The sequence below is a fragment of the Balaenoptera borealis genome (genome assembly GCF_965194805.1).
Source record: "Balaenoptera borealis genome assembly, chromosome: 8".
Taxonomy (NCBI): domain Eukaryota; kingdom Metazoa; phylum Chordata; class Mammalia; order Artiodactyla; family Balaenopteridae; genus Balaenoptera; species Balaenoptera borealis.
In genome coordinates this window covers 14,849,439-14,915,486 of record NC_138865.1, presented here as the reverse complement: position 1 = coordinate 14,915,486, position 66,048 = coordinate 14,849,439, and the positions used below count along the sequence as shown (strand labels likewise).

Sequence of the window (66,048 nt, the reverse complement as noted above, 5' to 3'; positions counted from 1 at the left end):
GGCCTCTCTTGTTGTGGAGCACAGGCTCCAGACGCGCAGGCTCAGTAGTTGTGGCTCACGGGCCTAGTTGCTCCGCGGCATGTGGGATCTTCCCAGACCAGGGCTCGAACCCGTGTCCCCTGCATTGGCAAGCGGATTCTCAACCACTGTGCCACCAGGGAAGCCCCACGATCAACACATTCTTTTTTTTTTTTTTAATTATTTATGTATTTATTTTTGGCTGTGTTGGGTCTTCGTTTCTGTGCGAGGGCTTTCTCTAGTTGCGGCGAGCGGGGGCCACTCTTCATCGCGATGCACGGGCCTCTCACCATCGCAGCCTCTCTTGTTGCGGAGCACAGGCTCCAGACGCGCAGGCTCAGTAATTGTGGCTCACGGGCCTAGTTGCTCCGCGGCATGTGGGATCCTCCCAGGCCAGGGCTCGAACCCGTGTTCCCTGCATTGGCAGGCAGACTCTCAACCACTGCGCCACCAGGGAGGCCCTCAACACATTCTTAATGATGGTAAGGCTCAGGGTGAAACTCACCTGCGGAATCTGGCAAATGCGGCCGTGTGCTAATATGCTATGTCAGGGGAACCCGGCCAGAGCGGAGCATTGATGACTATTGGTTTTTACAGAGCAGGCATCTGAGATAAGACTAATGACAGCAATAAAGGAGTCTTATCAGCCTCTAGGGTTATTTCAAAGGTGGGTGAATTGAAAAAGTACTGAATGGAACACCTGGGTTTTTATCCCAGTTCTTCCACTTTCCACTTCTGTGTCTGTGGACAAGTTACTTTACCTCTTGGACCTCTTTGGTCACCTGTGAGATGGGATTATAGACTGTATCATATTCTAGGTCTCTTCCACTTCTCAGGCTTTGCAACTCCATGCTCCCGAGAAAAGTAGCACCCTGTTTTAGCATTTGTGATATGTATCAATACTTTGGAAGAAAAGAAAATGTCCCTTTTTTCTCTCTTCTCCACCGTCTGTGCTCAGAGCCTCAGGAATTATGGTGCAACATGATTTAATTTCCTGGAGATCATGAATGTCTGCAGCATTTTAATATTATTATATAGGAATATGGAGCTCCTTTGAAGGAAACTCTTACTCCTGTAATAAATATTGATCATTTACTCAATTTACATCCTCAAAGAACTTGAGGCAACATAACTATAATAATAAATAGAAGGTTGGGAGAGGCAGGAAGGAGGTGTGAAAGAGTGACAGGGTTCAGCTCCCTTCCTGAGGATCAGAGAAGACTTCCTGGAAGGGGAGCCATCTGAGCTGAGAAATTAGTACCTTTGACAGGAGGGGCATGGAAAACAAGGGTAGGCTATAAGTAGGACGACCATATCCTAGTTTCCCCAGGACAGTCTCAGTTTCTACCTCTGTCCTGGTATAATACTCACCAGTGTCCCTTGTCACTCTCAAAAAGCATCCCAGTTTGGATGATAAATTACACAGTCGTCGTAGCTATAAGTGACACTCTCTCAGAGGCCTGAATCTCCCCATGGCTGACAGGATCTGAGAGAAGAAGAGAGAAGTCAGGAATGACTCTAAACTTGCCAGTCGGTTGCCTGGTAAAACAGAGGTAAGATACAGGAAAAAGTAGCATGAGGAGGAGTTGTCAACTAGGAGGAAAGATTATGAATTCAGTTTTAGATTGGAAAGATAGAGCTGGAAGGGGATTGGCACATCACTGGGTCCAACTCCTCCTTCTGAAGATAAAGGGACGGGGGCAAAGGATGTGAGTCAGGACTGGAACCCGGGCTTCTCCCCCGACAGCCTGCAGCTCTAACCCCGCTCGCCGTCTTGAGCTCAATAGTTTTCCTCCAATATTCATGTCTGCTCGGAACCTGTGCCCTTATTTAGAAATATCTTTGCAAATATAATCAAGCTAAGATGAAGTCATCCTGGCGTAGCGTGGGCCTCTAATCCAATGACAGGTGCCAAGGAACGTCGAGGATTGCAGGGGAGCTGCCAGAAGCTAGGAAGAGGCAAGGAAGGATCCTCCCTTAGAGCCTTTGGAGGGGGCGTGGCCCTGCCCACACCTTGATCTTGAACCTCTAGCCTCCAGAGCCATGAGAGAATATACTGCTGTTGTTTCAAGCTGCCCGTTTGTGGTGTTTCGTGACGGCAGCCCTAGGACACTGCTCTACCATCTGAGCTTAGATGGAGCTGTCTGAGAGGCATGAGAAAATATGGGGCTGGAGTGCAGAGGAGTGGTCAGGACTGAAAACAGAGCCAGGGTTGGGAACGGGGATGTGGGAATGGAAGCGAGGACCAAAGGGAAGGGAAGAAAAGAGCTCTGAGGACAGACTGTCAGGAGGAAGGAGAGGCCGAGGAGGCAGAGGGTGCTGTCTGAAGGGCAGGAAGAGAGCGGAAGTGAGGGAGGAATTCCTGAGGAGGCGGGGTTGAGAGGTTCCCACTAGGGGAGGCGGGCTGATCTGGCAGTGAGGTCATTGGTGACCTTTTCAAGAGCTCCTTTCGAAAAGTGCAGGAGTTAGAAACCACAGGAAGGCTTCAGGAGTGAGTGCCTTGTAAGGAGGGATGGCCAGGGGCGGTCATTCTTTCTGGGGCTTCAGAATGGAGGAGAGAAATAAATAGGGCAATAGCTTAAGGCGTGGAACAGGGAAGAGGGATTTTATTAGGCTATGGAGGATTGAGTGTATTTGTGGAAAAAGGTGAGGAAAGGGAAAGATGACAGACGCAAGCTCTTTTGGTGAGTGGCTACGGATGGCCCAAGATCACCCATGCAAACACACAGATGTGGCACACCTGCCCACAGTTCAGCCAATGCTTTGCCTCCACTGGGGCCTCAGGGCTCCTCTGCTACCCATTCTGTCCACCTCTGGGGCCTTGAGACATCTGCTAGGTGATGGGTTCTTGAGTGAGAATGGGAATGACCGCAGTGCAGAGACCCTGATGTGAGGAGGGTACGGCTGGCATCATTGGGTCTCATCCGTGAAAGTGCAGGGGGCAGCTGCCACGGAGGATGGCACACGCATCCACAGGACAGGAGTCGGGGGCGGGGGGGGGGGGCTGTCGCACAGCAGGGGGGCCCAGCCCTATCACAAGGGACTCAGCAGCAGAGCCTGCAGCAGCGCGAGTCCGGCGGGCTTCTGGGAGGCAGAGCTGGGCAACACTCCTCTCTCAACCCGCTGATTAAACTGCCAGCTCTGACCCTCTCCTGTCACCACCTTTCATAAAAGGAAGTCCCGTAAACTGAGGCAGCTCTGCGTTCTCTGTGCCTGGTGGCTCGCCCCCCCCCCATCCTTTCCTTATTTGATGGGGGGCTCTGGAGGGAGGCTAGCTTTTGGCCTCCATTTCTTCTGCCTCAAGGGGAGACTCATCCCTAAGGATGAATCACAGATAGAGCTTTTAGGGAACACAGTGCTTTCCTTAGGAAAGCAAGGGGTTCCGGGATTACAGGGTCAGATGTGTAAATGAGGGAGACACCATGCATGTATAGAGGCCCGCTCAGCCCTTCTAACGTATACACTTGACTTAAAAATAATGGAGATGTGGAGGAGTGCACATTGTGACAAACAAAGGCAAAATGCACACCCCACCTGGTACCCAGCACACGATGATCTAGGAGACATCACACCAGCTGCAGTCCCTCCATGGTCTGGGCCTCCCCTCTGTTAGAGGAATTCTGGGGCTCCAGGGGGAGACACAGCATTGGCTAAATTCTGGGTAGGGTGTTAATATACCCGTGTATTGCATGGGTGGGCAGGTGGATGCCAGGGTTTAAGTAATTATTGTGAAAAAGGGAGGATTTTGGAGGAAGCCTGGACCTCTTAACTCTATACTCTTAACTCCTTTCTGTCCTCTTTCCTCCCAACACCCCCAAATTATATATACTTCACCATGAGCTTTTATTCTATTTTTTTCTGTATTTCATTCACCATGTGTTAAGTGGTAGTGCCCATGGTAAGCAGGTGAGGAAGCATGCCAACCAAAAGGGCCAGAGCCACATAGCTGGTAAATGGTGGAATCTGGGCTTGAACGGGTCCGTGACTCCAACTCAAATGCTCTTCCCCCTACACCCTCTGTAGCTTCCCGTTTCTAAGTGGAGCTTGACTCCCAGCTGGGCTAAAGCAGCATGATGACATCTTCAGAACTTCAACATTCAGGAACTTTATGTAAGACTCGGCTGGAACCAGCAAGTCATTCTGAGTCTCCTGGTTTACCCCACAGGGCAGGATCTCCGCTCTGCTCCTGGGTCCTTCCACTGCTGCCTCCTTGTTGGCAGTGTGGCCAAAGCACTGGGTTTTGGTGTCTGGGATCTCACCCCTCCTTGCAAGCAGGCCTTCCTCAGAGGTCTAAGACCACGTCCGGCTGCTGTATTCTGACATCTAGGGAAGCCTCCTTCATTATGATGCCCATTTGCTACTATACAGAATATTGTTGGATGGGAAGGAGGAGCTGAAACCTAGGCAGGGTCTCCAGAGATGATTCTCAGACCCACACCTCCAAACTGGCTTCCCGAGGGAACCTCCACCACATCCTCAAAGGTGAAGGCCACCTATGGAAGCTATGGTACTGCCACCATCCCTGCTGCCACTCCCACTGCCACAATTGCATCTCAACATTCATGAACTTGGTGTCCAGATCCTGCAGTGCTATTGTAACAGGCAAGCCACTGCCCACCCCAACTGCTCCTAACCCAAGAGTCTATGATTTCACTAGGCAGCGTATAACTTCAAAGCAGCAGGAAGTTGGTCTCTATTTGCCTTCCACTTCCCAGATCTCCCTAGTTCACCTAACTGGCAGAATATAAATTATATCTAGACTCCTAGTTGCAAAGGAGTCTGAGAAATGTGGTGTAAAATTTTCTGGTCACTACAGTACAAGGAGAAGTTTAAGATGGATGCTGAGGGCCAAACCACCATATATACCACATTTGGTGAGAAAAAATATTGAATATTCAAAATAAATATTCCAAAGATTTTCTAAATGCTTCTGGCTTAACGTTTGTTTAATGAAAATTTTAAAAAATCTTAGGTATCTGAAGATTATGGGCATGTTCACAAGTGTCAAGAGTCCTCTTAACCATCCACAAGCTTACTTTCCTCCACCAATATCACCATTGCAGAGTTCAGGGGGTTTCTCATCCGTTGGGAGATTAGATCCTAAAAAGAATGATCCATTTTCATTCTTTCCATTTTTTCAATTATAGAAACAATACAAGCATTGCTTGTCTGTAAAATATAGTAAAAATACCTGTAATCCTATGTCACTATCACAATAACCACTTCACTCTTTTCCTATGCATATTTACATCTTTGTGAATGTAATGTTCATAGAATTTTGGTTTTTTTCACATAACATTGCATCATAATTATTTCCCATGTTGTTGCATAGCCACAATTTTAATGGCCCCATAATATTTCATGAATACAGGTATCATAATTTGCTCAGCCAATGTTCTCTCGTTGAACATTTTGGTTGTTTCCAATTATTTATTACTATGAATAATGCTTTGAAGAGCGTCATGTATATTCAGACAGTTGTGTCACATTCCCTGAAGTGGGACGATGAGTTAATATGTACTGGTTAAAGGGTATCCATTTTTACATGAGTATCAACAGGTTTTGACCAACGTTTCTTCAAAATCACCTCTGGCAAAAGCAATTACTAAATTTTTCTCCAGCAATTACTAAATACAGAGCGTGTTTCTACCTAGCCCATCCTTAGCACTGGTCTCGGGAGCAACTTTTGGCAGCTACCAAAATTGGGGAAATGGTGCCCTTGGCCGTGAAGACTCTATTGACATCGCTCACATCACTGAATCTCAAATCCCGGAGAGCTGCCTGGGTTGTTATGACCCAAATCTTGGGACCAGGGTGAGGCCAAAGAGGGTATTGCAGCATCTTCAGGGTCTCCTGCACCTTTTCATATCTCAAGGCGCAGCTTTCCTGACCAGAGAAGCCTTCTTTGGATAAGGTGCAGTAAAGGTTGATCAGCTCCAGCCAAGTCTTAAGCCCAGAACATGCACATTTAGATGTGCAGATGCCATGCTTTCAGGGAGCCTTAGATAAACAGGCAGGTTACTCCCCTACTTTTTGATTCCTCCCCCTTCCCCCAGATGGAGAAAGACAATATTATTTAGGTTAAAATAAAACAGTCTGGGTTACACTTTATTTAAGAAGATAGCTTGGGATGAGTTTAAGATCTAGAAGACCAGAGTCTTTAAAGATAGGCAGATGCAATACTGCAAGATTTTACTCTCTTGGCCACTTTGCACCCGACTGTGAGACCAGGCTTCTAAAGCCCCTCCAGCCCCAGGAAAACGTGCTGAAGGCGCCTACTCAGAAGGGCTCCATCCTGGTGACTACTTATTGCCCAGTCCAGGGCAGGGTGGATTTAGCCCCTTGGTGAGAATAAGGCGGCACAAGTTTTGCTCTATGTATTATGTGTTTTCAGTGAGAGAGAAAAATTCGAGTAAGTGGCCGTTCTCCCCAACGAAGCAACCTGGCATAGCATTTTGAGTTTTCACTTTGTCCCCTCCACGGGACGTGCTCTCGTGCTGCACAAAAGGAGGTGCACCCCTCACATCGCGCAGTGGGTCCTCAATTCTAGAACTCCACTCCACCCCCACGTGTGCCTCCACCCCTCCCCTCCTCCAGCCACCATAACTGCTCCATAAATGACGTTCGCAGCAACTTCCCCCCCTCCAGGCCTGAGGAATGCCAAAGCTTGCTGAGCAATACTGTTTGCAAAATCCCGGGCTCTGGGGGCAGATTTTCCGCTGCTCCGAATCTCCCTCCAGCCTCAAGCATTGCCCAATCCCTACGGTCCGGCTGACCCTCCCCAGCGACTGCCCCCTGGTCTGCCCCAAACCAGGCAGCACCACCCCACCAGGAGGTAACACAACTTCCCGGGACACCCCAACGTCTCCTTTCGCCCCCATCCGGTAGCTTGGAAATTTGCACTGGGCAGTGACGTCACACTGGGAGGCGGGTCCCCACTGTCCCGCACACCAATGGCGCGGCCGCGGCCGGCCTCTCCTTTCCCAGTGATTGGTGCCCCTCTGCTCCACCCCAGCCCGCCATGGCGTCAGGCGCCGCAGCACCCGGGAGGTGGTTCCCACTTTAAAGAAGTGAAGTTTTTCATCCCCTCCCCCTCCCCGCCCGCCTCCTGCAGCCTCCCGCGCCCAGCGGAGCCGGCGGATGGAGCTACGCTGCGGCGGCGTAGGGAGCCAGGCTGGAGGGCGCAGGATGGATGGGGACAGCCGAGATGGCGGCGGCGGCGGCTGCAAGGACGCCGGGTCGGAGGACTATGAGAACCTGCCGACCAGCGTCTCCTTATCCATCCACATGACAGCCGGAGCGATGGCCGGGATCCTGGAGCACTCGGTCATGTACCCGGTAGACTCAGTGAAGGTGAGGCGCGAGGGGACTTTAGGGACGGAGCGAGCGGAGAGGAGAGCGCGCGCGCGTGCGTTTGCATCCCGCGCAGGAGCAGCCTGGATGCAGCTCTCCGAAACCGCGCTCTCCTCGGGGCCGCGGCGCCCCGGGTCTCCTGGGTCTCACCGGGAGCTGGCGCGCGCAGCCGGGGCGCCGGGGAGCGCGCTGCGCAGCTCCTTCCGCTGTGCGCCTGGGCCCTGGGGGCACCCCCCGCGCCCACGAGGGTGCCCCAGCCGGCGCCCCGCTCCGCCGCTCCCGCCGAGTTCCCTGCCTGGGCTGCTGGCGGCGCTGCGGCCGGCGAGGAGGAGTGGCGAGCGCCGCTGGCCTCGGTGGTGGCGGCGGGGTTCCCGAGGGAGGCGTGCGGTGCAGCTTTGCACAGTCTTACCACTGTCTGGCCACGCGATCGGAGAGTTTGCGGTCCCGGGTCGTTGCGGCTCCCGCTGGCGCGCCCGGTGTCCGAGCCACGGCGAGTGGCGTCCGCCGGCCGGTGCCGGGTGGCCGAGGCTGCCCACACGTGCGCTGACCCCGAGGGACCCGCCGCCGGGAGCGCTAACCACGCTCGCGCCGAGGAACGTGTCCCTGGTCCGGCCGGCCCGGCCGCCCGCCCTCCGGCTGTCGAGCCGCTGAGAGGCAGTAAGACTTGCAATGACATTTGCCTTCTCATTTTGTTGCAGGGAGGCGGGCAGGCAGGGAGAGCGTGTGCTGTACAGCCTTTCTTACGGTTTGTGTAATAGACGTTCAGTTGGCCCGGTACTTCCCGGGTAGTTTTAAATGCATTTCTGTAAGGAGGCAGCTTTAGCCAGGCGGATTTTGCCTGAGTTGCCCTCAGTCAGCTTGTTCAGGATACCGAATGGCTAGGGGATAGAGTGCTGAGGGCGAGTAATACTAGTATTGACACATTGCACTTTTGTGGGCAGAACTCATCTAAAGCATACAGCAACCCTGGGGATTAACAGATGAAGAAACCGTGGCATAGAGAGGTGAACAGATTAGCCTGCCCGGGCTCATGAGCCACCTATATCCTCCGACTTCAGCCCCAGTGTGCTTTGGGAGATTTGGGGACCTCTCCGGGTGGCAGTTATCTTGGAAGGCAGGCCCAGCAGAGTTCCCCAGCTAGCATCTGTATCTTGTTGCTGATGCTGGCCCCACGTGAGTGGTGTGAAGGCCAGAATGTCTAATGCAGAGGGTTTTCCCTGCCCTGGGCAGCTCTCAGAGCTGGCAGTCAGTGGCTGGACAGACACGGGTCCAGAGAGGAGGCCATGGGCATTGGCTGTAAGGTGAGCCCAAGTCTTATATTGTGCTGCTGGGACTGAGCCATCACCCCTTCTGTCCCTCCGGCATCCCAGTGGGGAATTAAGGGAATGGTCTTTGCCTGCCAGGGTTACAGAGGCCACAGGGAGATCTTGTCTCTTAGGTTTTCGAAGCTGCTCCAGGAAAGACCCTGGACAGATACCAGGTGGCATTTGTATAGGAAAGAATCCCTCACGTGTAATAAAATTCCCCATGTTTGAAGTTGTTGTCTCAGGTGCCTTGGACAGAGTGTGGGAAAGTTAGGAGCAGGGAGATGTTATTTGAGCAGGCACCAGACCCACTGGGTCGTGGAGATGAATGTCCCGTCAAGGACCTGTACCACTTCCGAGGCCCTTGGCCTCTGCTGTGAGTTTGGTTCAGGGCATCATTTTAGCTTATCTTTAGGATTAGGAACAGTCAGTCATGCCTTTTGAGCTCCCTGGGACATTCTGAAGAGGCATTAATCTCACGTGTTTAAATTTTGTGATCTGTGTTTAGTTTCCTCCCTGCCCCTCCTTCTGCCCCGTGGATGCTGGTCTGTTTTTTTAGAATTTTTTTAATTTATTTAATTTTATTTTTGGCTGTGTTGGGTCTTCGTTTCTGTGTGAGGGCTTTCTCTAGTTGCGGCAAGTGGGGGCCACTCTTCATTGCGGTGCGCGGGCCTCTCACTATCGCGGCCTCTCTTATTGCAGAGCACAGGCTCCAGACGCGCAGGCTCAGTAGTTGTGGCTTACGGGCCTAGCCGCTCCGTGGCATGTGGGATCCTCCCAGACCAGGGCTCGAACCCGTGTCCCCTGCATTGGCAGGCAATTGACTCTCAACCACTGCGCCACCAGGGAAGCCCAATGCTGGTCTGTTTTGATCCATTTGTCACTGTGTACTTAGTGTTACTTTCCCTAGCGGTTTTCACCTGTGGCCAGGTTAACGTGGTGTGTATGGTCGAAGGAGCTGGTCTCACCGTCCTAGGCAAGTCATTCTATGGGGCTTGACTGTAAAATGAAGGCTTGGGTTAACCAACCAGGAAGGTTTTCTAGGTTCTGCAATTATAATTCTAGCTCTGAATAACAACCCTTAGGGGTTCTTCTGGTTTTGAGCATGCAGGTTTGGCTTTAAAGCCCCTCTTGTTTTTTGGCTACAACTTTCTTGGATTACTCTTCATTTTGCAGCAGGGATAAAAGGCACAGAGTTAAGTGGTATGAGCCCCTCTGTGTGACCCCAGTGAGGCCGCGGCAGAGTGCCAACGTGTGCCAAGACCAGCATGGTTGTCTGTGTCCAACATGAGATATGCTTCAGTCATGGAAATGCTCTACTTGGGGAGACCTTCACTGTGTTCTTCTTAAATATTTGGGAAGATGAAGACTGTGAGTAATTGAATCAGGAGCTCTGGGCTGGGGTTCAAGCCCAGCCCCTAACTTGTTTCATGCCTTAGGCACTGTTCTGTGCCTTAGTTTTGTCACTAGTAAAACGGAGGCTGTGGACCAGTTCAGTATTTCCCATTTTTAACCTGTCCCCCTTTCTACGAACACAGAACACTTACTTTCTTGAAATTTCAAATAATTATTATACCTGAAGCCAAATCAGTGTAAATTGTATCTTGAAAGGGAAAAAAAAAAGTTTTCTTTGATTTTATAAGGCACACAGCTTTAACCTGTTCTTGTAAAGTTCACTGAGAGTGTTGGATGGGCCTGCTTTTTCCAGTTTTTCTCTCCTAGGTAGTGTGAACCATGGTGCTCAGGGATGGTCACTTTCATTTCTGAGCCCAGCGAGCTGTTAGGTTGGGTCATTTAGTGCAGATGGTCAGCCTTGCTAATGCTTCCCATTGTAACATTACATACATTTCCCCATGAAGTCCCATCCCCCCAACAATGTCACCTTAATGATCTGCATTTTTCAAACTGGGTGGTGACCCATTAGTGGGAGCAACATTTTTTAAAAATTAATTAATTAATTAATTCTTGGCTGCGTTGGGTCTTCGTTGCTGCGCACAGGCTTTCTCTAGTTGCGGTGAGCGGGGGATACTCTTCGTTGCGGTGCGCGGGCTTCTCATTGCGGTGGCTTCTCTTGTTGCGGAGCACGGGCTCTAGGTGTGCGGGCTTCAGTCGTTGCGGCACATGGGCTCAGTAGTTGTGGCTTGCGGGCTCTAGAGCGCAGGCTCAGTAGTTGTGGCGCACGGGCTTAGTTGCTCTGCAGCATGTGGGATCTTCGCGGACCAGGGCTCGAACCGGTGTCCCCTGCATTGGCAGGCGGATTCTTAACCACTGTGCCACCAGGGAAGTCCCAGGAGCAACATTTTTAAAAAGCCAGATTGGTGCGAGTACAAAGTACAGGCATGTGTGGCATGTGGTAAGGAGCAGGGTCGCTCCATGAAATTCTGCTTGGGTTGTGTGTGTGTGTGTTCCCTGAGTGGCTGTGTAAAGTGCACTTCTGGCTGGGGATTATGGGCAAAAACGTCTGAAAAACACTGAACCTCATAATCACTAGTGCCTCTCGAGCTCCAGCAGTCAACAGCCTGTGATTATTAAGTGGGTATTTGGAAGACTTTCGGCAACTTTTCTCCTCTTTCCTGTGTCTTCCTCTGTTGCTTGTCCCCGCGCTGGTGGCATATGAGTACTCACTCATCCATAAAGGGCCAGGCTGCTGGGACCCCGTAGTGGTCCCAGGGGAGGGAGCGAGGGGGCTCTGTAGGGCTCTCAGCAAAGGGCAGCCACGACTTGCTCCTTTCCAACTGGGGCTTTGCAGCCCCTCTACCGTGAGCCTCGCCCTGGTGCTCCAGAGGGGCCAGTGGCGTGGTCGCCTAGACCAGCACTTGGGATGGATGTGAGAACCCCTGGTCGGGAGCGCTCAGGACTGTGGGGAGAATGCCAGGTGGGTGGAGGAGGAAATTCCAACCAGATTAGGCACACCGCTCGCAGACCATGCTGAGTCCTGCGGTGGCGGTGGCGAAAGCAGGGGCAGAAGGAAACAGGAAAGATTTGAAGCGAGGGAACTTCCGCTGACCCTTTCACAGCCCTTCTCTTGTTTTGCTTGTCAGGGAAACTCAGTCCTCAAGCTCTGCTGGGGGAAGCCCTCCTTTCCCGCCAGGGTGCAGCCGGATGGCAGGGCACTGACAGCCGGCCGAGTGGGTTAAGGCTCAGCCTTCTCTCTAGGAGCTGGTGGCTGCCGAGCCAGTTAGAAACCTCGCTTGGCCTTGGGGGTTTGTGTCGCTGGCCCTGCTGAGCTCTGCATTCCTCCACTTCTGGCTTTGCTCATCCTTCCTGGTCCCAGCAGCGCAAGCTGACTGCTAGGGTCCTCTGGGGAGCTGGGGGGCAGGGGGCGAAGGCAGCTGCCGGTGTCCCTCCCACCCACTCCAGTGCTTTCGAAACCAAGTACCTTCCAGTAGATGCCATTCTGCTTCGAAAGGGCGTGAAATCCCAAATTGCTTTCGTTCTTGCAACAAAATTATAGTGATCTTTCCTGTCTCCTAGAGATCCCGCCCCTCCCTTCTTTTCTGTCCTCCTTCAGCGGGAGGCGCTTTTCTAAGAGGTGGATTTCGGAGTGGCGTGGGGTCCAGCGAGGAGTCCTCTTGAACTTCTGTCGGGTTGTTTGTTTCATGAGCACCCAGGCCGTGTGCTGATGCCCAGGGCTGGGGTCTGCTGGAGGATCTCAGGCGGTCCCAGATCAGCACTTGGCCCCCATGTGGCCACTTTCCTGCCGGCTGCTGGCCCCCTCTGCCCAGAAGTGGGGGAGGGTGAGGCTGGGGCAAAGGGCTTGGAGGGGAGCCCCTCGGATTATAGTGGGCGGCCAAGGCGGCCTCAGCTCTTTAACAGCGGGAGGCACTTGGGGCTAATTGGGGGGATTCAGTTACATTGTTTAAACCATACAGGGGTGTGCACATGGGGTAGGGGGTGTGCACATGGAACACGGGTGTGCACATGAAGTGGGGGGGGCGTGTCATGTGGAAGGGAGGGCATGGCTCTGTGGAGTAGGCCTTCCATAGTTTCCTGGTTTCCGCTGGGCACCTTTTAGCCATCTGTGGCCCTTCATTGAAGAGGGCTTTTGTCCCACCCCTCTTTGGGGCGGTGACCAATCTCCAGACTTGAGTCCCACTTTCCTTCTTTTACAGGCTTGGGTTCTGGACCCCTTCTGGCTTTCCCTGACCCACTGGATGAACTCGCTTGCTTGTGTTCAAGGAAGCCTTTGGTATTCCCTCTTGAACCCCAGAACTGGCTCTTTTCACATCTCCCCTGGTACCCAACCTTTCCATCTCAGAGAGTTTTCTTTTTGTTTTTAATTTTCATTGAGTTCTGCTTCTCCCAAAGCCTGCCCTCCCCTCCCGGCCTCCACCTGGAATGTTTGCTGCCGCTGTTTTTCATAGGAGGCTTGCATCCGATCACTGTCTCTTTAACTGCAAAGCTGCCCTCAAGCTCCTTCTGAGCTGCGGTTTCTCACCCTCAGAGAACTATCTTGGGGCAATTCAGATCCCAGTCTTGGACTTACCGGTTGGGCGGGACACTTAGCTTTTCTGAGGTCTAGTTTCCTTATCTGTGAAATGCAGACACAAATTTTCTTCCTGCTTTTTCTCACCTGAACCAACTTTCCATTGCTTCCTTCTTCCCTTGTTTTCCCGTCGGAACCCATGGAAGTTCCCTGTAACAGGCTCCCTTACATCTTCACTGAGCTTTCCTTCCTCCTGCCGGTGCTGATGGAAATCCAACTCTTCTCCTGAGACCCCCACTTCCCTGAAGCCTCTCAAGAAAAGATGTTTCCCATCGCCTCAAACCACATGCCTTGGGGCTGCTCCCCTCTCTCTGACTGTTAATCACCCACCTTATCAACTGCTCCTTCCCCTTTGAGGCTCCCGCCATCCACTTCCACCAGTGTCCATCCCTCTTCTCTCCCTGTCCCCACTCACCTCCTACTCTGCTGGGATGGCAGGATGGGTAGGGGCAGGGGCCCTTCGGCCAGACTGCATGGACCAGGGCCTGCTTCCCACTTGGGTGTGACCTGGGGCAAGTTTCTTCATTCACCCCTCTGCCCAGTTTCCCCACCTGTAAAAGAAAAAGACAAGATGGTACTGATGTCCCAGGTGGCTGTGAGGGTTAAGTCCTTACAGCACTTATCAGAGCCTGCTGTGTATGCGTGTCCTCTAGGTGTGAGCTCTCGGCTTCATCGTGATCATCATCAATGACGCGATCCAGTCACTCTCCCTCATGCTCTGGATGTTGGCGTCTGGCTCATAGACGGCTCCTCTACCCTGAATCCCATCATCGTCCTGAGACTGTCCCCTCTGGGCCACCACCCAACTAACACCCAAATCCCTCCATTCTTTACGTTGCTCAGGTCGAGGGCCGTTACCTCCACGGGGCCTTGTCCTGACCCAGAGCCTTTCCGCCTCTGAAATCGTGCATTCAGACGTCTCATAGCCTGGCCACAGCTTTCTCATGGTCACACGGTGCTAGGGCTCCTGTCTCTTCTCTCTCTCTCCTCTCGGCGCATCCCTGGCTTCCTCAGCCCATCACTGCAGCCACTCCCGGGCCCGCAGTTTCTCTGCCTGTGGTTCTTCCAGCGCTGGCCTGCCCACACCTGATACCTAACAACCCACCAGCCACTGGGCAGCCGAGCCCTTCGGGAGAAACCCACACTGCTGCCCCGTGTGCCAGGCCTCTGGGGCCCCCAGCCTGTCCTTTCCCGTGTTCCGGTCAGTCTGCTTTTGTCCTCCTCAACAGCTGCTTCAGACCATCTTGCTTCTCAGACCCCCACCCCCCCCACTTCTCTCAGCCTCAGTGTGGCATCTTGCTCCCTGATTATAGAGGAACCAGGACCCCAGTCAGACTCTCCTGTGACTGTCCTTCCAACTAGCCTGCCATCCCCCGCCCTTCCCTCCTCCTATCGTAAGGTAAGAGGGTCCTTCCTTCCTCTAAGGGGAATCAGTGGGGGGAGGGTGACGTGTAGGGACCACCCCATACACCTGGGTTTGAATCCTGGCTCTCCACCTGGGCCACCTTACTTGGCCTCTCTAAGCTCAGTTTCCTTCTCTGCAGAGTGTGGATGTGAATCCCAAGACCTACCTTATAGGGTTGTTGAAAGAATTAAGTGGGGTGACGTACGTGAAGCTCTTGCTGCAGTGCCTGGCACCTAAGTTCTCAATAAAGGTCATGGGGGTAGTTATTTTGGTCAGCTGTCTCATGGGTAACCCGGTTCCAGTATCCTTAGCACACCACCACCCACCCCCGCCCCACCATTGGTCCCTTCTCAGGAGCATTTCTACGTCCAGTCCGTACTTCTCCCATCTTAAATAACGAACCAACCCCAGGCAGCTCACCTTGAGCCCACGTGCCCTTAAAATAACAAATGTTAGGGAAGGATGGTTGACATGCAGTCTCTCCCTCCTCCCCTTGTCACCCCCCAGGCCTCTGGGGTTTTGTGCCCGTCACTCTGCTGCAAGCCCACTAGGGTGCCAGCGATCTCCTGGCTAATAAATTCAGCCATCGTTTTCCTGGCCCCTCTGATGGCAGGCAGCCTGCTGGTCTTCCTCAGAATTCTGCCCTCTACCTTCTTTTCTTCCCTCGGGACACGTCTCCATTTCTGCCTGGGTCCTGATAACCCGCAGGTTGCATCTCTGTGTCTCTGGTCCAGACTCTCTAGGAGCTAGATAAACAGTTGCCTTGAAGACATGTCCATTTGGCTGCCTTGGTGTCCATCATGGACATCCTGCCCTCCCCTCTGGCCTGCCCTTTGGCCTGGGCCCCCTCCCTCAGAAAATTGGGGATGGTCTTCAGCTTGTCCCCCACCTCTGCCCCCCTCCCCCCTCTCCCCATATGCTTCCAAGACCTGTCCGCTCCTGCATCTGTAATACCTCTTAATTTGTTTTCTTCTCCCTCCTACTGCTTCTACCTTGATTCAGGGGACTCAGCAACTGGCGCCTTTACATTGCAGACTTCCCTGATCACAGAGTCACAGTTGAATAAACCCTCCCCTCCACTCACCCACACTTCCCTATTGCCCGGCCCTGCTTTTTCTCCACAGCGTGTGTTACCTTATAACACACAATACTGTTAATTCATACTTATTTATTTATTTATTTTTCTGGCCCTGCCACCCAGCTTGTGGGATCTTAGTTCCCTGACCAGGGATCGAACCTGTGCCCCCTGCAATGGAAGTGTGGAGTCTCAACCACTGGACTGCCAAGGAATTCCCTCATATTTATTATTTACATTGTTTACTATTTTCTTCATATTTGTAATGCTATTTACATTGTTTATGGTCTCCCTTCCTTGGAATGTCAGCTCCCAGCGGGCAGGAGTGTTTTACTCCTTTGTTCTCTGGTGTGTTCCCATTGCCAGAAACAGTACCCGGCACACAGTAGGTGCTCAGTTAAGTATTGATATTTGTTGAATGAATTCCCACAAATCCTTCCTAGCTAGTCCTGCACACTCCCAGTTTTCTCTCCTTAAGTAAGGAAGAGTAGCAATACCCATCCTGCCCACCTTTCAGATCTATTTACTGGATCTTGGGAGAAAGTGCAGCTAGGTTTGCAGTGAACACAGTTTAAAAAGCATGAAGCTCTCTGCAGGTGCCAGGCCATGGTATTTACTATCAAGCCAGGATCGTGTTAAAGGGGTAAGGTTAGCTGATTGGAATGGAAAGCCCAGCCTGTTCTCCATGGTGCTGCAGAGCCTGCAAGGGGCCTGAGGGGGTAGAGGGGCAGCCCATTGTCTCAGTTCACATCCATTGGTGTCTCCCCGCACCTGACACTCCCCTAGCTGTCCCCGTTGCCTTCAGAATAAAACCTGGACTACCTCGCATGGCATACAAAGACCTAGACCTTCTCCCCCCTCTGACTTAGCCACCGGGGATACGTAAAGGTTTTCCGTGACTCTTGGTTGAATGAATCAGTTGTTTTAAAAAAGATGTGGGGGAAAAAGTGCTTTAAAACCTGCTATGAAACAAATGCTAGTTTTTATTTTGTTTTGCTTAGCGTTGTTTGGAATCTCTACTGTATCTTGGTCACAAAGAGACTTTCTCAGCCCTTTTGCCTGTCCCTTTCTTGAGGTAGAGCCCATAAGCCTCAGTTAAACCCTGATGAGGCTATTAATTCATCTGGCCACCCACTTCATTCATTCCACACTTAACTGAGGGCCCCTGCTACCCCGGGCAACAAAAATAAGTCCTGACCCCTATTTCCAGAGCTTGCTCCCTATAATTAGACCCTGAGCTTAGGTGATGGGACCAGCTGGCTGCCTTTGAGGAGATGAATGGCCCAACTTGATATTTGCTTTCAGATGGGCATGAGGGCTGGGGTGTGGCGTCTGGAGGGCTCAGGCTGCCATCTTGAAGGTCTGGAGCCAGGTGGGGAGTGTCACTGGGGTGTCTTTGCCTGGCATTCTTGCATTGGCTCCTGTCCCCGTGGGAGACACTGGCCCTCAGTTGTACTGTTCCTCCTTGCCCACCCACCCCCCACCATCCTCTTCCTCACCCCTGCGGTTGTTAGTCATTCTGGAAGCTGAAATTGGCTCACAGAAGGTACCTTTGAGAACCCCCTCGCCGTACCCTCCCAGTAATCCCAGACTGCCGGGAAGGGCCGTTGTCTGGTCACTAAGAGGTGTTTTGGTTTCACATTCGTGCTTTCTCTCTGAAGAGAAAACAAAACATGTTGAAATAGAGAGAAATCCCAGCAGCAGCTTGGTTGAAGCAAGAGTTGCATAACAGGTTTAGGAAATGTCTGGCCACCGTGGATCAGGTGGAGGGACTGCCGCTTCGTGTCATGGAGAGGACGTCCTCTGAGGCCACCAGCCTCCAGATGCATCACACACATCCTGCGAGAGACCCAGAAAGCCACGGTACCCTGAGGTCTGGTGGCAAAAGCCCCTGATGGATCTCTCATTGTAGCGACAGCCTTTGTTCCCTGGAGATGCTGCCTTGGGCAGGGGCTGGGAAGAGGGGTGTGTCTGTCAGACTGGTGCTGGTGTTGAAGCCCCTAGAAAGGGCACTGAACTAGGAGGGGGTGGGGCTGGCCCATGAATTTAAGTCTCAGTCCTGCCATTCACCAGCTTTGAAACCTGGACGAGTTATTTCTCTGGGCCAGTGTCTCCTTGTCTCATAGACTGTTATTAGTCACCTAGACTAATATCATCTGTTTACCTACTTGACAGGGCTGTTGAGAAGCTCAGGTGGGATCATGTTTGCGGGCGGCTTTTGTAAACCTTGACAGGCCCAGCTAATGACAGATCGTATCAGAGGCAATATGCTTAATGATTAAGAGCCGTTCAAGTTAACAGCACGGGCTCTGGGGCTAGACTCCCTAGGCTGGTGCCTGGACAACTTACTGAAAACTCTGTGCCTTATTTTTCTCATCTGTGAAATGGGGATAAAATAGTATGCACCTCAGCGTGTTGCTATGAGAATTAATTATGATACACCTAGAATGTTAAGAATAGCGTCAGGGACATGGAAAGCACTCCCTTAATATTAGCTCGTAATATCATTTCTGAAAGTGTTATTTCTTGAATGCCTGGTTGTGCTTGTATGTTGCTATTGTAATTGTATATTGCAGTATTTTTGTATTGTTTCAACCTATATTCTGTCCCTTGATCCTCTTAGCTCTCCTTTGAAGATAGGAAAAGGCATGTGCAGTTTCCCATTTCATAGATGAGAAAACTGAGCTTCAGAACAATAATATGCCCTGAAACTTGGGCCTCTTTCTGCTGTACCAGAGTTGAGGAAAGGAATCAGGTAGGAGCAAGCAAGTGAGGTGCTGGGGTGCAGACTCAGATGTTAATAATGGCAGAGCCCTTGAGCTGGGTTCTGAGAGGAGATGATGGGACCTCAGCTGCATTCTTGGGAGGGAGGAATTGGAGTTGAGGGAGCACCAGCAGGAAATCAAAGTGTGGCATGGAACACGGGGCTCTAACGTATAGGTAGGAGTTCCTGGGTCAACTACTCTAGTATGCAGGGCAAGCGGATGATGACAAATGGTTATTGCCATAGGATATTTTTGGCTCTGTCTGGCTTCTCTCTCTGGAGCAAGTTGCAGCTCTCATTTCAGCAGTGTGCCAACGTTGGACTCAATATAGTAATTTGAATTTGGACTGGCCTGAGTATTCCTTTCCAGAACACAGCCGGAAAATGACTTGTTGGGAAGAGCACTACCTCATAGTTCCTCGGTCTGCTAGGGCTGCAGTTTTCTCATCTTAAATAGGGCAGAGTAACAATGCCTGTCGTGCTTCCGTTTCAGGTCTACTTAATACATCTAGTAAGAAAATATAGCCCGGTTTGCAGTGAACAAACCTTTATACCATTTAAAAAGTATAAAGCTCTCTGCAGGTGCCACGTTGTGGTATTTATTATCAAACTGGGATCCTGTTAAAGGGGTAGGGTTAGCTCGTTGGAATGGAAAATACAGGCTCTGGTTCCAGCCACTGCAGGATTTGCTACAGCTGCATGGCCTTGGGCACTTAACCTCTCTCCTTACACACAGTGTCTCCCATCTGTTGAATAAAGACCAGGGTGGCCGGCTGCTGCCGCCTCTTTAGCTGGGTAATGACGAAGAGCCAATTAGACTCTGGGGCGTGCTCAGAAATACATTTAAAATTGATGATGTAGGACCAGTGATGAGCGGGGCCGCATACGGCTGGCTACCGTGATTAAGGCCAGTGATTAAGGCCGACTTCAGGGAGTGAGGGCCCCGTTCATCTCCGTGGGGTTATCACCTTAAAGGCTCCATTTCACTTTTCAGGTGAGTCTGCCTCTTTGAGTGGCAGGCATGTGAGGCTGGGGACCAAGGAAGGTGGCTGGTCATCCTGAAGTGTGTCTCTGTGTATCTGCTGATGCTCTTACCTACCTTGGTCCCTCCCATCTCTGTTTGCCTTGGCTGTTCGTGGCCATGAAAAGTAAGAGGGGAAGGAGGTAGGACACAGATGCCTTTGTCTCGGGGTCCCTGGTCCTCGTTTCCTTGCACTGCCGACACGGAGGGTTTTGCTTGCTCATTGCTTTGCTCTGGGCCTGGCAGCCAGTGTGGAGGGTGGAGGTGGAGAGTGGGCGCTGGCAGCCTGCAGGAAGCTTGCTGGCTGGCTTGCTGTGGATGGGAACATGCAGGGCCCTGCGTCTGGCTTGCAGTGGGGTACTCTGCTCCCCTGGAATAGAGGCGGTCCCATGGGTGTCCTGGGGCTGTCTCCAGCCTGGATTAAAGGAGTGGGTGGTTGGCAGATGATCAGATCTAAGAAGTCAGAGTGGAGAAACGGGGGGGAAGCCTTTCTTTTTTTTAAGTATTTATTTATTCATTCGTTCATTCATGCTGCACCGTCTCTTCCTTGCGGCACACAGGATCTTCCTTGCGGCATGCTGGATCTTTTAGTTGCAGCGTGCGGACTCTTAGTTGTGGCATGCATGCAGGATCTAGTTCCCCGACCAGGGATTGAACCCAGGCCCCCTGCACTGGGAGCGCGGAGTCTTACCCACTGGGCTGCCGGGGAAGTCCCGGGAAACCTTTCTAAAGGAAAGAGGACGCTGGTGTGTGTGTACATGAGTGTGAGGGTGGAAGGATGAACCTGGGGTGTGTCATTGACTATAGAACCAAGTCTCCTTCCTCAGTCCCTGTTTCCACGGCTTGTTTGCTAAATGTTGGCTTGCATTAGCATGATTCATAGAAACACCTCTACCGAGAAAGAGTTAAAAGGCATTTGTAAAAGTGCAGCTTCATCCGCTGGACTTCATTGAATAACTAAATTAATTCAGGCGTGGGAGCATGTGGGTGTGACCACACGTGCTGGGCACTGGGAGCTGGGGGGCTCGACACCTCCGAGGTCGCCCCACAGCAGAGTCCCCTGTCTGCCAGGAGGACAGAGCTATCAATGAATCATTTCCGGAGGGGGCGATGAGCCTCTTCTCATGGAAAGCGAACCTCAGGAGCAGTCAGGAAAGGGCCCCTCGAAGAAATAATGTCTCAGCATATTTGTATCTAGACTGAAGGAGAAGTAGATGTTAGAACAGGGCTGAACGATCCCCTGTCCCCTAGAATGTCATGGCCTGTCCGCAAGGTGCCCGGCCATCAGCAGGACACCTGTACCCCTCCCCTGACACTCTGGTTTTGGGCTTCTGCTCTGAGTCTTCTGATCACAGGATCAGCTGAGAAAGTTTCTGTGGTTTGGGGTCGCACTGGGGCCTCCACGTGGGACCTGCCCCGCATTCTGAAATTCTTCTTCTCTCCCCACCCTGTTCTGAAGTTTTAATCCACCGTTTGGCCTCCGAGTGACTGCCTGGTGGCATCCAGGAAGCCCAGCCTCGTCCCTGGATGAGAACTTTCACTGCAGAGCTGAGGACCAGAGGAGGGTGAAAACACAGAAGAAGGGAGGAAAGCTGTCACGTCAAAGGCATTTCTGCTCATAATTGGTTCGTAATTGATGGGCGACATGACTGGCAAATGCCAGCTGGAGCAGCGGCCGGACAAGTGGCTAAAAATTAAATAGTCACGTGACTTGTCAAGGTTTAGGGTTTGCCTGAGTAACCTTTTCGGCCCAGGTCACAGTTTGTAGGGTGACCTGAGAGACATGACAAACAGGGTAGGTGACCACTTTGCTTTCTGAAGGACAGGGGTTGACCTGGAGCCCCATACAGGGCCCTGTTCTTGACACTCAGATTCCTATCTCATTCCTTGTCGCTTTTTAAAGGCAGCTGAATAGCTGGACATTTTTTCCCTGCCCTCTCTTTCCTTTGAGCCATTCTCTGTCTGTTGGATCCTCCTATAAATGCAGAGGGTTCAGTTCCTGGGGCTTATCTATCAACCTCCAGTGATTCTGATAAAGGCTGGAAGCTGGGCTCTTGAGGGTTTTCCTCCTGGTGCCTGAACTCGTTCAGGTTTAGACAGAAGCTCCTGGATCTCACAGCTTCTAAAAACTGAGTCCTGTTTCTCCAAAACGCTGGTCCAGTGGACATGGGCAAGAACCAACCGACCCCAAGGCCAGCCCTCCCTTTCTGTGTCTGCGGATTCCCCTGGCACAGGAGGTCTTTGTTACTAAATCTTCTGGGTGTTTTGAAGGAGGATGTGTGTGGGCCTTTTTCAGTGTCGATAGACAATGCTGAACTGTTCCCCAGGAGAAACAGTCGGGATAGAAGCAAAGGATTGATCTGGTGGACGTTACGCCATAGAAAATGCCCTGTTGGGATAGGAGTTGTCAGTGAAAGGGTTAAAAATCTAAAATATGAAAGAGAGACTGGAGAGTTCTCTTTTAGTGTAATTGTGTTTAAAAATTGTTTTTCCTTAAATCTTGGCTTCTCAGACAATCATTGAATTAATGAACGTGTATTTATGCCAGGAAGTGTGAAGCGTTAAATTTATTTCAAAAATGACTAAAGATTTATAGTTAGTCCTTAGAGCACTGAGAATATCACCATCATTAAGTCAGACAGAGAAAGACATGTATCATATGATGTCACTTACATGTGGAATCTAAAAAAATGACACAAATGAACTTATTTACAAAACAGAAACAGACTCATAGACGTAGAAAACAATCCCACGGTTACCAGAGGGGAAAGGGGGTGGGGGAGGGATAAATTAGGAGTTTGGGATTAACAGCTGCACACTGCTGTATATAAAACAGATAAACAACAAGGACCTACTCTATAGCACAGGGAACTATATTCAATATCTTGTAATAACCTATAATGGAAAGGAATCTGAAAAAAAGAATTGTGTGTGTGTATATATATATCTATCTATCTGAATCACTTTGCTGTACACCTGAAACTAACACAAAGTTGTAAATCAACTATAGTTCAATTTTTAAAAATACATAAAGCAAGATGATTTAAATCAGCTTTAGAAATGACTTTTCATTGTAAAAACAATAGAATAACAATGAGGAATACATGGACAAATTGGAGTGACTCCTAGTTCCTTCTTTGCCTCCAAAAAAGTCTTTCAAGTTTCAGAAGGAGGTAGAGAAGGAGTTAACACTGCAGTTTGTCACAATGGGGTCTGTGTGGGTACAGTTGTAGGTGGTTCTGTTTATCCTTGGAATTAGCACTGTTCCCTCCACAGGCGCCTGAGATTGGGCCGGCCAGTTGATGCTTCCCCTGACCTGGGGTAAGAATTCTCATTTTAACCTTCCCGTGAATGTCTCTTCCAAAGTTCTTTTGAATTTTCTGATAATCTAATCACAAGAAAGTTTCTGAAATTCTCTTTCAGACCCTAAAAAATGAAAGTTAACTACAAAGCTGGGCTTTTACTACAAGTTGCTTTTAAGTTGGAAACAGATTTCTGATCCTCTCTGAGTTTAAGAGACAGGAAGAAGCTTTGTCAACCCCGAACATGAACGTGGAGGGCAGGGGGTGAAATGAGGAGAAACAAGGCAAAACGGATCCTTTCTCTGGATACACACACAGAACATTTAATTTGCATTTCAGGGTGAGTTACAATTAGCTCCTGGTGACCAAAAGCCCACCAACTGAGTGACCCTGGGAAAACACTTCACTTAATCTGAGTCTCAGTTTCTTCATCTGTAGAATGGCAAGATGGAACTAAAACTATATGGTTTCTTAGGAAGCTTCCAGTTCTAAAATTTCCACTCCTTATTTGCATGGGCTCTATAACTCTGGGCACTGTCTTTTGACTTGGAATGGAACCTATAGACTTGCAAGCACTTCTACTTGAAGAAGGAAGCTAGGAAGACCACCCCTGCCCACGGCCCCCAGCCCTGGAATTCTCCCAGGGCGAGAATGCCCAAGGAGGAAAAGAGCTAGATGCCCAACTACCATTTGGGGCCCCCGTTTCCCAGAGTACCTGCCGAGAAATGATCATTTATTTAAATTACTTGAAACCTCCAACTACAGCACTGAAAGACTGCGAACGATTCATTCACACAATTCCAGAAATGCTGGATGGCCACAGCCCCACCCTAGAACCAAGGAGAGCCGTGTAGCAGATGCTTCTGGAAGGCTCTGTTTATAGCTCTCTGAGTCCTTCCTGCCGAGGACCTTTCATGAGCTCACTACCAGGAAGCTGAGTCATCGAGGGGTCAGCCGGCACGGCCACGGTCACCCAGCATTGCCACATTGAGAGGCTTGCTACAGGCATTCCCCGCACGGTGATGGGAACCCCATCACTCCCCGTGGCTTGTGCTGAGGTCAGGACCAAAGAGACTGAAACGTCCCATGGAGGGTCAAAGGACTGTCCTCTTTTCAGGGCTCCACATGGGCTCTGTGCTGTGCTCCTGGTACCCAGCTGGCTGCAATGACAACACCTTTCTCGGGGCCTCTGTTCACATCCCACCTGCCACTACCCGTGCCCCCAGGTGGCCCCCTTGTCCCGTGCTTCACCTGTGTGGCTTCCTCCAGGCTTCCGGTCCCTTCTTCAAAGTCATTTCCAGAACCCCGCCCCAAATCTAAACTAGGTCCCCTGCCTTTACTGTTTCAGCATCTTCACCTTCTCCCTTGCTTCAGGACATTTAGAGTTTGGAATTTTTTATTTGTATGACTTTAAAAAAAAAATTATATATTTATTTATTTATTTGGCTGCACCGGGTCTTTAGTTGCAGCACGTGGGATCTTCGTGGGATCTTCATTGAGGCGTGCGGGATCTTTTTTTTGTTTTTTAGTTGCAACATGCAGGATCTTTAGTTGCGACATGTGGGCTCTTAGTTGCGGCATGCGGGATGTAGTTCCCTGATCAGGGATCGAACCCAGGCCCCCTGCATTGGAAGCGTGGAATTTTCACCACTGGACCACCAGGGAAGTCCCTATTTGTATGAGTTTTGGTTTGCTCTTCCCCTCCCCTACTAGACTGTAACCTCCTTTAAGGCAAGGACTCTCTGCCTGCCCCATCATCCCCCGCGCCGCTAGCAGCACCCTGTTTATGTCATAGGGAGAATTTGTTGGTAGAATGACCCTGTTTTACCAATGTGAGACTCCTGCGGTCTGGCCCCTCACTCTCATCCCCGGCACCCATCTACCTCTCTCCCCCTGGAAACCCTTCTCATCAGTTGACTTTGGTTTAAATCATACACTTGAGCTCTGTTTCCAAGACGAGGGTTTTCATCGGCATGAAATCTCACCCAGGACTGAAGGTTCCTGCCATTCTCTTAGGCAGTCAGGGAAACTTACAAATAGCTCCCCCAAAACTTAGGAAATAATTTGTACACGCAAAAAGTTGTATTATACGTGCAAGTGGATTTTGGAGGCTGAAAGGCGAGTCTGCAGGATGTTACCTTTGGTGGCTTTCCCCTGAGACCCTTAGAACATCAAGCCTGGTGTTTCTGGTATTTTGTCATCTTTCTCTGTTATTGTCTGGTCTATGAAGAAAGCAGGAGAACATCCCCTCCAGCTGTGACCTGGCCCCGCCTACACGTAAATCACCCAGCATTTTGGAGATGATCTGACAGCCGCCTTTGTGGGAAATCTGGCTTCGGGAACATCTGGGAAATTTACCCAGGGCCCATGCTTAGCCCTCTAGTGTTCCCTGAACTCTGGAGCCTGGCTGTCCTAGGGCTTATATCCTGGGCTCTTATCCTGTGTGTTAGACCCCAGAAAATGTGAGATGCATCACACTGGGGGACATAGATCCTCAGTAAGCAGATAGCTGTTTGGGGAGGAGAGTACATCTGGGGCTTAACGTGCCTGCTTTGTGTACGTCTGTGGATGAAATGCAGCGTACCTCTGAGTCCTTGACTGTCGTTACGGAGTGTCAAAACACAGTGCTGGGGCGCTGAGATCACAACAGATGAGGCTGCCCCTTCCTTCGTGTTTCTGTCAGACTTTAATGGGAGATAGGCATGCAGACGCATGACCTGATATAATTATAAGTAGAGGAATGAGCCAGAGAAGGCTGGGGACAGGGCAGCTTTGAAAAGGCTTTTTTTCCTGTGGATAACAGGCTAATAGTGGGGCTTGCTTGAGAAGGTGTGGCTTCTCTGGAGGGCGTGGAAGCCAGTCTTGCAGAAGCTGGCAGGACCGCACTTGACTTGGGAACCGTGCACGGGACTTGCGAGGTGCCTGGCTTCCTGAGCCTGTCCAGGGTGGATCCAGGAGGGCCATCACCCTCAGCTCCCTGGCTCTGATGGCAAGGCAGGGCCTTGGAAACACCGGCATCGTCACCCAGTCTCTCACATACAAACGTTTGGCTGGTTTTCGACAGCTACCTCCACGCCTGGGCAGGTGGGGTACTGCTTCCTGGCATGATCTCTTTTGGGCTGACACAGGCCAAGGGTGTATTAGACAGGGACACACTGCATCACTGGGGCCGGGGGCCAGCATGTGGAAAAGGGTGAGCGTCCCAGCTCTGCATCTTAAGCCCTTCTGCCTTACGTCAAAGCTTTGCCTTCCATCCAAGAGCCCCTGGGCTGAACTTCCAGGTACTTCCTTCCAAGGCAGGCCCTGGAGCCAGGGATGTTGCTGTGTCCAGGCGATTATGCTGTGCGTTTGAGCCTCTGGTCGCCTTCACCAAAAACAGACAAGAAAAACAAAAATTGCTCTCCCAGCTGTGCAAAGAAACCTCAGGGAACCATTGGATTGTGACAGGATTTCAGACTGTGATTTCAGAAATGCATATGGAGTGAGCTGTTGATTAGATTGAGGATTGTTTAAGAATTGTGGTTAAAATACACATAACATAAAACTTGCCATCTTACCCTTTTTTCAGTGTACAGTTCGGTAGTGTGGTATATCGACATTATTGTATAATACAACTGTCACCACCATCCATCTCCAGAACTTTTCTCATCTTTGCAAACGGAAACTCTGTCCCCATTAAACAGCATCTCCCTATTGTCCCCAGTCCCCTAGCAACCACCATTCTACTTTCTGTCACTTTGCATTTGACTATTTCAGATACCTCATGTAAGTGGAATCATACAGTATTTGTCTTTTTGTGATCGGCTTATTTCACTTAGCTTAATGTCTTCAAGGTTCGTCCATGTTGTAGCATGTGTCAGAATTTCCTTCCTTGTTGAGGCTGAATAATATTCCGTTGCATGGATAATAGCACCTTTTGTTTATTCATTCATCCGTGGATAGACACTTGGGTTGCTTCCACCCCTTGGCTATTGTGACGAACGCTGCTGTGAACATGGGTGTACGGATATCTCTTTGCGACTCTGTTTTCAATTCTTTTGGATGTATACCCAGCAGTGGGATTGCTGGATCGTGTAATAATTCTATTTTTAATTTTTTTGGAACTTCCATACTGTTTTCCATAGGGGCTGCACCATTTTACACGCATACCAGCAACACACAAGGGTTCTAATCTCTGGTGGAATTCTTTTTTTTTTTCTTTTTTTAATACAGGTGTTTTTAAGCTGCGGGTAGTCCTAATACTTAGTAATGTCGATTTATCTCCCCCCCCAAATAAAACACTCCTCTCCCACACGTTTTGTTTTTTAAAAGACTCTTTACTGGTTTTATAGATTTAGAATGTTAGAGGCCAAAAAGGACCTCCTTAGAGATAATCTGTTAACTCCATTTATTCATTGGACAAATATTTGCAATTGTAGTAGATGGGTGAACAAAACGCAGGAAATCTTCCACCTCTCGGTTTACCTGCTGGTGGAAATTCATGTTGATACCCGGCTAGGCGAACCGATAGCTAGGAGCTCCTCAGGGATTTGGTAGCCAAGCTGGATGGGAGTTGAGGTCTTCTGACGCTTGGAACAGGGCTTTCTCTGTTCTGTCATGCTCACATTTAGGTGCACATCTTGGGGGGATCTCCCAGATCCCCCGTTTGGGAAAGTGAGACACACTTGGATTTATCCCCAGAATCCGAGGGACCTGAGAGCCGGCCCGCACCCACAGGGGGAATGCGGGAGAGGGAGCAGACCCCATGCAGGGCGCCCCGTGCCCGGGCCTGTAGCTCCGTTTGGCCGCAGCTGGCTGTTTCCCTGCAGTTCCGAGGGTGGTGGGTCCCTGAGAGCTGGGGAGGGCCTTCACTACCACTGTGGTGACTGCACAGGAATGGGTGCCAATCAGCCGTTTCAGGGAACCTTGGCACTCAAGGGCTCTGCCTGGCCCTAGCCCTGGACTTAAGCACCAGGTAAAGGTCTCCAGAAGTGCCCTGAGCTCTTAGTGAACTTTCTGCAGCGCTGTCATCTGGACCCTTTGCACCAGTGTAAACTGACACTAGATTTTCCCCCCACCTCTCTAGCTCCCCTGATGGTTACATAATCAGGATTAATGTAAGCAGCCGGCTCCATTCATTTAGAAATGGGGAGCAGAGAAAGGTGACTGTGGAAGTGGGGTGGGTGGGAGGGATGGAGACCCTCAGGGGTTGTTTTGTGCAGATCCCTCACCTCCCTGGGCCTCAGTTTCTCTTCTGTTAAGAGGGTCAGCGAACTAAAGGGCTACTGGGCAGCGCTGACAATCACTCAGGTCGTCTAGTCCAAATAAGCAGTGATTGCAGGAGCGTTGCTGCCAACCAGGGTGGATCCTGGGGGCATCGTCCTCAAGGAAATGAGCGTCTTATGAAGGAATTAGAATAAAATGACATGACATCTTCCTAGGAGTTTGCTATTTATCTCCCCCTCACCCCCATAAAAAGGATTAATAGAAGCACCAGCAGCTGGATGCCAGACCCAAGGCAAAGGGCTTTGCATTCATTATTTCCTTTAATCGTCACAGAGGCTAGGAGGCGGCTGCTATGATGAGCCCCATTTCCAGGTAAGGAAACAGGCTGGGAGAGATTAAGTAGTTTGCGGAAGGTGCAAAGGTGCAAAGGTGCGAGAGAGGAAGCCCCAGAGCTGGGATTTACGTCAGGGGAGGCCCCAGAGCCTGTTCAGCTGACTGTCGTGGGTCTGGACTCCACTGGAAACTGGAGGGCCGCCTCCGGTTTGTCCAGCCTCTTTCTGGTCAGAAGGGATTGGAGTAGGGGTTCCATTCCTGTCCCTTTACTATGAGATTGTAGGAATTGTGGCCTGGAGTCCCCAGTGCCCTGTGGCTGGTAGCTTCCTCCCAGGACCCTGAGCTCTGTTGTGTGGTTTATGGCCTATCCTATTCTGTAGTCTAATGATTCAGTCCAAACCTGTGATGAGATCCTTTGTGCCAAACAGCCATTTATGAGCAAGCAGGGAAAAATACCCTCACCTTCTAGGCAAGATTAAGCTAGTTTTGGTGGTAGTTCTTCATGATATTTCAAAGCCATTTGTATGAACACAGGTGGCAGTTTAGGGGTCATACTTGCTGGAGCCCTTCTACAAAATATTGCAGTGGTGCTAACATTTACCGAGCACCTCCTCTACAGTGCTAGGTGGTCGATGTGCTTGTGTTTTCTCACTTATTCATTGCAGGAAGCACGTGAGGTAGGGGTTTTCACTGATGAGGGAACTGAAGGGCAGAGAATTTTAGTAACTTAATGTGTACAGCTCAAAAATAGTGACGTGGTTGAGGACGGGGCCATCTTTGTGTCCCCAGGTCCTAATAACGGCGTCTGGCATGTTGTAGGAGCTCAGTATGTGATGGTTGAGTGAATGGATGAACTTCAAACCCCAGGGACTGTCTGAGCATTGGGTGGGTGGGTGATTGAACAAGGTTTCTTTGAGATTCCATGATTGGGAGTTTTAACAAAGTGCGGTTGAAGGATGGTCAAGTGGGCGGGGTCCGGGAGTCGGAGTGCTGTCCAGTCTTAGTGCAGCGGTGACTCACTCTGGGAACTTGGGCAAGTCATACAGCCGTTTCCTCATCAGCCAAGCAGAGTTGGGGGAGGGCTGGATGGGTGGGAAAACTCTGAAATCAAACAGAAGCCCAGAGGGAGGAGGAGCCCCTCCACCCCATGCAAAACAAAACAGATGTCGCTGGAGCTTGGACGGCTGAAGTAGGGAGCAAGGCTGTTGGGAGTCTGCTTCTCCTGCATGCAGGAGATGCGCTGGTGCTCTGGGGTGGGGGACCTCGTGTGTTCCCTGGGCGCTTCCATGTGGACCCTCGTATTAAGCTTGTTCTTCAGTGCGGTTCTGTGATGCTTCAGCGAGTTCCCCCAGATGCCAGGAAAACAGAACACTTTGGAGAGTGAGGTGTTTCTCCAGTTCTGCCTCTGACGCCTTGTCCTTACTTGTAGGTGGGGTGTTTTTAAGCCAATGCCATAGGCAAAGCTGCTGAGTCAGGGGAGGCCCCGGGGAGGCCAGGTGAGTGAAATTCTGCCTTGAAAGCTGCCTGACCGTTGGAGTATTCAGTCTCAGCCTTTGCATACTGATGGAGTGCCGGGGGTGTTCGTTGGTCAGAATGCCCTTCCTGCCCACAACCTGGGTGGGCCAGTGGTTCAAGCTCTTTTCCAGGACAGACATGGGTTGGTATTGAACCGGGTTCTATTGCCCAGCTCTGTTTGAGCCCAACATCCAGGCTGATGGCCAGAGTTGGGAAACAGTGATGCTGTGTGACCTCCAGGGGACGGGTCTCCGACTGCCTCTAAGTACCACCTGGACATCGACACCCCCGCCCCCCTCCCCAGGACCTGCATGGACTTAAGCAGCAAGGACTTAGGTGACTTTGATGCATCAGGGCTACTCCCTCTTTAAAAGGTCCGGCACAGGAGGTGGTGTACACGTGACTTAGCACAGTCATAGAAGCAGGGCACATCAGAGACCAGGGAGAAGCTGGAGGTCATACGTGACCCTTCCAGTCTACCTTTTCATGAGAGGTCCTGTAGCCTGGTGGTTAAGGGCGCAGTCCTGGAGCCAGGCCGTGTGGCTTCCGGTCCTGTCTGTACTCTGTGACCTTGGGGCAAGTCGCTTATCCCCCTGTGCCTCAGTTTCCTTGTTTGTAAAACGAGGATAGTTAGCTGCTATCTAACTGTTTATTATAATTATTTTATTCATTATATTATATATTATACATTATTATTATAAGTATTTTATTATATTTATTTATTTATTACATTTCCTTTGTGAGTATTGGCACTGGGGCTCAGAGAAGTAAGGCAGTTGGCCTAAGGCCACGTAGTCCTTCATGCCAGACGTGGGGCTTGAACATAGGAGTCCAGCCCTGGCTCGTCTTACTGGAGCCAAGCAAGGTGGGTCAGAGTGACCAGTGGTCCAGGCTTCCCCTCCACCCATGCTCTCCCCGCCCTCTCTGTCTCCCAGTGAGGTCTCCAATCCCACCCATGACATTCCAACCCTGTTACCTGGAATCTTGGGAATTTGCCCACCTGTAGAGCAGAGATAATTTAATCCTTTGGGCGGGCCACCAACCAGGTACTCTGAGTGTGTCCTAGGTACCTGGGGCCTGAGCCAGGTACAGACTCTTTCATCCCTCCCTCCTGCTATAGAATTTTCTAGAGAAGGGGAGGAGTGAGCAGGTTTGGCTCCTGTGATAAAGGAATGTGGGAATGGCATCCTTGGAGCCACAGGTGAGGCCGTGAGCTCCTGCCTGTGGGTAGGAAGGCAGACTCCGTGGTGGCTGTGCTGTTACAGTGACCTTGCAGCTTGGGAGCGAGCCGCCGGCCCGCAATGGGACCCCATGGGGAGGGCTTCTGTTGCACAGGCCTGGTCCCTCCTCCCAGATGCAGGAGATCCCAGCCTTCTTGCTTACCGTCTTGCTTACTCGTAGCTGCTTTGTCAAGTGCGGCGCGTAACCATGGAGAACACTTGACTGTAAAGTAAATTCCAAACACCTTAGCAACCTATTCAGACAGGGCCTCCTGGAGTTCAGCCGCCCTCCCTCTCCATCCACACCTTACCGCATCCCCTGCACACACGCCCTCCAGCCAGACCCTCCTCTGTTTCCCAGACCCACCAGCACATTCACATCCTCCTCAGCCTGAATGTTCTCTTCTTTTCTCTGCTCTGTTTGCTTTTTTTTTTTCAATCAAAGTCACGCGTGCACCTAGTCAAAAAGTCAAATAGTGTGGAAGGGACAGTAATGACAGCTCCATTTCTTGCCAATTGAAATACCGTCCCCCTTTCCAGGTGCAGCTCAAATGGCCCTCTTCTGCCACCCTTTCTGGGTTGGATATGCTCTGGGGTCTGTGGCCTGTGTCCAGGAGAAGTGGTGTTTGGTGCTGTGGCTTCTTCCCTGGGAGGCCGAGGAACTTGGTTTGGGTTGTCTTGGTGGAATATGTGTTTTCTACTGAATACATCGTGGAAGCTCTTCACTTAGTCCTTTTTAAAAAAAAAAAAAAAAAAAAAAAATTGAAGTATAGTTGATTTACAATATTGTGTTAGTTTCAGGTGTACAGCAATATATATACATATTTATATATATTTTTTCAGATTCTTTTCCATTATATAGGTTATTACAAGATATTGAATATAGTTCCCTGGGCTATACAGTAGGTCCTTGTTGTTTATCTATTTGATATATAGTAGTGTGTATCTGTTAATCCCATACTGTTTATTTATCCCTCTTTTCCCCTTTCCCCTTTGGTAACCATAAGTTTGTTTTCTATGTCTGTGAGTCTGTTTCTGTTTTGCAAATAAATTCATTTGTACTATGTCTTAGATTCCACATATAAATGATGTCATCACTTAGTCCTTTTGTCCCTAGAAATAGCAATGCCCCCTAAGCACACCCTTAACGGGCCTGAAGGTTTCAGGATTGCGTCCGGAGAGCGTGAATGACAGATGGCAGGGATCCTTTGCAGTCCAGGCCCAAGACCACAGAGGCAGCAGGTAATCAGGAACGTCTGAGGGTGGCTGGTCTGATGAGAAGAGCAAATGTGACTTTTGTGTACCTTGGACCCCATGGGAAATAAGTGAAAAGGCAGAGCGGGCTTGAAGGTTTGCTCTCCCATGTGTGAACCCACTTCCTCCCACCCTCCCCCAACATCGGGGCCACCTGAAAACCCTGGGAGGTCTGGGGCTTCCTGTAGGCGAGGCAGGGACATTGACGGAGGCCTGATTTAGCTGGAGGTGTGTTCCCACCCCTCTCATCTCTTTTCTGTTCACCTTTTCTGCCTGGTTTTCCAAGATCTGGCCCTTTGGCTGCTTTCATATAGGGGGTCCTCAACAGGGGCTTTCAGAATGCAAATGCCTGGTCCTCCCTGCACCACCCCACTGCCTGCTCCTGATGTACAGTCATTCTCCCAACAGACCCCCCCTTTTTTGCGGGTGGGGAGAGGCAGGGACTGCTTTTGAGGACTCATTTTCTCTTGCTGGCTCCTAAATTTTCCTTTTGATTAAAAATCAGAGACACAGTATATTCTCCTTATGGATATACTTTTGCCAACTTGGGAGATGTAAAAAGACACGATTTGGAATTTTGAACCTGGGAATACACTTTGATGTGCCTCGGAGTGCTGCGAACGGCCCGGTTCCCCGTGGAGGATTTTCTGCATTGCTCCGTTCCTGGTTAATGTGGTGCGGGGGTGGATGCTGGATGCTGGCCTCATGCCTCATTTTTCATGATTCCTACACGTGCTTTCAAAGGGCCAGGGCGTGATTGTTGGAAGCACCATCAGGAGTCCATCCCCCGTCATGAGCACGACGAGGATGCAAGTTCTGTCTGAGTCAGGACGCTGGCCGTTCTGAACTCAGAGTGCTGAAAGTTTTACTGTGCGTTGGCTCCCTTGATGTGGTTTGGGTTGCTTCGTCTGTTGCGTGTCCCTCCTAAGGATTCTGGAAGGTGCGATGAGGGCTTTCCAAGCCCTCGATGAGGCCTGTGGCTTTGCTCCGGAAGGCGATCCTTTCCCCGCAAAGCACTGTGCCAAGAACAGCCTCTCCCTCCTGGCCTGCGTGTGCACCGGCTCTTGGGCGGCCGTGTCTCCTCTGGGCGGCTGTGCACGGGAGCTGCAGCATCATCGCAGACAGACCCCGGTGCAGCTGCACACAGTGTCGTGGATGGGCTGCCAGGGGAGGCACGCATGGGTGGGTGGTGATGGGGTTTGGAAAATAGGGAGGGGGCTGGGGGCCGGCCCTGCAGTCCAGCCTAGGCATCTTACTGTGATTCAGCTTAGTGATGTCCGTGCTCCTTGGAAACAGTTGGCAGATGGGAGGGAATTAAACTCAGCAACTTGACTTCTAATTCTGAAGCAGCCACTGGGCGGCAGATGCTAACATTGTTTGGCATCTTCCTAGCACTTTCTCGGTGCTTGAACCTTATTTCCTTTCTCTGGGAGGAAGGCTGGAGCAGAGATTCCTGGGCGACCTTCTGCAGCGCAGCCTTGGTCCCTCTGTGGGAGCCGTGGCAGCCCATCGTGCTGTGATGTTTGTTCATTCACACCGGGAACTGGGAGCCCCGTGCACGCCCCTTCCTGTCTCCCTCCCCATCACACCTGCCTCAGGGAAGGAGCGTGGCAAATGTATTTGAATGGATGGATGAGTAGATTTCACATTATCTTTTTCTGGTCTTGAAAGTGCCACTTGTCCTGGGAAGTTTTTTTTTTTTTTTTTTTATCTTATTACTTGGTTTTTATTTTTGAGAAATTCGGAAAGAAAGATTGGGAATCCCCAGCCGTGTCCAGGTCAGGTGGGAGGACAGTGGCCAAGTGACGCTGCAGCGGCTGGGGCCAGGCTGGCTTGGCCTCCGCGGGATCCCCGGGGAGGTCCAAGGACTCCCTGCCAGACTCAGCTTGCCCTCTTCTTTCTGGTGGGCCCAGATCCGTGACTTCTTATCCATGTGCCCTTGGGCAAGTCCCTTTTCCGTTCCGGGCTCCAGTTTCCCAGCAGAAAAGGCAGGTGCTAATAAGCTAGATGTGCTCTCTGCCCAGCCCTTGCAGCTCCTGTTATATGATCCTTCGAGCTTACCTGGGGCGGAACACACATTTTCCACTCCCTCCCTGCCCTCTCAGTTCGAGAGAACAGGCCAGGACTTCCCTGGTGGTCTAGTGGTTGAGACTCTGTGCTTCCACTGCAGGCGTGGCAAAAAAAAAAAAAAAAAAAAGAAAAAGAAAGAAAGAAAGAGAGAGTACAGGCCTACAAGGTAGGCTTGTCCTGTTTTGTCTTCTTAGGGGAGAATTTGAGGAAGGGGCTTGACCCCTCCATTCTGATCTTGCTGGCAGTTGATGGAATTGGTTTAAGTGAGGTGGATGGAGTTAGAGTCTGTCATACAGAGTGAAGTAAGTCAGAAAGAGAAAAACAAATACCGTATGCTAACACATATATATGGAATCTAAGGAAAAAAAAAAAAAAGGTCATGAAGAACCTAGTGGTAAGACGGGAATAAAGACACAGACCTAGGGGCTTCCCTGGTGGCGCAGTGGTTGAGAATCTGCCTGCCAATGCAGGGGACACGGGTTCGAGCCCTGGTCTGGGAGGATCCCACATGCCACGGAGCAACTAGGCCCGTGAGCCACAACCACTGAGCCTGCGCGTCTGGAGCCTGTGCTCCGCAACAAGAGAGGCCGCGATAGTGAGAGGCCCGCGCACCGCGATGAAGAGTGGCCCCCGCGTGCCACAACTAGAGAAAGCCCTCGCACAGAAACGAAGACCCAACACAGCCATAAATAAATAAATTAAGACTAAAGAAATGGATTTATTAAAAAAAAAAAAAGACACAGACCTACTAGAGAATGGACTTGAGGATATGGGGAGGGGGAAGGGTAAGCTGTGACAAAGTGAGAGAGTGGCATGGACATATATACACTACCAAACGTAAAATAGATAGCTAGTGGGAAGCAGCCGCATGGCACAGGGAGATCAGCTCGGTGCTTTGTGACCACCTAGAGGGGTGGGATAGGGAGGGTGGGAGGGAGATGCAAGAGGGAAGAGATATGGGGATATATGTATATGTATAACTGATTCACTCTGTTATAAAGCAGAAACTAACATACCATTGTAAAGCAATTATACTCCAATAAAGACGTTAAAAAAAAATAAAAATAAAATTTGGATCCCTCCTGTAGAATTACTGTTCTAGAGCTGGTGGGGGGCAGGGTGGGGTGGGGGGGTATTGCTTAGGTGATGCAGTGAGTGGCAGAAGCAGGCCAGAGACCCAGGTCTCCTGATCTCAGGGCCCATGCACCATCCTCCATCCCGTCCCTTTGAGAACAACGCGAGTTGATGTGGAGTAAAAGGCTCCATCACGCGCCACACAGGGCTTGTCCTGCTCATTTGTGCCCCGCACGGCCCCCCACCAGGCCTAGTCTTCCAGGCTGTTCCCTGCTGCCCATGCTCTGCAGGGGCTGCCCCGGGGGTCCCTCTGACTCCTAGAGCTGATCGCTGCACTTCCTGCTTCCAGGATCCGTGCCATTGGCTGCAGCCGTGTTTTCTCAAGTGAGTTCTGCAAGGTGTAACCGATTATTCAGTGAGACGAGGCTTCCATTGCCAAAGACAAACCTTGAAGAAGTGCCTTGAAACAAAGCTCAACAGTCTGCTTTCCTGAAGGACTTCCCAGGGTCTTTATTGTGCTAACGTGCATTATGAATTTCCAAGAGGGGAGAATTAAAATGCAAAGAATGGGAATTTATTATAAACATGGGAGCTGGACAGCTAGGTAGGAACTGAAACTCAGGACATAAATGGCAGTTGGTGAAATTCTGTCTCCGTTTTCTTGTTATTTTATTTTATTTTATTTTAATTTCTGCTCTTTCTCTGTGCATCTTCATTCATTCATTTTCTTTTCCTTCTCTCCACCCTCACACCTTTTTTTTTAAATTGTGGTAAAATACACATAGCATCAAATGTACCATCTTAACCATTTTTAAATGTCCTGTCAAGTGGCGTTAAGTATGTTTATATTGTTGTGCTACCATCACCACCATCCATCCACAAAATTCTACATCTTTTTTTTTTTTTTTTAATTTAAAAAATTTTTTGTGGCCACGTGGCTTGCAGGATTTTAGTTCCCTGACCAGGCCCAGGGGTTGTGCCCCCTGCAGTGGAAGCACAGAGTCTTAACCACTGGACCGCCAGGGAAGTCCCAGAACTCTACATCTTGCAAACCCCAAATCCTACCCTTTAAACAGTAACTCCCCGTATCTGCTCCCCCCAGCTCCTGGCGACCATCATTCTGCTTTCTGTCTCTCTGAATTAGAGGTCTCTAGGACCTCATATAAGTGGAATCATACACTATTTGTCTTTCTGTGATTGGCTTATTTCACTTAGCATCATGTCCTCAGGGTTCACCCACGTCATAGCACAGGTCAGAATTTCCTTCTCTTTTAAGGTGAATAATATTCCACTGTGCGGGTGGACCACATTCTGCTTATCCATTCATCTATCGATGGACACTTGGGTGGTTCCCACTCACCCCTAACTTTTTCTCCTTCTCTAGTCCACAGGTAGATAGAAAATGCCCAGTCCTCAGTTGTACATTTTATGGGCACTGTCACAGAAAAAGAAAAACAAGAGACTGTATTGATTATCTGCTCTCCAGCCCTGGTCCCTGCAGCCTCACCCTCACCTGCCCACCTTCAGCTTCTCTCAGGCTCCCTTCTGAGGATGCTTTCATGACCTCACGTGATGGTACAGATGGGTCACTCCTGCTCCCTTTTCTGAGCTCCTTCTGACAATCCGTATCATTCTCCTCTTACTTCGCACTTTCCTTGTTTATTTCCTCTTGGTCTCCTGGCGCCCAACCCCGAGTGGGTGCCCCCTGCAGGCAGATTGGAGAAATGAAGGTGCTGCATGACCAAGGAGGGGCTGACCCCAAGCCTGGCCATGGTGGTTGACGTGGGCTGAGAGGGGGCTTCCTGGGTCCTCAGCGCTCATGGACCACTTGCTTCTGTTCCGGGCGTGGGTCACTGATTATGGCTTGCCACTGAGTAGCCCACCTCCCCGAGGACAGAGAAGTCCACTGAAGTCCAGCTGTCTTTTTCCATAGGATGATCTGTTTTGGTTCAAAATTTATTTATTCCAACTGCCTCACCCCTCATATAAAGAGGGGGGGAGGTGAGAAATCAACCCCAAATTTCCCTTGTAAGTCTCCGTGAGCCGGCTGACATGAGCAGCTTTGTAAGGCAGAGACCACCCGTGCCCTCCGCCCCCTGCCCGCTGTGCCTTCACGTATATAGTGGGCAGGTAGGTGGGGGGACGATTATCGTTGACTGCACTCCAAGCCAGGCATTTCCTGAAGTTACATCACTCAGTCTGCCAACAGCTCTCTGGGGGATTTTCCCGTACCCCAAGATTAAGGAACCTGCTTGAGGTCCCAGAGCTGGGATGATGCAGACCAGCGATGTCAGCCTGGCCGGCTCTAAAGCCTTGGCACCGTGTGCCCACTACTCCCTGCCTTTGCCGCTCCACATACACCACCCTCCCAGCCAGCCCTCACCACTCCTCAAGTGACCAAAGGTGAATCGATTACTGCCGAGGCCGGGTGAAGGACGTCATTAGAAAGCGTTGGGGCCTAGAAGGGGCCTTTATTTAGCAGTTCTCCGAAAGTGTGAGTGAAGATCAGGACCATCTGGGGAATTAAAAAAAAAAACTAAGCCAGACAGAGAAAGACAAATAATCATATGATATCACTTATATGTGAAATCTAAAAATTTTTAACAAAAGATACCAATGAACTTATTTACAAAACAGTAATAGACCCACAGACATAGAAAAGTTACAGTTACCAAAGGGGAAAGGTGGGGTAAATTAGGAGTTTGGGAGTAACATATGCACACTACCGCGTATAAAATAGGTAACCAACTGGGACCTCCTGTATAACGCAGGGAACTACACCCAATATTTTATAATAAGGAAAATAAAATTCTTTTCCCTGTAAGGGAAAAGAATCTGAAAAAGAATATATATATATATATATTGATATAGATACACACATACATACACACATATATACATATATGTGTGTATGTGTGTGTATATATAGAGAGAGAACTGAATCACCTTGCTGTACACCTGAAACTAATATGACATTGTAAATCAACTATACTTCAATTAAAAAAAAAGTTTTGAATCCATATGTGTTGGGGTGGTGCCCAGACAGGTATTTTTAGGCATCTCCCAAGTGATTCTGATAATTAGCCGCTGTTTTGACCCTCCCCTTTGCTTTACAGTTGAGGGCACTGGGGACCAGAGAGGTGAGATGCCATGGCCAAGGCCGCTTGGCCCTGTCAGAGCCAGTGAGGGCCAGGATCCAGTGTCTCAGCCCCTCACTCCAGTCCTGTGTGTTTTCTTGCACTGCCACACCCCTGCTTGCAAGGGGCTGCTGGGACCGAGGGAGGCTGTCCTCCATAGGCTGGTCTTGCCACCCCAGGCCAGAAACCGGGAGGAGGCGGCACAGGCAGCTGCTGCAGACCTTCCCCAAGGCGGGTCTCTCCTCCGGGAATGGGCCTGCCAGGAGCCACTTCTTAGTGACAGGCCCCAGGTAGGCCCCCAGGGGCAGGGTGCCTGTGCTCCTCTTGTGGCTCAGAGACTCACACTCTGCGCTTGAGAAATGCAGCCGAATGTGAACTTTTCATCAGTAAGGAAAGCTCTAGATATAAAGGGTGCTGGGAGGGACAGGTAATTCCAGGAAAGCATGCTTATATTTAGGGGAGGTGAATAAGGGACATAGTACCGCTTCACCCTAGTCGGTACCCTAAGTTGCATGTGTGTTTGTGTATCCATTCATTCAACAAATATTTATTGGTCCCCCACTGTGAGTTAGACACTATAATAGGCATTGGAGATGTGCTGTGACTCAGACAGACACAGCCCCTGCTCCACGGAGCTTAGAACGGTCTGGAAGGCCATGTACTAGAACCGTATTACTTAGCCTCTTGATGAATCCTTTATTGTTATTAACCGTAAGGATAGTAATAGACATTTACTTTTCTCACTCCTTCTCTCAAAAGAGGAAGCTGAAGCTTAGAGAGGTTAACTGCCTTGTCCAGGGTCACACCATAAGTGATGGAATCAGTTCTGTCTGATAGCAGAACTTGCCTTCTGGGCCACCTGGTTGTACCACCTCCTGCGTCAGGCTCCTGATTTTTATCAGGGGCAGTGATAAGAAAAAGCCAGGCGAAATATGAAGCTTCATTTGCTCTAAAGCTTGAGCAATTTCAAATATCCGTTAGAATTTAGTGCTAGAGAACCTCTGCCGTCCCTGGAGCACCAGTTTTGCCTCTTCCAAAGGGAGCACTTTGCATTTCGTATACTTTATTTTCTCTGGCCAGCAGTACACTTACAAGCAAAGCACAGGTTTTGTAGCCATGAGTCAGCGACCTTCCTGCTTGGCACACTCACCCACTTCTTCCTTTGGTCTTGTTTGCTTATAATGTGTCCTGCATTATCAAGTTGCCTAAAATCCTTTTGAAACGGGTTAGAATAGAAAACACTTAAGCAAAAAGGTACAGGGACACTGACCCTGCCCATTCCCCCCTGGGAATGTGGGACCCAAGTGTCTGGCGGCTTCCTCTGGCTGAGTCAGGGGGCATTTTCACCAGTCTGTGGTAGAAGAAAAGAGGGGAAAGTAGTACTTAATAAAGCTAAATTGAACTTAAAAACCAATTTTATAGTCAGAAGTAGTCTTTACTTTTTTTTTTTTTTTTTAAAGCATTAAAGGTGTCCTGGGACTTCCCTGGTGGTCCAGTGGTTAAGGCTCCACGTTTCCACTTCAGGAGGCATGGGTTCGATCCCTGGTCAAGGAACTAAGATTCCGTGTGCCGCACCGCAGGGCCAAAAAGTAAAAAAAAAGTTCTTTCTTTTACAAAATGATGATTATAATAAAGGGCAGTGGTGCTTATTGCTTATATTGTCATTATTTTTATGTCCTTTCTTGGCAAAGTGAAAATTTGCCAACGGTGTGCCCATTTTCTGTGTGGTTTTACTAACTGGTAAAATCCTAAGTCTGAAAACCACCACTAATTTGGTTTTCATGCTGTTCCTCTGAGCCCTGGGGTTCCTGGTGGGGGGGATTTCTGCCTTGAGGAGTGAGAGGAGAGCACAGAACTTTTTGTCCCGTTTCCAGTCAGAGAAGCTCTTTTATTTTATATATTAGTTTCTTTATGGTCTTGTTTAGAGATAAAAGGGTATTCCTACCAAAGTTTGGAGACCCTCTGATCTAGACTGTGTGTGTGTTGGGTGGAGGGGAGTGGAGGAGGGAATGCTGCTTTTGCAGGACTGAGCCAGTGTGGTACTTTTACCCACAAATATTTCTTATCTACTGTACTGGTCAGGGCTCTTCAGAGAAACAGAGCCAATAATGTGTATATGTTTGTGTGTGTGTGTTTGAGAGAGGGAGAGGGAGAGAGAGAGAGAGAGAATTGGTTCACATGATTGTGGAGACTGGCAAGTACAAAATCTGCAGGCCAGGCCAGCTGGAGACCCAGGGAAGAGTTGATGTTACAACCAAAGACTGGAGGCAGAATTCTTTCTTCCTCGGGGGACACTAGTTTTTTTTCCTCTTCAGGCCTTCATCTGATTAGACGAGGCCCACCCACACAATGGAGGGTAGTCTGCTTTACTCAAAGTCTACTGACTTTAAATGGTAATCTCATCTATAAAATGCGTTCACAGCAACATGTAGACTAGTGTTTGGCCATAATTGGAGCCGGCATGGGTACTGTGGCCTTGCCGGGTTGTTGGCATGTAAGATTCACCTTCACACCTACTCAAGTGCCTGGGGAGTGTGATGGGGATGACAGAGATGGGGAAAGTTGGTCTTTGCCTCCAGGGGGCAAGACTATACATAGGAAGAAATTAAGAACAAGACCATATATTTCAGTGCTAACTTGTATAGATGAAATGTAAAAAGTATTTACAGGAGATGAGGGGGTGGGGGATGGAGGATTCCAAGGAGATTTATGGTTGGGGCTGAATGGAACTTTCACAACACAGAGGTCTCAGATAAGTGAGGGCACAGAAGACTTTAGAACCGGAGTGGGAACCCCTGGATAATAATGATGCTTCTATTTCAGGGGTCCCCACCCCCTGGGCCACACAGCAGGAGGTGAGCAGCAGGTGAGTGAGCGAAGCTTCATCTGTATTTACAGCCACTTCCCATCGCTCGCATTACCGCCTGAGCTCCGCCTGCTGTCAGATAAGCAGTGGCATTAGATTCTCATAAGAGCGCGACCCTCTATGTGTGAACTGCACGTGTGAGGGATCTAGGTTGCACGCTCCTTATGAGAATCTAATGCCTGATGATCTGAGGTGGAGCCGAGGCGGTCTCATCACCCCCAGATGAGACCATCTAGTTACAGGAAAACAAGCTCAGGGCTCCCACTGAGTCTGCATTATGGTGAGTTGTATAATTATTTCATTATATATTACAATGTAATAATAATAGAAATAAAGTGCACAGTAAATGTAATGCCCTTGAATCATCCCGAAACCATCCCCCCCACCCCTCTACCCCCCGATCCGTGGAAACTGGTCTCTGGTGCCAAATCCCGAAGCGCAGAGAGGTTAAGGGATTCATCAGAAGTCACACAGCTTGCCAGTGGCCGGGCAGGTGTTCCTACTCCAAATCCTGCCCCTCATCTTTTACCTCCTTTGCTGGGCATAATGAAATCCATGTGAACGTGCGTGTGTGTGTGTGTAGGGATGGGGGATTACTCCAGAAAGGAGAAGAATAAAAGTTTTCTTCACCCAGAAATCCTGTGAACCTATAAAAATGGCCTGTTTTTTTCTCACTCTCTCCCTGGGTCTTCCTTTCCCTCCTGACCAGCCTCATTAACCCCACTCTTTTCTTTTCTCGCCCTCCCCCAGACACGAATGCAGAGTTTGAATCCAGATCCCAAAGCCCATTACACAAGTGTCTACGGAGCCCTCAAGAAAATCATACGGACTGAAGGCTTCTGGAGACCCTTGCGAGGCCTCAACGTGATGATGATGGGCGCAGGGCCGGCCCATGCCCTGTATTTTGCCTGCTACGAAAACATGAAAAGGACTTTAAATGCCGTTTTCCACCACCAAGGGAACAGCCACCTAGCCAATGGTATTTGCAAGCATTTGTCTGGAGTTAGAAAGGTCTCTCCTTCAACAGACCCTTCCCCAGGGTTCTCCTCCCTGTGACCCAGCAGCCTGATGCCTCATCTCCGCCACGCTTGCTCATGAATCAAGGACTCTAGATTTGTGTGTGCACACACACCCAAACACACGCACACACACACGCGCACGCGCTTTTTTTCATTCCCCTCCTTCGCTCTCTGAAGCCCAGGGAGAATCAGTGACAGAGGTGTTTCATTGTTGAGTGGGTTTTGCCTTTTTGCTTTTTAAAAAAAAAAAAAAAAAAAAAAATTCAAAAGCAATTAATGATCAGATCTAGGGGAGAAAAACAAAACAAAACAAAACAAAAAACCAAACAACCCTGAATAGAAACAAAACTTTTGAATGCTGGATTCCAAAAAAAAAAAAAAGTTATGTGGACAGCTTCTTTGAGACTATTTAAAAACTGGCCCAACAGGTCTCTACAACGTCAAGATCTAACTAAGCTTTAAAAGGTCAAGAAGTTTTATGGCTGACAAAGGATTTGCTCCTGCGCAGAGGACCTTTCCCACCTAAGCTTCTGGGGGATTTGGGAATTTCGCCCCCATCCTCTTCCGTCTGTTGCATCTCTCTGCAAGCAAGGGCTGAAATCGTTTTCTTTTGTTGTTTTGAGGGAACCAGGAGGGTGGGGGGTGGCCTGAGCTGGCCGCAGGCAACTGTTATATAGGCTTGTCTTACTGGGCCCTGCCAAGTGGTTATTTTCGCCTCCTGTGGGTTTGGCTTTTGTTGGTTTCTGTTTGGGTTTGGAGTGAGACTCTGGCTAGTGGCATAAGGAGAACTTAACTTTAACAAATTTATTTTTCAGCAACAGAGAGGTAGATGTGACTGGCAACAACTTTCTACCCCTTCTCTTTTTTGTTCTACTCAGAACCAGAAAGCATCCCTCCCACCAGCAAACCCTGGTAATAATGACTCCAACCTGGCTGGTTTGCAGACATTGGTTTTGCTTTTTAAAAATCGGCCCCTAGTTGCATTTGTCCGGACCGTCACCAAGATCTGCATTCTTGATGCTGTCCTCAAGTTCGTGGCCTCAGGGCCCTCCTTTTGCTGAAACTGCCTTTTTAGCTCCTTGGTCTCTGAGCCCCTTGAAGGCGGTTTGAACGGAGCCCAGTTTATGTCAAGTTCTGCCCAGCACTGTTACTGCTTCACTGTGGTGTGTGCTTTGGTCGCGTTTTGACCTCTCTGGGGATGATCGTAAGCGTGTGGGAGGGAGGGAGGGAGGGGGATTTATATGCATTTCTGAAGCATTAGCCTGTGTCCCTCTTTCTTCCCACCTTTTAGCAGTTATCTTAATTACTGGGCAGTGTCACCCACAGAGGGAGGAAACCCAGAGCCAGAAGCAAAATTCCAGGCTGGAATCTGGCTTTTGAAGTTCCTGGTTCTTGAAGCCAGGCCAGAGGAGACCCTCAGATGGGCTCGGCCATTTCTGAGACATGTCATCACTTTGCAAACTCACCCTGGAAATCTGCCATATGCAGATCTCCCTGACGCCCTTTTCCCTTGGCCATTTGCTTTAAAAAAATGCCTGGATTTTATTAAGGAATTTTCTTAAAGATTTCTCTTCTTTTTGCCCCCTCTCTGCTGTATACATGATATCATCCCCTTCCATTGCCCCCAGCTTAAAGGCAGAGTGGGTTAATCTGTAGGCAAAGGCCAGAGATGAGAGAGAATTAAAATCTCTATGGTGGAAAAAGCCACCAAGTGTGTTTTCTGGTAGCATCCAATGTTGGCAGGTCTAGCCTTTTCCTAGGGAAAATAAGGTTCTGCAGGATTGAAATGTGAGTAACGGTGCCTGTGTTACCTTCCTCATTTTTATCCCGTATTTTCCATGATCACTTTAGGGTTTTAAGAGTCAATGCTCACCTGGGTGGAGTTGGTAGTGAGTTTTGCTTCTTAGAAAGCAAGGTCCAGGGTTCCAGGAACTTCCTCAGAACCCCTGGTCCCAGAGGGTAATTTTCTGGAGTTTGTTTTGCAGGGATAGCTGGGAGTATGGCCACCCTGCTCCACGATGCGGTAATGAATCCAGCAGAAGGTAATGTTTCATGGTCCCAGGGCGTGGCAGTAGGGGATGTGCAGAGGGGCAGGAGCAAAGTTGGGGGGTGGGGACAGAAGGTCGGGCAAGGGAGCTCCTGGTCCCCAGTCAGAAGAAGCAGGAGAATTCGTACCATGTTCTCAAAGGCCTCGAGAAGGCACGTGAGCATTTGAGCTCTGGGATTCCGGTTCGCTTAAACAGAGCTACTCAGGGTGTGATCCACAGACCAGTAACATCAGTGTCTCCTGGGAGCATGTTAAACATGGTGATTCTCAGGTTCCACCCCAGACCTACTAAACCAGAATCTCGGGGGGTAGAGACAGGATATCTGCTTAACAGGCTCTCCTGGCAATTCTTTCGTGTGCGTTTGCACTACTCTGAAACCTGTGTGTGCTCACATGCGTACACATGTGCGCACACACACACCCCACTGGGCCCTTGTTCACCATTATCAACCATAGACGAATTTAGAAGGAACCCATCTGAGGCCATTCATTAGGGTTTATGGGCTTATGTTCAATTTGCTTTTTTAAAAGAAATTTGAAATTATTATGGAAAATTTCAAACAGGCGAATGTAGGGAGAAGAGTATGGTGAACCCCGCATGTGTGTATCGCTCTACTTCATAAATTAATATTTGGCCATTTTGTTGTAGCTGTCTCCTCCCACGTTACCTTCTTTTTTTTTTTCCTTTTGAATTTTGGGAGCATTATAAAGCAATTCTTAGCTGTGCAGACGAGTTCTGTCAGCTTTTTCAATATCCTCGCGTCCTCAGCCAACTTGGGTCTGAATAGTGAGGAGCTTTTGGACCCGGTGCTGGGCATACCTTCAGCTGGGTTATTCTCTGTGTGAGATGTAGGACTCTCTCCCTTTTCCTCCTCTCTCTGAAAATGGTCCCTTGCCAGAAGGGAGAATCAGAGGTTAAAAAGTGCAGCATTTTAAATCCTGTGTTATAAGTTTGTCTGGTTTTGTCTTTTAAGGTTACAATTTATTTGCTCTCAGCTGCCTCCCGTGCCTTAGCAGATAGGAAACTTGTTCTGACTTTCAGGGATATATGGGTCAGATTGGGAGGTGGGCTGCTTTTTCTGTGTGTTTAAGGCAATTCATAGTCAATGAGCAGTAAGTTAGCCCATGTCAACCAGGCAAGAATTTTATTTCTATTTTTTTAAAGGAGAGAAAAATGAGGTTCAACTCCACCCTCTTCTCCTTGACATTATATTGTTTTAAGGACTTTATTTCTGTAAAAGTAAAGCACGCTGTATGTGTTTATCTTGCAATGCGTGGGGACAATTAAAATTCTAAGTATTTGCCCCATGTCCTTTGACCCACCAGTTACTTTTGTATTAATAAAGCCAGGGTCCTCACTGGAGTTTGCCGTTGAACTTGGGCCGATATCATTCTAGTGTCTCTTCCAAGAGCACTGAGACCCAGAAGCTAAAAACACTGTCAGAGGTACAGACCACTGAGAATGAAGGACGGGACACGTGTCCAGTAGACGTACTGGGACGGAAGAGGGCAGAGGAGCCAGGAGCAGGGTCTAGATTCCTCAGCGTGCGTGAAGCCCGAGGCAGCTAGGGCCTGGGGGATCAGCTCGGGCAATCTCGTCTGAACTGGCTGCCTGGTTTGAGGGCCACGTCAACCAAGAGTCAGGCGGGAGAAACGTCAGGAAACAGCCACCTCCTGGCCCTGGATCCCGGAGGCATGTGTCTATAAACGAATGCCCTGGAGCTGGCCCTCGGTGGTTTCTCGGGCTGGGGCTGGGTGTGTGCTAGCTCCCCGTGCCCTGTTACCCATGTGTCTAAACTTGCTTGTTTCTCTTTATGGCTTGGCTTCCCATCTCACTCCGGCCTGGGGTGGGGCTAAGCCCAACCACCCGGGACCCGCCCACAGTTGTGAAGCAGCGCTTGCAGATGTACGACTCGCCGCACCGGTCGGCCCTCAGCTGCATCCGGACCGTGTTGGGGACGGAGGGCTTGGCGGCCTTCTACCGGAGTTACACCACGCAGCTGACCATGAACGTTCCATTCCAGTCTATCCACTTCATCACCTACGAGCTCCTGCAGGAGCAGATCAACCCGTACCGGGGCTACAACCCGCAGTCCCACATCATCTCAGGCGGGCTGGCCGGGGCCCTGGCTGCAGCCGCCACCACCCCTCTGGACGTTTGTAAAACCCTCCTCAACACTCAGGAGAACGTGGCCCTCCACCTGGCCAACATCAGCGGCCGGCTGTCGGGCATGGCCAACGCCTTCCGGACGGTGTACCAGCTCAACGGCCTGCCCGGCTACTTCAAGGGCGTGCAGGCCCGCGTCATCTACCAGATGCCATCCACTGCCATCTCCTGGTCCGTCTATGAGTTCTTCAAGTACTTCCTCACCAAGCACAAGCTGGAGAATCGAACTCCGTACTAAAGGAACGGGCTGTGGGAAGTGATGCCAGAATCTTTGATTGTGCAAAGGCTTTACCTGACTGATCCCCTTCCCCTGCCCTCACACCAAGATTATCAGGGCAGGGTGTTGGCAGGATCTGCTCCCTGACGCCTTAGAGAGAGGGGAGGACGGGACAGCCGCTTACACGATGGCCGTCCGTCCGCAGGGATATCCCAGGTGGTAGAAAGTGTTGAAAGACTGGCAGGGGAGCGAGAAAGTGCTTTCTCTCTTCCTCCCCCCCGCCCCCGAGAGCGATGTAGCTTTTCTGCTTCAGTATAGCATCTCCTCCCCTAGAATCGTACGTAGATCACCCAGGAGGGAAGAAAATGTGCAGTGACTGAAAACATTAAAGAGGAAAAAAAAAATTATGTATATAGAAGTTCCAGTACACAGTATCAAATAGATGGATAATGTTTATCCTTTATTTTTCTATGTAGAAGTTGTTGGATTTGCGTGTGTGCCTCTGTGTGTGTACAAGCAAGTGTTACAGCTGGGACTATAAAGCTGTTTAAAAAAAAAAAAAAATAGCTGAATTCTTCCATCGGGTTAAGTCAAAAGGCACCAAAGTAATACATTGCTCCACGTGGTCTAAAATTGTGTTGAGCCCCCCCCACCCCCAGATGGAAGTTCCACTTGAATGTAAAATAATAAATATAAGGTTTATATTTTGAATTTTCTTTTCATAGGGGAAAATGGTACGTTGAAAAAAAAGTCAAAATAATGATATAATACTTTTAGCTACTTTTTTTTTTTTTTTTCTTAATCAGTCACCTTCATGTGCCTTTTCCCTTTGTCTTTTCCTAGAAATTCCAGGACCAAAGATCTGGCCCTGGGGCTTTTCCTCTTGCTGTGTGCTCGCCCGCGTGCACACACGTACTGGGCGTCAGCGCGGCTCACACTGGAGCACAGTGGCCCCCAGTGGAATTAGGGTGGCTGGTCTTACACTTACTGAAACCATTTCCTTCCCTTGTGGGTGACGTGAATGTATGCCTCGCGGGGCCAGCACTTAAAAGCCCTTGAAATGCCAACGCTTGGCCACTTGTTGGGCGGGCAAGTGTGATAAATCCTACCTTGATCTTTGGACTTCATTCTCCAACAGTCTTTTAACCCAGGCACTTCAGGTATTCTTGTCTGTGTGTGTGTTTGACTAAATCTCCTGATCTCCTATGTTTCCCTGTGCAGTTTTAGGGGTTTTAAAAAACACAGCAAGCATATCTACGGCATTTGTCTGTACACCTGCCCATCACAAATTTCCCCCTTAAGAGCCTCTCACCGCGCAGGGACAGGCCAGGCTCCCCAGCCCCGCAGCGCAAGGGACCCGGGCCCTCGTGCTCAGTCAGGATGCCTCTCGAACCATCTTCGGCCTTGCTTGGTCCGCGCCAGCTGAGGACACGATGCCTTGTTTCCTGAAATGGCCTATCTGAGCCAGATGATCCCTGAGAGCAAGCGCAAGCCTGTTTCCTCCAGCCAAGCCTTCCCAGGCCTCTCTCCGAGGGAAGACCCAGTGGCTTCACAGTTTCCTTTAGAGCTGTCTTTCAAAATGAGCAGGAAGCACGTGTGTGTTTTCATTCTGGCCGGCCTGGTCCTGACCTTGACCCTTTGCCCTTCGCCTTTCGGCCTTCGCCTTAGGCACGGTCCATGTTGTGCATTCTCACTGAGGCTCAGACCCGGCTCCTTTGGATGCCGTGACTCCTGGGATGAACTCAGGTGGTGCTGGGACTTTTGCATCTCAGAACCTCTGGGAGTAGTTTGCAGGTCAGGGACAGCAGAGACCCACGTCAGGCAGCTCCCACATGTGCCCCGATGAGCACGGTCTTCTCCTGGGCTGGGGGGCCTGCCTGCTGACCTGTCCTACCTCGGAGTTAGCCCACCCCCATCCCCCGGTGGAAATCAGTTGCAGCGAGCTTCCCCACTCAGGGATGCCAAAAGCCCACGGAGACCAAACTGCTGGGGGAAATGTTGACATCTCTCTAAACATATACCCCGTCAGTGTTAACATTTTGCAAATGGAAGAAAATCTAGATCGAATTCTAAAATAATTATCCAACCACTCCTTTTTGTCCACTTCAGATACACCATGCTGCTGCAAAATATTCCTTATTTCTTATGGGATTTTGTTTTCGATGGTATTGAGGAAGGAAACGGCTCACTTCTCTGGGTGACCTCCTTTGGGTCAGGAGAGATAGAGTCTCCAGATTTCAGAGTCGGAAGGTCTGATCCCGGCTTTCCTTTCCCAGTGTGTAGGGATCGGCTGGGAAATGGGGGTGATGCCACCTGTCCTGCCTTCCCCACTGGGTCTTCCAGAGGCTGAACGAGCGCTGTATCTGAAAGAGCTTTGAAAGTTGTGAAGCGCTGAACAAATAGAAGTGGTCATGAATTTTGTGGGAGGTAACCACCGCCCCCCCCATCACCCTGAGCTCCAAAGCTTGTCTTGCTGCCCCACGCAGACTGCAGCCCAGTTGACTGTGACTTTGACTTGGCCAAGAACGAAATAGGAACATGTTCTCCCCATCCCCGACCCCTGGCGATGACCAACCTAACGTAGTCAGTCACGGCACAAGCTTGGTCACTGGTGTCTTTGGTGTCATTGGGGTGTCATCTGCCGCCCAGCAATGCCACTTGAGTACAATACTCAATAACAGTGACTTCTGTCCAGACCATGATTTGAGATCCAACCCCTCATACATCTGAGTTTTACTTTTTAGAATTAAAAAATTGATTTTTTTTCCAAATGGGATAAATCTTCAATCCATGACCATTTTTTTCTTAACTTTGGATCGAAACTCGCTAGATACTGGCCTGCGTCCTTTTGTGTGGTTTCTTTTTCTTTTATTTTTTTTTAAATGCTGATGTCTTGTTCCAAGAGCTGTCCTCCAAAGTCCCCCCTAAGGCTGCACTGGCAACACGTTGTTATGCCATTAAGGTTTTATTTAACTTTATTTAAGGATGATTGTGCCTGTTCAATACAAATGTACTGCTGCTTCCCACCTGCGAGACGCACGATGTATGTTAGTAGGGTGGGCCAGTGTCCTTTCTTAAATTCCTGTCGTAAATATCATGGTTTCTGCCTCTTGATTGTCACCAGTTCCTGGAAGAAGGGGAGAAATGTGTGTTTCTGTGTGGGGATATTTCTGATATGCTGCTACAGTTGTGACACTGGAGCTACAGAAAATAAAGCCTTGATCTTTGAAGTGTTGTGGGCTCTTTGGTGGGAATGTTGAAATAAGAGGCAAGTGGATGGAGGAAAGGAACCTAATTCATGGGGCTTGTGCCTCCTGCAGTCTGGTGCATTAAGGACCAGGATCTATGGCTTCGATGGAAAGCGCCCCTCAGCCCTCTTATCAAAATGGAAGCAGGTGGCCGCCTCGGCCAACCCAGGGATGGTCACGTGAGATGATGGGGCAGGGCTGGGAGCCTCCATGGCTTTGCTCGCTCTGCTGGGGAAGGTGGCAGCTCTTCTATCCTTGTGGGACCATGAGTGTGAGAGGCTGCCGGTACCTGGGATGCCCAGCCTTGATGCCTGGTACGCTCATGCCTGTTTTCTCTCTCTCATCCCTTTATGGAGGCTTAATCAGGGTCCCTCTACACGGAAGACCCCGAGGATGACCAGAATCCACACATACTTCCTAAAGAGCACAGCTTAGACCAGGAACTAGACCTATTCTGGAGTTGAGAGTGGGGCTGGGGGGTCTCGGACCCCTTTGAAAAGCCAGGGACAGCTCTTGACTCATCATAGTTTGGGAGGTCAGAGCGCCTGCTTTCAGCATAACCACCAAAGACTTTAGTGAGGGTGGGGAGTCAGGGTTGAGGTCAGGCTTGAGAACCAGCCATGGGCAGTGGTGCCAGGAGGTGGGCAGCGGTGCTGATCAGAGAGCGGAGAAGGTTGTAGGTAAACCTCCTGCTTTGCACTTTTACCAAAGGCCAACACTGTGCTTCTCAACGCTGCCTTGTGGCTTGTTGATTGCCTCCACTCCGGGCCGGGGGGCATCCAGTGCGTATGTACCCATTCAGCAGATTTCTCTCCCTGCCCCATGGAGTCCACCTGCGGGCAAATCCAGAGCGCCTCCCACGAGCAGAGCACCGTGCCTGGCGCCCTGGGGACCAGAGCCAAGTGTCAGTGGGGTTCCCACCCTTTCAGGCCATACAGTCTAGTAGAAGAATGTAAGGGAAGACCCACAAAGATGGTAGTGGAGGCTGCCGTGGATGTAAAACAGTAACTCGATACCTTTCGACCAGGCTCCATGAGACACTTAATAGCCATCCAATCCCCAGCTCTGTCCCCACCGGTGGGGTGCCGTTCTGTCCTGCACCAGCTCCCCGGAGCTGACTGCGCATTTTTCCCCAGCTTCAAATTCGGTAGTGTCACATTGGTAGCTTGAAAGCAGCAATGGTAGGGATGTTTACACCACAGAAATAGGCCGGTGCTATAAATCAGGGCTCTCTCTTTTTGAAGAGGCAGCTTACCTGTCCACCACTATCGGCACATAGCGCGGGGCTTGGTGTGTGATATTCGCTGAAGTTTCACTGAGTGAAAGATGCTGGATGCACTTTTTGTCTTCGACCCGGGGTCCCCTCTAGTGCTGGAGCTCCTGGCTCCTCCTATGACAGAGACCGTCTTCATCACTTAGGAGTCCTTTCCAGCCCATCCACGCTCTTTAAATTCCAGCCCAGAATAAGCCATGAAGGGAAGGCCTCCCCTTTCCTCCCGGGCCAAGCTCTCCATTCTGTTCCAGTTCCCACCTCTTCTGGGAGAGACTCCACTTCTGCCCACTCGAGTGACCTAAATGCAACAGACACCACAGAGAAGAATATAAGAAGCCTAGGGTTGTCCAAGAGACAGACACGGCCCCTGGTGGGGGGGTGGGGGTGGAGGGGGGCTAGTACTGCTTACAGAGAAATAAAGGCTTGGCTCTGGTCTAAGGCAGAATGCATGCATGGCCTAAGAGTAAAGAGTACCATTCGGGAGAACAGCTGGGTTGAGTCATAAGGGCCTTGTAGGAGAAACCCCGGTGCAGAGCTGCAAATATGAGCTTTGACTGTCATCTGACCTTGAATCAGTGGGTAATGGGGAGTCATTAAGGGTCTCTGAGGTGGAGGACACCATGACTGGAGCTCAGCTTTAGGAAGAGTCATCTGGCGGAAGTAACAGGATGGAGTGGAGGTGGGATACCAAGGAGGCCGGGAGATGGCCGATTTGTGTCACAGTGAAGTTGCCCAGAAGAGGGGTGACTGAGGGAAAGACAGGGGAGACTGGAATAGGATGAGCGTGGCTGATGAGAGTGTACAGTGGAGCTTGGGGCGGGGCGCGGGTGCTGGGCAAGGTGAGCGTGGGCTGGCTGAGGGCAGTGGCCGTGTCAGGAGGGAGACCTGGCTGGGAGGAGAAGCACGTGGTGGAGGAAGTGCCTCGTCTCTAGAGCCATTGGGCTCCCCTCGGTCCTCCTCCTCCCTGGGCATGCTCAACATGAGCTGAGCTCTTGGCCAGAGCTGCCTCTTCACCCCCCACACCCTCTTGGTGTTCGTTCCCTGCCCTTCTTCAGGCCACACCCTGACAACCTTCTTTGTTGCTTTCCGGGCCTCCTAAGGATGACTGCTTGGGAAGGTTTTGCCTTTGGAACTCCTGACTCTCCACCCCTCTTGGTGCTGATCTGCCCTCACAGCTTCACCCGGCCCCCCTGGAAAGATGATTCCCAGATGTGGGAGATAGCGCTCCCACTTCTCTCCTGAGCTCCAGATCTAGGTGTTCAGGTGCTGGCTGGAGATCTCCCAGATCTCAACTACTGTTCTCCTAACCCCAAGAGACTTTGGCCCCTCCTGCCGGAGGCTTACCATGTTACTTACGTTATTACTCCCTTACCGTGCTACTCACTTACCCTGCTACTCACTTACCATGGTACTCCCTTACCATGATACTCCCTTACCATGCTACTCCCTTACCATGCTACTCACCATGTTACTCGCTTGCTCAAAACCTTCCAGGGCTCCCCGGTGCTTATTGACTTTAAGAATAGGCTAACCTGCATATGCCAGTGCCAGATTTAGGGAATAAAGAGAAAGAGAACAGCTAATGGACATATAAGACCCTGAGGTCTAATCTCCTGAACAGGGCAGGGCAAGAACCGTGTTCAATGCTTACATTTAATAGTGAGGAGAGAAATGGGGACCAGGAGAGACTGGAGTGGTCAGAAAACTATGAAGATAGCCAAGAGGTGAGGCTTTTTCACAGGAGGAGGAGTCATCCATTCGACTGGGGTAGGTATGATGTAAAAGCAGTGACAGTCATTTACAAATTCCCAGATTGTCTCTCCTTGCTCTTGCCCTCTTTGTCCCTGGTTTGTCTCCCCTCCCCTTTACACTTGCCTCTTCTGATTCCTTGCTAAATCCCACCTCCCCCAGGTTCAGCTGCTTGCCCTCCAAGCGCCATTCCTAATATACCTGACAGAATATTCCAGTAGCCACCTAAGGCAATAATCAGGCAAGTAATCAGAAATGCCCATCCCAGGCTTGTTCACAGAAGTCAAATCTGGAAGCAAACTGGATATCTATCAAGAAGTTAAGTGATTTATAGAACATCCGAGCTACCCTGGTGTTCTAGTGGGAACCAAGGAAGTTTCATCAGGAGTCCTGGGTCAGATACATTGTTTAAAATGTGGACTCCCCAATACATTTATAAAATTCGAGAATACTTCCAAGCTTACTCATTTCTCTAGCCTTTCCTCCTAAAAGTAACCTTACTTTGGGGAACACGTAAGCCCCCTTTTGTGAAGGGGTGGTTATGCGATGGCATATCCACGGTTTAGAATTCCATTTTAGTTTCCTGTTGACATGGCTTCTTTAAGAAAATCTTTGCTCATGTTTTTTATTTACACGTGGCAGTCGTGATCTTTCACTTTCTATGGCAGGTGGGACAGCCGGGGAGAACCGCCAGCACCACTTCTGAGAGGACACAAGTGCCACCTTAGGAAGGATAGCCCAGCCTGTGCCCGTTGTCATCTGAAAGTCCTATGTGAGAAGAAAAACTATAAAATCAAGATCATACTGGAGATGTTTGGGTCTCTGACCCAAGGCAGTTGAAGTCCAGGCATTGCCTTAGAGTTCTCGTGAATTTCTGTTATCAAGGACTTACTACTGAAATCACTTACTACAAGGCAGAACGCACATGAAACCCAGAGCGACAGAGGCATTGTGGACACCTGCGTTCTTTGTCATTGTCACCCTGGCTTTTGGTGGCTTCCTTTAAGAGAACAGGTGGTTTAAAAAGAATAAATGAAGGAGTTCAGTCCCAGAGTCTGCCCAGCACCCTGCTTTCAGCCTTAGGTATTGCTGTTGCCCGGGGTGGGTGGAGCGGGGCATGGGGGAAGCGGAGAAGTTTCACTACATCTACCGTTGTGACCTGGACATCAATGTGCACTTTAAAATAGGAAGTTTGGAAGGCAAGAGAGAACAAAAGAGTTACAAAGCTGTTCTAGAAGACCCAGTGTTGAAGTTTTCAGGACTGTACCAAGAAACGTGTTCTGACCTCTATGTTACTTGCCAAGTTTTTGCAGGAGGGAAGCCTCTGGCCTTGCCAGTGAGACCCTCCTACAAGGCATTTAGTATGAGATGGAATGGCTAAAGCTGCCTGTGAAATACCCTGACTGGCCCAGGAATGCCCAAGTGGCCCTGACTATTTGGGATGTGTTGGGCCAGGAAAGGCAGTGTCTGTGGGAGGACCAACCGTTTCGCAGTTTGGAGAATACGGCATGTTTCGCCAGGGGATGCGTGACTCGAAAGTCTGGCCTAACGTGGAAGCAGATGGATCAGAACCCACAAAAACTGCTGGCAGAACAAGCAGTGCTCTCTCAGAAGGTCAGGTGAGCAGCCTTGCCAAGTTACCTCTAACATCAACAGCAGATAAGCAAATAATGTTGGGTTTGATTTCCGGTTTCTGCAATGTGGAAGACTAAGATCAACTGAAAATCCTCCCACAACAAACAGCTAAAAGTATGAAGTAGCAGTAAAATAGGTAAAACAATTTAGGAAGGTAAGCCTTGCCAAAGATGAGTTTGCAGTCTACAATTACACACCAATGAAAGCTAAATTCAATAATCATAACAAACAACTGGAATATATCCACCAGAAATTCAGATAATGGAATATTGACAATAAAAAAAAACTATTTAAAAATAAAACAATAATATAAAAACATAAAACATAAATCAAAGAATAAAACATAAAAAAGAGAAAGATTATTTACTACTATACCTATATAATGAAACTTAATATTGGTTAGAGTAATTCTTCATCTTTTTTTCTCCTTTCTTCAAACTCAAGTGTTTTTTTTTTTAAATAAATTTATTTATTTATTTTTGGCTGTGTTGGGTCTTCGTTGCTGCATGCAGGCTTTCTCCAGTTGTGGCGAGCGGGGGCTACTCTTGGTTGAGGCACGTGGGCTTCTCATTGCTGTGGCTTCTCTTGTTGCAGAGCACAGGCTCTAGGCGTGCAGGCTCAGTAGTTGTGGCACGTGGGCTCAGTAGTTGTGGCTTGCGGGCTCTAGAACGCAGACTCAGTAGTTGTGGTGCACAGGTTTAGTTGCTCTGCGGCATGTGGGATCCTCCCGGACCAGGGATTGAACCCATGTCCCCTGCTATGCCAGGTGGATTCTTAACCACTGCGCCACCAGGGAAGTCCAAACTCAAGTGGTTTTATAAGCCGGATTTACAAAGCTGCTGAGATCAATATGACCATGATATTAAAACTAGAGAAAGAAAGTGAAAGAAAGGAATATTACAGACGGTTCTCACTTATAAATATAGATGCAAAATTTCACCTAAAAATTAGCAAACTGAATCAAGCAATTAAAAAATACATCATGCCCAGGGACTTCCCTGGTGGTCCAGTGGTTAAGAATCCACTTTTCAATGCAGGGGACGCAGGTTTGACTGCTGGTGGGGGAACTAAGATCCCACATGCAGTGGGGCAACTAAGCCCGGGAGCAGCAACTAGAGAGAAGCCCACGCGCCGCAATGAAGAGCCCGCATGCCCCAACGAAAGATCCTGCGTGCTGCAACTAAGACCCAATGCAGCCAAAACTTAAATAAATAGATATAAAAAAATACATCATGCCGAAACAGGATTTATTCCAAGAATGTAAGAACAGTTTAACACAGAATATCTATCAGTGTACATTATTACTGCATTATTGAGTGTTTCAGGGGTCCCCCAAGATGAGATGATGGAATCAGAAGCAGTTGTAATCACAGCTAAGATTTATTATAAACAACACAGCAAGAATATACAACTAGATGGTTCAGTAAGGGAAAAAGATATAGGTGAGGTCTGGAGAAATCAATACACAGGCTTCCTATGCTTCCCCTTCCCAGTCCAGGAAGAGACACACTTGAGTGTACTTCTTTCTCCAGGAAGAAAAATGAAGCCTTTTGGAAAAGCCCATTTGAGACTCAGAAATTAGGGTTTTTACTGGCGGTCTGGTCACACAGGCATTCTCTGCCCTCAAGTACCAAATTTCTAGCCTCCGAGAAGGAAATCAGGTGCTCACCATAAATCACAGTGTACAAACAACCTAGCCACAGTGAAACATCTATACCAGTTAGAGAATGTTTCAGCAGTCAAGTTCTCACACCTTAGCAGGAGGCCATCGTTGCAAGCAGGTCCTTTTAAAGATAGCAGCTTCAAGGCTGCTATGTTAACTATCTCCTGCACATTAAATTAAAGGAGAAAAATAACATATGGTCAAAAGAATCCCCAATGGTACCAACTTTTTGGTAAGTTTCAACAAACATTCATCATACAAAGTATTTTTAAAATAAAATAGGACTGTCTTAACCCGATATAAGAAATATACCAAGAACTGATAAGCAACATCTTACCAAATGGTTAAATGTAAGAAACATTCTCATAAAGTCAGGAACAAAACAAGAATGCTTCTACTACTGTTCCGATTAGACACTGTACCAGAGTTTCTTGTACTAGACAGTATAAGAAAACTGTATACGTAGAGCTAAGAAATAAAAATTATTTACAGATGAAAATCACATAGAAAAGTCAGAACTATTAGATAAACTGTTAAAATAATGAGTTGAGAAATGTTGTTAGATACAAGATTAATAAACAGAAATCAGTTATTATTCCAACATTCCTATTATTCCCTTTTTACCAATCTAAAAATACAGTCTTTAAAAGATATTTACACTAGCAACAAAGACTACATGAAATTTAGAAATAAACCAAACAGAAAAGGTATAGATCTTCATCTTGGAAATCCAACAATATCACGCCTAGAGTTCTACACTAAAGAAACTCACTTTGGGCATAAGGCGATACATACAAGTATATTCACTTCAGCCTTGATAATAACACAAAAAATTGAGCTTGTTGGGAGAATAAATAATAAACTGATTTACTCATACACTGGGATACTATACAACAGTTTAAATGAAAACATTTGAGCCATGTAGATTAACATGGATAAATCTCAGAGACAGAATTAAGTTTAAAAAAGCAAATTGAAATGAAGGAATGAGGGAAGTCTTTCCAAATATTTGTGATTTTTTTCATCTTTTTAAAAAAGTGTGAAACAAATAAGGCAAACTGTTAACATATGTTCAGTTCTGACAGTGAATACATGGATGTCTATTACATTATTCTGCATACTTTTGTTTTGTTTCATAATAAAAATAAAAATTTAAATACATACATACATAATTTTAAAACTCAGACATTTAACTTGTCAGGACTGGGAAAACAATAAATCTATAGTCAACGAAGGAAAAAAAAAGAATAAATGAAGAGTGGTCTTGGGAGCCCTTGCTCCTATTGTTTGTGGGTGTTTAGATATAGATTCTGGCTTCTGCTGAATAGTGAGAATATTCTCTTAGAGGATACCTCTAGCTTGGGTTGACAGGTGACAAATATATATCTCAACATTCATATTTTGAGCTTCATGCAATCAGGTGAGTGAAATAGTGCAGCAAATCTTCTCCCTTTGCCTGATTGTATCTGTGTAAAGTTTGGAATCAAATAATGTACAAATTTTAATGAAAATAATTATGGATACCCATATGCCATTTTTTTCTGTAGTGCTGGGCTTCACAAAGTTTTAATGGGTGTCGCTTTATAGAAACCACTTTTTAAATTGGAGTATAGTTGCTTTACAATGTGTTAGTTTCTGCTGCACAGCAAAGTGAATCAGTTATATGTATACATATATCCACTCTTTTTTAGATTTCCTTCCCATTTGGTCACCACAGATCATTGAGTAGAGTTCCCTGTGCTAAACAGTAAGTTCTCATTAGTTATCTATTTTATATATAGTAGTGTATATATGTCAATCCCAATCTCCCAATTCATCCCACCCCTCTTTCCCCGCTTGGTAACCATAAGTTTGTTCTCTACATCTATGACTCTGTTTCTGCTTTGCCAATAAGTTCATCTGTACCATTTTTCTAGATTTCACATATAAGCAATACTATACGATATTTGTTTTTCTATTTCTGACTTACTTCACTCTGAATGACAATCTCTAGGTCCACCCAGGTCTCTGCAAATGACACTATTTTGTTCATTTTTATGGTTGAGTAATATTCCATTGTATATATGTACCACATCTTCTTTATCCATTCCTCTGTCGATGGGCATTTAGGTTGCTTCCATGTCCTGGCTATTGTAAATAGCACTGCAATGAACATCAGGGTGCATGCATCCTTTCGAATTATGGTTTCCTCTGGATATATGCCTAGGAGTGGGATTGCTGGGTCATATGGTAGGTCTATTTTTAGTTTTTTAAGGAACCTTCATATTGTTCTCCATAGTGGCTGTACCAGTTTACATTCCCACCAACAGTGTAGGAGGGTTACGTTTTCTCCACACCCTCTCCAGCATTTATTATTTGTAGACTTTTTGGTGATGGCCGTTCTGACTGGTGTGAGGTGATAACCTCATTGCAGTTTTGATTTGCATTTCTCTAATAATTAACAATGCTAAGCATCTTTTCATGTTCCTCTTGGCTATTTGTATGTTTTCTTTGGACAAATTCCTATATAGATCTTCCTCCCATTTTTTGATTGGGTTATTTATTTTTTTGATATTGAGCTGCATGAGCTGTTTGTATATTTTGGAGATTAATCCCTTGTCAGTTGCTTTGTTTGCTAATATTTTCTCCCATTCTGAGGGCTGTCTTTTTGTTTTGTTTATGGTTTCCTTTGCTGTGCAAAAGCCTTTAAGTTTAATTAGATCCCATTTGTTCATTTTTGTTTTTATTTTCATTACTCTGGGAGGTGGGTCAAAAAAAGATCTTGCTGCGATTTATGTCAAAGAGTGTTCTGCCTATGTTTTCCTCTAAGAGTTTTATAGTGTCTGGCTTTATATTTAGGCCTTTAATCCATTTTGAGTTTATTTTTGTGTATGGTGTTAGGGAGTGTTAGAATTTCATTCTTTTACATGTAGCTGTCCAGTTTTCCCAGCACCACTTATTGAAGAGACTGTTTTTTCTCCATTGTATATTCATGCCTCCTTTGTCATAGATTAGGTGACCATAGGTGTGTGGGTTTATCTCTGGGCTTTCTATCCTTTTCCATTGATCTATATTTCTGTTTTTGTGCCAGTACCATACTGTCTTGATTACTGTAGCTTTGTAGTATAGTCTGAAGTCAGGGAACCTGATTCCTCCAGCTCCGTTTTTCTTTCTCAAGATTGCTTTGGCTATTTGGGTTTTTTTGTGTTTCCATATAAATTGTAAAATTTTTTGTTCTAATTCTGTGAAAAATGCCATTGGTAATTTGATAGAGATTGCATTGAATCTGTAGATGGCTTTTGGTAGAAACCACTTTCAGTAGTGAAAGTCCTTGACAACAGAAGTAGCTGGGGACTCAAAGCAATGTCCAAATTTCAACTGCCTTGGCCCAGGACTAGAAGAACATCACCAGCCTGGAAGCTGATAAGACCCAAGTGCTAGCAGCTTCCTTTGGTTCTTGCTTATTTTCTAGCAATTCCAGTGGTCTTATCTATGGATTACTTTATGTCCATAATAATGAACCTCTATGGTCAGTTTACAGTCTTTAGGCAGGGGCCAGGGGTTGAGGGCCAATTGTATGTCTCCCTCTCATGTTTCCCCTCAAACTCATGATATGAATGAGACCTGGGTAAATTACACATTAAGAAGATTATGATTAATGACACTGAGATGATAACTGTACTGGGAAGAACAGCTGGGAACAAAGAGTGTTCTAGATGGAAATACTGGACCAAACCCTGATCCTGTTATTCATCATAGAAAAACTCCCTTCACACAGCATGGAACATGGGGTTCTAAGCCTCTTGGTGTTCCAGTGAGCTAGGGTTGCCAAGAGCACTCATTTGCAAATGTTCTTAGATTCCTACTGTCATGCTTCATTTGATTCTGCTTCCTATTTTGAAGAGATTATTTTTGCTGATTTGACTTAGATAAAAAATCTTTGTTTGTTGATGCTATCTTGTATTTCCACCTTGGCCTCTATAATTCTTTTGTTTCTAAGATCAGCAAGTTTCTAAAAGCCAAATTTGAAAAGCATGTAATTACCTTATAGTGAATACTAAAATGAGAATAATTTTTTTATTGTTAATATAATGAAGTAATTTATTTGCTCTTGTTAATTTTAACCATTAAACCATAGCAGATGGGTGCAGTCCAAAGGCCTGGACACTAGTCCTGGTGGTCACTAACTAGTGGGGTAAATTTGAGTGACCTTGGACATATCATTTAATCTCTCTGGTCTAGTTTCCTCATCTGGAAAATGAAAGGGTTGGGTCAGATGACCTGTAATAGTTACTCCAACTGCAATAGTCTATGCTCGTTTAATACAGGCTCAATCCAGTCTCTAAGTCTGTAATTAAAGTATGATTACATGCTTTTATATGAGATGAGAAGGAAAATCTTCACAGGCCTTTTAGCGTACCTGCCAAAAGGAATCATTCATTATCATTTTGCTTTACTGATATTTACTTCTCACTTCCTAAATTACTCTACAAATAAAATATAAAAATCCAGGAACTTGGTATAGGAAAATGATGCATGTAAATGTATCTCACATCCTTGTCTTTAACATGTTTTTAATTGCTGCATCTCTATGCAATGGTAATTAAATAATTTGCCTATGTCATTCTAAATTCTGAGTGACGACTGTTGTCTGTGTTGAGCTCCAGGTCCAGTGCCTGAAACAAAATAGGTCACATTGAGAGCCTGCAGCTTGGGGAACGTGATCGCAACAAGGCCCTCATTTTCACATTGTACATAATTATAGGAAGACACAATGAGGTTTTTCTGTGGCCTTTTAAAAAATTGTAGGGTCTGTATGTCTAAACTTTTAAAAAATACATACTTCAGTTTTTAGAACAGTTTTTGGTTCACAGTAAAATTGAGGTACAGAGAGTTCCCATATACCTTCTGGCCCTACACATGCATAGCCTCCTCCATTATCAACATCCCTGACCAGGGTGGTACATTTGTTACTATTGATGAACCTACATTGACACATCATAATCACTCAAAGATCATAGTTTACCTTGGGTTTCACTCTTGGTGTTGTACACTTTATGGGTTTGAACAAATGTGTAATGACATGTGTCCACCATTATAGTGTCATGCAGGGTCATTTCACTGCTCTAAAAATCCTATGTGCTCTGCTATTCATCCCTACTTCCTCCTAACCCCTGTAACCGTTGATCGATTTGCTCTCTCCATAGTTCTGACTTTTCCAGAATGTCATATATTTGGAATCATACAGTATTTCATCTTTTCAGAGTGGCTTCTTTCACATAGTAATATGCATTTTAAGTTTCCTCTATGTCTTTTCATGGCTTGATGGCTCATTTCTTTTTAGCGCTGAATTATATTCCATTGCCTGGTTGTACCACAGTTTTTTTTTTTTTTTTTTTTTGGTCTATTCACTTACTGAAGGACATCTTGGTTGTTTCCAAGTTTTGGCAATTATGAATAAAGCTGTTATAAACATCTATGTGCAGGTTTTTGTGAGGACATAGTTTTCAAGTCCTTTGGGTTGAAAGAAAAGTGATTATCGAATTATATGGTAAGATTATTTTAGTTTTGTAAGAAGCTGCCAAATGGTTTTCCAAAGTGGCTGTCCCATTTTGCATTCCTACTATTTTTGCATTCCCATCTCAAGCAACAATCATTGTTAATTGTTTTTAGCAAAATTCTGGAGTCCCACTGAGTTTGGAATGCCTTAGGGGTTAATCAGCACTGGATTTAGGGTGAGGTGACAACCAGCCCCGTAGAGTGGAGGAGGGGGGTGTTCAGGAGGTTTGTAAATGTCGTGTGTGTGTGTGTGTGTGTGTGTGTGTGTGTGTGTGTGTGTGCGCATTAAGAATTATGTCTGTAAGGATGTCATAGATTAGAGAAAAAAAGTGTTTTGAGGATTAATGTGTGAATACACTGTCTCCACTTGGATGGACTGTGTCACTTACTTATGGACACAATTCTATAGTAGTATTTGATTCTCAGAGCAATCACATTTTTTTTTTTTGCTGAATTTCTATTTCTTGCCACAAGGTGGCATCTAATATTCATTAATATCCGAGACACACTTCATCTCTCACCACTCAAACTGGAAACCCACATCTGTCTCAGCCTCTGGACTCTTAGAGTACCACAATTTTTTCAAATGGCAGCATTTCCAAAGGATATTGAGTTACCTTGGGTTCCTCTAGGAGTCTTGAACTAAACCTTTTGTATCTGTAATTCAGATCTGTATCAAGGCATGCGCATGCATTTTAACTTTTTAAGATTGATAATTGTGCTGCAGATCCTTCATAGTTTGGGAACTTTTCCCATGTGTTTCTTTGCCTTACGCCCAAGAGTGGAGGCATGAATTATTTTGACATATGCTTATTATATGCCACATGCTATTTTGCTTGGGAGTGAGAGAGTACAGAGAAGGCTTTACTCAAAGATCTAGGTTTCAAGCTGGGTCTATACAAGATATATGCATGAAACAACCCTGAAGGAAAATCTCCCAAGGAAAATTGGCTAAGTTGAAGACCATTTGTACGAGTAAGGTCTCTAGATCCATGAGGGAAGGGATCAAGTCTGATTGGGTTCACCATTGTGTTTCTAGCACCTTGCACAGTACCTGCAGGGGTCATGACTCAGCTGAAAACTGTGGACTTTGGGTCCCTGAGACCTGGGTTCAAAAGCCTGCTTGCTAGCAGTAGGACCTTGGACAAGTCACTAAGATGGTTTGTGCTCTATTTTTCCTCTCTGTTATGTGAGGATGATAATTAAAACCTCAAAAGACTGTTGTAAAGATTGAGTGAATAATATAAATGAAACCAACTGCCAGTGGGTGTTAGGGCCCTGAGTTTCTTCTCTTTTCAAAGATGTAAAATTATCTTGAGCTGGATGTCGCAAGGATTTGGCCCAGAGACACCATTCCCGCGTTCCCGCGTGCAAAACCCTTGTATCCATTAAGCACTATAGATTCAGTGCCTTAGGAGTACCAGCGTTGCAGGGAACCGTGGGAATGCTTGGAAACCAAAAAGAAATGTATTGATTTCAAAATATGAAAAGAAAACTGAAAAATCAAAATTAATGAACATTTCATTAAATGTCTATTAAACATTATATCAGTGACTTAACTGCTTCTAGCTCTTATATAGCCACGTAGAAGTTGCATTTAACGTGGGATGTGAGTAAATTAAAACTTTTTGATTTGGTGTGGGATGAAGACTTAGGGACACAGGCCTATAAAGTTCTTAAAACAGTTCCACTCCTATGGCTGGTGCAGGTATGGAATCCTTAAGGGTGAGCTGGCTTGCCATGCCAGGTGAGGCAGGGCCTGGGGGTTTATCAGTCCTCCTGACCTGTTACTTTCCTTCAACAGCTAGATCAGATAGCATAGGGTGAGCCTGACAGAGGATGAAGAATGGATTGGAAAAAGGGTTCTGTGGATCCTTTCTCATTAGTGGATACTCTTTGGCTTCTCAGTAATAAGGAAATTAACAATTTACATTTGACTTATACTTTATTTTAAAAATCTAGCCGTATCCATTGATCTTTTCCAGTTGCAGTGAGAGCCCCAGAAAAAGAAAAACTCTTGGTGTATGTTGGTAATATGAGAGGACACTCATATTACAGTCTATTTCCTCTTATTTACTAAATGCATGTTTTATGTAAGAATATCCTCCCCTTGGGTTGAGTTATGGCACTACCTTCTCCTTCTGTAAAGGTGGGGAGGGCTGGATGAAGCTGGGAGATAAGCAGAAGCATCTGTATGCTATAGAAAGAGGAGGAAATGCTTCGTCAGGAGCTTGGAGCTCCCAGGACTGGTTTTGATACCCAGCCATTAAGTTCAAGCTTATGTCTCCCAGAGTCACTGCATTAAAGCACAGGGAATTTTAGGAACCCAGGAGAGTGACTGCTAGACTGCTTAGACTGCTCACCTGACAAAACCTCCACTCTATGCCAATAAGGATTTAGTTGCCAGAGAAATTGGTGTGTGTGTGTGTGTGTGTGTGTGTGTGTGTGTGTGTGTGTGTGTGTGTGGCAAGAGGGGTGGATTAGCTTCTTTGCAAAAGGAGACTTCAGTTTGTAGAAGAAGCCACACTGGTTTGCGTTATAGAGGATGCCTATATTCCTAGGCATCTATTATGCTCTGTGATTGATAATATTTGCATCCGTTGTTTTTCCAGGAAGTTACTGAGCAAAGTGAGGAACACCATCCTAGAAGGGCAAAGGCAGAGTTGTCTGTGATTTTTTGAAAGACTACTGAACCTGAAACACAGCTCAGGAAAGTGGGGCCTGAGGAAACGTGACCAGGATATGCAAACTGATGAGCAGAGCACCTGAGTTAATTGTGGAGGAGGAGGGAGCCAGAACAAGGTGCACAAAGTTTACCTGGTTTGTTGAACAGGTGTCATCTCTGTCATACATCACTAAGCACCAGGCTGAGACAAAGGCGACTTCCTCCTTCTCATGGTGTTGCTGTTTGCACTTGACATCAGGGCTGACAGGATGAGAGGAGGGATGTGGCCGTGAGCCAGCTCAAAGGGGCTCAGGACCCAGTGACTTTTAGCTGTGAGCACAGTCTAAGAAAGGGCAAGTCCTGGTGCAACAAGGCACCCGAGCCCTGTCTCCTGGTGTCCTCTTCACTAAGGCAGAGAATGTGGGTTTCTCCAATGGCCGGTCCTGGGGACTTGAACTGCCTAGGACTGCTCTGACTCTTTTTTTTTCTTCCTGTCGTGGTATTGGAAAGGCTGTGAGAATAACTTAACCAACCTGCTCTTGATTAGAACTACAGGGGAAAAAAGAATATCCTGGGAGATCATCACAGTTGCAGATTCACCTCACTTTAAGCAGATGATGAAATTCAAAACTCTGGTTTACATAGATAATAGTGCATATCAGATGCACTAAGTTTACCTCACGAAAGAATGCACACTAAGATTCTTTTTAAAAGTAAGCCTGCTTGGTGAATTTTTAAATATTGAAATATATGAGAGTCCCATTTGCATTCAGCTTTTAGAAATATGTATGTTTACCTAAGGAAGGGACATGTGAAATTGAAGAAATAACAGACTGCTAAATTTTAAAAAAATATTTATAAATTTACATTGAGAATAATGAACTTGTTTGGTGTTCAGTTCTGAGTTTTGAGAAATGTATAAAGTCATGTAATCACCACCATGATCAAGGTACAGAATATTTCCATCACTCCCCCAAATTCCCTTAAGCTGCCCTTTTAGAGTCAAATTTTTCCTCAACCGCTGACCCTTGACAAACTGTTCTCCATCTGTATAGTTTTGCCTTTTGCAGAAGGTCATACAAATTGTAGACTATTTTCTATTGTGTGGATGTAACTCAGTTTGTTTATCCATTCACCAATTGAAGGATATTTGGATTGTTTCTAGTTTGGTGATTATGAATAAAACTGCTCTAAGCATCTGCATACAAGTTTTTGTATAAACATAAGTTTTCATTTCTCTAAGGTAAATATTTAGGAATGGAGTTTCTGGGTTATATGGTAAGTGTATGTTTATCTTTATAAGAAACTGCCAAATAGCTCTCTAAAATGGCTATATTGTTTGTATTCTTACCAGCAATGTATGAGAATTCCAGTGGCACTAAACAATATGAAACAATTTTTGCTCTTAATGATAACACATATTTT

General features: G+C 48.0%; 1 protein-coding gene and 1 long non-coding RNA gene across 8 annotated transcripts in view; one reads left to right on the top strand and one right to left on the bottom strand.

Annotated features, from left to right (window-relative positions):
• The first annotated feature begins 7,022 nt into the window (after positions 1-7,022).
• On the top strand, positions 7,023-50,082 carry SLC25A37 (solute carrier family 25 member 37). 7 transcript variants are annotated; one of them, XM_082402878.1, is made up of 5 exons: positions 7,285-7,371; positions 41,360-41,402; positions 42,153-42,381; positions 44,407-44,463; positions 46,353-50,082. In XM_082402878.1, the coding sequence occupies exons 3-5, from the start codon at positions 42,159-42,161 to the stop codon at positions 46,871-46,873; spliced, it is 801 nt and encodes a 266-aa protein (XP_082259004.1). In that variant the 5' UTR covers positions 7,285-7,371; positions 41,360-41,402; positions 42,153-42,158; the 3' UTR covers positions 46,874-50,082. The 7 variants fall into 7 exon arrangements, with proteins under 7 accessions (XP_082259003.1, XP_082259004.1, XP_082259009.1 ...); XM_082402877.1 differs by lacking the exon at positions 41,360-41,402 and having other exon boundaries at positions 7,023-7,371; XM_082402883.1 differs by lacking the exons at positions 7,285-7,371; positions 41,360-41,402; positions 42,153-42,381 and adding an exon at positions 42,454-42,886.
• Positions 50,083-55,219: 5,137 nt separating this feature from the next.
• Positions 55,220-66,048, bottom strand: part of LOC309633715 — an 18,669-nt gene continuing 7,840 nt past the window's right edge. The window contains exon 2 of the long non-coding RNA XR_014247682.1: positions 55,220-66,048. This exon is cut by the window's right edge and continues 6,717 nt beyond it. This is a non-coding gene — a long non-coding RNA (uncharacterized lncRNA).

Coding starts and splice junctions, on each gene's coding strand:
- SLC25A37 (XM_082402877.1), top strand. CDS start 7,159: ATGGAGCTACGCTGCGGCGGCGTAGGGAGCCAGGCTGGAGGGCGCAGG. Junction 42,382..44,406: donor GAACAGCCACCTAGCCAATG/GTATTTGCAAGC, acceptor TTTGTTTTGCAG/GGATAGCTGGGAGTATGGCC. Junction 44,464..46,352: donor GGTAATGAATCCAGCAGAAG/GTAATGTTTCAT, acceptor ACCCGCCCACAG/TTGTGAAGCAGCGCTTGCAG.